Source organism: Myotis daubentonii, chromosome 1 (genome assembly GCF_963259705.1).
Source record: "Myotis daubentonii chromosome 1, mMyoDau2.1, whole genome shotgun sequence".
NCBI lineage: Eukaryota > Metazoa > Chordata > Mammalia > Chiroptera > Vespertilionidae > Myotis > Myotis daubentonii.
In genome coordinates, this window is record NC_081840.1 from 166,519,959 (window position 1) to 166,592,047 (window position 72,089).

The 72,089-nt window shown below is 37.7% G+C and overlaps 1 pseudogene; it reads left to right on the forward strand.

Moving 5' to 3' along the window:
* The first annotated feature begins 9,951 nt into the window (after positions 1-9,951).
* On the forward strand, positions 9,952-60,229 carry LOC132238295 (acetyl-CoA acetyltransferase, cytosolic-like; annotated as a pseudogene).
* The last annotated feature ends 11,860 nt before the right edge of the window (positions 60,230-72,089 follow it).

Here is a 72,089-nt window from a genome sequence, read left to right on the forward strand (position 1 = left end):
TATTTCTACATTGTAACTTTTTGCACTACTTATGGGACCCTATCAATGTGGAAAGAAAAACAATATAAATCCTCATATTCTTTAATTTAATCCTAGTAAAAAATATTACTGAAGCCAGAGGCTAAAAGCCTCAGTTGACAGTTTAATGACGACTCTAGAAAGAAGGGGAGGTTCTGTGTGTTTTAAGACAAGCCCTGAGCAAGTCACTACATATGTATAAACAAAAAAACCCAAAAAAGATTAGTGAATATTTACACATCATTACAAAAATATTTAAGTTAAATACATGTTTATTTTTTATCTACTTATCAAAAATTTGCATTTTTCTTTAAATCTATTGGCTATCAAGGCCAAAGATCTTTCCAGTAATATTGAATCATTTGTTTATAAAGTCCCAAGGGCTATTGACTTGTGACTGTGAAACTATAAATATTCATTATAGAAGACCACACATTAAAATGTTTGTTGTGAAATACCTGCCCTTTCATTTAAAGTTGATTTTACCTACTTTACTGTAATATCAACTATGCAGTTGCTCACATTTCCCCCTGTACCTTTCCTATATAAGTGGCTTGAGCTTGCTTGTTTAGATAGAATGCACCAGGGTCCTTCTTCCCTGCAGGCTTACTTACAATAAACCTTGGCACTATAGTCCACTTATTTCTGGAAAGCATCACAAGTGTGAATTTTTATAAGATATTAAGATGTTATACACAGCCTGGACAGCATGGCTCAGTGCTTGAGTGCCAACCTATGAACCAGGGGACCCCGGTTCATAGGTCGAGCCCAAGTTGCAGGCTCGATCCCCAGTGTGGGGCATGCAGGAGGCAAGCCAATCAATAATTCTCTCTCAGCATTGATATTTCCACCTCTCCCTCCTTCTCTTCTCTGAAATCAATAAAAATATATTTTAAAAAAGACTTGAAACCTTACCAAAAAAAGATGTATTGTATACAGTGAAAATTTTTTTTTATCAGGCTCAGGTTCTGAACCAATGCGAATACCGAGGTAACTGGGGAAGTTAAAAAAGCAGTGGTTGCCTGCATCTGAACACCACCAGCACAGTAGAACCCAGTAACAATTTGTCTTCCCCATCCCCACCAGTGGATTTGAACATGAATTTTACAGTCATTTAATTTCTTACACATACAATTCTCACATGCCTTCCTATGACAAGAGAAGATAACTCTCTTCTTGCTCCAGGCAGTTCAAATGCATACCGACCTCCTTCAGATAAACTCAGTTAGTTCTCCTAATCTACCTCTAAAATTGCTTTCCTTTGACTATAACGTTTATACTCCTCTTCAAACGTTTATTACATTATTACCTTATAGCTAATTGTAGACATATTTTGTATTGCTTATTGTGTTGTAACTTGCAAGAAACAGGTGTACAAGCATACCTCGGAGATCCTGTGAGTTTGGTTCCAGACCACCACAAAACAATGAATATCGGTAAAGTGAGTCACACAAATTTTTGTTTTCTCAGTGTATATAAAAGTTATGTTTACACTACACTGTAGTATATTAAGTGTGCAATAGCATTACATATAAAATGCTTTAATAAAAAAATACTTTTTAAAAAAATTAAATCTTTATTGTTCAGATTATTACATTTGTTCCTCTTCCCCATAACTCCCCTCCTCCCAGTTCCCGCCCCACCCTCTGCCCTCACTCCCCACCCACTGTCCTCTTCCATAGGTGCACGATTTTTGTCCAGTCTCTTTCCGCATCTCCCACACCCCTTTCCCCCCCAAGAATAGTCAGTCCATTCCCTTTCTATGTCCCTGATTCTATTATGATCACCAGATTATTTATTCATTTGATTCTTAGATTCACTTGTTGATAGATGCATATTTGTTGTTCATAATTTGTATCTTTACCTTTTTTTTCCTTCTTCCTCTTCTTAAAGGATACCTTTCAGCATTTCATATAATACTGGTTTGGTGGTGATGAACTCCTTTAGCTTTTCCTTATCTGTGAAGCTCTTTATCTGACCTTCCGTTCTGAATGATAGCTTTGCTGGATAAAGTAATCTTGGTTGTAGGTTCTTGGTATTCATCACTTTGAATATTTCTTGCCATTCCCTTCTGGCCTGCAAAGTTTCTGTTGAGAAATCAGCTGACAGTCGTATGGGTATTCCCTTGTAGGTAACTGAGTTTCTTTCTCTTGCTGCTTTTAAGATTCTCTCTTTGTCTTTTGCTCTTGGCATTTTAATTATGATGTGTCTTGGTGTGGTCCTCTTTGGATTCCTTTTGTTTGGGGTTCTCTGCGCTTCCTGGACCTGTAGGTCTATTTCTTTCACCAGGTGGGGGAAGTTTTCTGTCATTATTTCTTCAAATAGGTTTTCAATATCTTGCTCTTTCTCATCTTCTGGCACCCCTATAATTCTGATGTTGGTGCGCTTGAAGCTGTCCCAGAGGCTCCTTACACTATCTTCGTATTTTCGGATTCTTTTTTCATTTTGCTTTTCCAGTTGGGTGTTTTTTGCTTCTTCGCATTTCGAATCTTTGACTTGATTCTTGTGCTCCTCTGGTCTGCTGTTGGGTGTCTGTATAATATTCTTTATTTCAGTCAGTGTATGCTTAATTTCTAGTTGGTTCTTTATCACAACATCGAGGGTGTCATTAGATTTCTTGAGGATCTCACTACATTTATCGGCGGTCTCACCAGTCTTTTCGAGGGCCTTACTAAGTTTATTGGCAGCTTCTAGACAGTTCTTAAGAGACCTTAAAAGTGTGGTTCTGAACTCAATATCCTCCATTGGCAGTTTTATCCTGTTTCTTTGTCTCCGCATTTTTTATGCTTTCTTGGTACACCCCCTAGTGGTCTTTGTGCGCAGTCTTGTTGCCTTTAAGCCTTGATTGATGTCGGCAATACCGGGGGTGATTTGACCTCCAGGCTAACTGGCTATGAGAGTCCTCTGTGTCTGCAGTGGGAGGGCTTCTGTGCTGGATCTCTAGGGCGGTGCTAATCTAGCGTTTGCCTGAGGCTATCTGGCAAATGGTTCTGTGCAGGGCTTGGGCGGGGCAGGTCCCAGGGGATCTACAGGGCGGGCGGAGGGAGCAGTTATGGCTGCTCTCAGTTCCTTCCCCAGGGGCTCTGCCTCTCAGAGTCCCAGCAATGGCTGCAAACCTCGGAGAGAAAGCTGCCTTCGAGTTCCAACCGAAGCCAGACAGTCCCGCTTCTCCCGTTTGAGTCTTGGTCCCCAGAGACTCGCCTGGATCTGGAGCTCAGAGTCTGAAACTCCCTCCCGCTTGAAAACAACAACCGCGCCCTCCGCTGCCAGCCCGCTCCGCGCGCGCACTCCGCACCTGATTAGTTCACTTCAGCACTGCACCTCCTCTGAGTCTGGGTATGATATTCTCTTCCCTCCTAGTTGTAGAATTTCCACTCAGCCAGCCTTCCTGTGATTTTGGATGATGTCCGTTCTGTCCTTTAGTTATATCTCTGAAGTGGTTGTTCGAGGCAGCGATCTCCGGCGTTAACCTATGCCGCCATCTTGGTTTCTCGAAAAAAATACTTTATTACTAAAAATTCTCACCATTATCTGAGCCTTCAGAGTCACAATCTTTTCACTGGTGAAGGGTTTTGCCTCAGTGTTGATGGCTGTTGATTGATAAGGGTGGTGTTTGGTGAAGGTTGCGGTGGTTGTGACAATTTCTCAAAATAAGACAACAATGAAGTTTGTCATATAGATTGACTCTTCTTTTTATGAACAATTCCTCTGTGGAGTGTGATGCTGGTTGATAGCATTTTGCCCACAGTAAAACTTTTCTTAAAATTGGAGTCAATAATCTAAACCCATACCGCTGTTTTATCAACTAAATTGTAATTTTCTAAGGCCTTTGTTGTCATTTCAACAATCTTCACAGCATCTTCACCAGAAATAGACTTCATGTCAAGAAATTACTTTCTTTGCTCATCCATAAGAAGTAACTTTTCATTTGTTAAAGTTTTGTCAAGAGATTGTAGCAGTTCAATCACATTTTTAGGCTCCGCTTGTAATTCTAGTTTTCTTGCTATTTCCATCACATTTGCAGTTACTTCCTCCACCGAAGTCTTTAATTCCTTAAAGTCATCCATGAGGGTTAGAATCAACTTCTTCCAAACTCCTGTTATTGTTGATATTTTGACATTTTCCCATGAATAACGAATGTCCCTAATGGCATCTAGAATGGTGAACCCTTTTCAGAAGGTTTTCAATTTACTTTGCCCAGATCCATCAGAATCACTGTCTCTGGCGGTTATAGCCTTACACAGTGCGTTTCTTAAATAACAAGGCTTGGAAGTCAAAATTAGTCTTGATCCATGGGCTGCAGCATGGGTGTTTGTTAGCAGGCATGAAAATTACAGTAATCTAGTTGTACTTCTCTGTTAGAGCTTTTGTTTGACAAAGGTACATTGCAAATGAGCAGTAAATATTTTGAAATAAATCTTTTTTTCTGAGTAGTAGTCTCAAAAGTGGGCTTAAAATACTCAGTAAACCAATTATAAATAGATGTGCTGTCATCCCTTTGTTGTCCTATTTATAGAGTACAGGCAGTATTGATTTAGCGTAACTCTTAAGGGCCCTAGAATTTTTGGAATGGTAAATGAGCATTGGCGTTAACTTCAAGTCACCAACTGCATTAGCCCCTAATAAGAGAGCCTATTCTTTGAGGCTTTGAAGCCAGGCATTGACTTCTCCTTTCTAGCTATCAATGTCCTAGGTGGCATATATTTCCAATATAAGGCTATTTCATCTACATTAAAATCTGTTGTGTAGTGTAGCCATCTTCATTAATTATCTTGTTTCATGTAAGAAACGATTTTTTAGTAGTCTTAATATGGCTAACAGCTGCTCAAGGCCTAGCTTTTGGCCCCTCTTGGCTTTTAACATACCGTCACTAAACTTAATCATTTCTAGCTTTAGAATAAAGTGGAGACATGTGACTCTTTCCTTCACTTGAATATTTAGAGGCCATTGCAGAGTTATTAACTGGTCTAATTCCAGTATTGTTGTGTCTCAAGGAACAGGGAGGTTCAAGGAGAGGGAGAGATATGGGAAAACAGCTGATCAGTGGAGTTAGAATACACACATTTACCGATTAAGTATAATCAATGCCGTATCTTCAAAGTGCAACACAGTGAAGTGCAATAGAAGGAGGTATGCCTGTATCAATTTTGGTATCCCCTAGCATTTCTAATACTAATGTAAAGAGGAGACTTTGGAATTACTAATCATGTAAATAATTTAGCTTCTTTGAGACTCATTTTCTTATTCTGTAAAATTGAGATAACAACCAGCTACTGCTCTATTTTTTGTGGCAATTAAAATAACTGTAAGTACCTAATAGTGCCTGGCATGTAGCTACAGCAGCAGCAGTAGCAATAGAAGTAGTTACTGAATATTAGTAGAACAAAAAGTGTTATGAATATCTAGATATCTAAATTTGTATGTATGTAGTGTTAACCTAAAATAAAAAGCCAATGCGAGAGGCAAAGAGCATTTATTTAAGATTACAGAATTGCAATCAAGGTACAGATTCAGTCAGAAACTCAAATGTGCCCCAATTACAGGGTAAAGGTAAGGGGTTTTTTATTTTATTTTTTTATGAGAAAAGAGAAAGGAAATACATGAATAAAAAAAGGATTTTTAATTGGTGTTAACAAATGGAGTTATTCTTTAGCTATACAAGTCTGGTTACTGATTCTATATTCAGAAAGAGAGTCCATAATCATTAGTCCTTGTGGTGGATGTCTGCTTTGCTTGTTGGCTTTGCAAGACAATTGTTTGTAAGACAGTGTTGGTTTGGCTCAATCAAAAGGTTATTTTGCTCAGTTTAAAGAATTCCCAGTTTTCAGGAGCAAGATATGCAGGTACAGTGGGGCCTTGACTTACAGAGTGTCCCGACTAACGAGTTTTTTGAGATACCAGCTGTCTCTCCGCTGATTTTTTGCATTGAGTTGATAGAGTAATTTGAGTTAACGAGCTCCTTAACGACCACGGTCTCGGAAGGAATTAAACTCGTAAGTCAAGGTCCCACTGTAGTTCCTCTGGAATGACTTCTCTGGCTCTATTTCGAAAGGACTCCACTTTTGTCAGGTAACTATATACTGTTGCTGTATAATCTACACAAGAAATTCAGTCTCATTACTTTTTAGTCACATTTTCCATCTGAATATTGATAGATATCTAGGCCATGAACTACAGGAGCAAATTTAGTGAGATGGTACAAAACTATTTGCCTTTCCAGTGCTGTCTTTTGAGCTTTTTTTGGGGTCTCAATTGAGCCCATTTTCACAGAAGCTGAATATAAGGGCTTTGGATAGCGTATCTATTGTTTGGTCTCATTACAGTCATTAACTGCAGTCAAGGTGCCTTTCAGGAAGAAAGGATGATGGATAGGCTGCATTCTCATGATCACATTTGCTGTCATGGGGAACAAAAGTCAGGAAGGCGGGAGGTTGCAGAAGACGGAGTGCAGGGGGATACAGGTGCACCATTTCCAGAGAAGAGCAAGATGAATGTTCCCATTGTCACTGCTCCCCGCATTTCCTTAGTCATTAGTATGACAGGTCTGCAATTGATGACATGACATGGGACTGGTTCTGAAGCTCCTTTCCCCTCCTTTGAAACCGCTCCTGTGTCCTTTCAGCAGTATATGGTTATCTAAAGTGTCAGTGCATCTGCCTTCGTATCTCCATCTCAGCTTCCTTGGTAATGACAGAAAATCACACCACTTGTAACCAGGGAAGATGATGTTACATTTTCATAGCTGTGTTAACTGCAATTCTCGGCAGTGGTTTCTTATGTAATAATGGGCAAGGGCAAGAATAAATTTATCAGAGTAAGAGAGAATAGCATAATGTGAGCTCTCCATCTGCTTCAGAAGAATGCTTGGTAGTCTCAAGTCACTGTTTTACTTATATGCTTCTTGCTAGCACTATTTAGATTAAGAGATTTAAAGTTCTACTTCAAGGAACTTGAATATAGATCATATGAGTGAATTATTTAAATACTTGAACAAAATAACTGAATGTGCAAATCATGACTAGCCACTTTAATTCCTTTTTTATGTTTGAAAATAATTGAATCTTTCAACAACTGTGGGGAAATATATTTAATTATATATTTATGCTTATTTTATAATTACTAATTAATTAAATCAATATTATCCATCTGGGATATTACTGAGAAAATAAGTGTGAGAAAGCACAGAGTTGAAACATATGTGCTGCTATAGTAAATGCATGTTTAAATATTTTTTAAATGAATCCTTAAGATTAGAACTTCATTACTCATCAAAAAATGTTACCAACAATTTAATGAAATTTGTTTCTCTTGGATAGGGTTTATTTTTTAATGTTATAAAAGGTATGGTTTTCCCTCTCACTTTTAAAGAATATAGCAATAATAAAAATGTACTTTTTATAAAAATTATCTATGAGATGCCCTGCAAGTGTTGGGGAAACATCCATTTTATATATTAACTTTGGTTATTGCACATGTGGAGTTGCTTTACTATAACTCTTAATATTTGTAACCTCATTAGCATTGTTATGACTTAAACTTCCAAATGAAAATTAGAAAGAGCATCAGTGATGATACAAGTCAAAACTAAATTTTATTAATATATTTCTGTTTTCCTTAATATTCTCTGAACTACACTCCTAGGTCTGATTCTACAAGATTATATCTTTAACAAAAGTATTATTAGTCAGCTTCTTCAGACGTATACCTTACATTTAATACATTGTACATGAGACCATAACCTATTTCATTCTGGTGACATTGAACAGTCCATGAACCAAAATATATGAGTATACTTTTTTGGTTGACTAGCTAAGTCAGAGTATTTGAAATATTTTCTTCACTAAAAATCTACTTAGATAGCTGCCATCAAAATGTTTGGAAAGATCCTGAAAGTACATTTAGCTAGTCTCTTCTTTATTTGCTAAACAACATTTTCATTTTCTTTGTTTCTGAAATAAGACTTCCTCCCGGTTTTCTTTCACCTCTTTGTTCATGATGTCTCTTCCTTCTTTGCCTCCTGTTGAAATGTCAGTCTGTAGATGTTTGCCAGAGTTCTGTCCTGTCCTATTTCCTTCTCAGGCACCATAAATTTATTCTCAATTCATAACACTTAAAAACAAAAGTTTTATAATTCCCTTTTCTTATGAGGATTGAGTACATGCTTCCAGTCTTCTATGACCTGCTGATAATGCAAACTCTGCTTTCCTATCAGGTCCCACCTGTCATTTCAAAGTAGAAATCTTGATGCCATCTTGAATCATCGTTCTTCCTTCCTCATTCTTCAATTCTGTGAATTTGTAAGCTTGTAAATTTGCTCTTCATAACTGTTCCTAAATTCATGCCATTCTTTCTATTCTCGAGAGAGTCACTTATTACCTTTTACCTGAATTATTGCAATAGTTACCTAACTCTGTTACCAGCTCTTTCATGTGATAGTTACAGTTATCTTCCTAAGGCATAGATCTGATCACTTCACCCTCCTATTAAATCACTTTTCTGGTTCTCCATTTCCAACATGGTAAAGTCCAAATTCCTTAGCATAGCCATCAGAATGTTTCACAATCTGGCTACTGTCTATCTTTCCAGCCTCATTGCCTGATAATTTCTTACGGAGGACTGCTGCTTATTCCCAGAACACGGATCCATTTCTGTGTCACGCTTCCTTTACTTTGTTTTGACCCCTGCCTTGAATGTCTTACCAAGTTTTTCCTCCTGATATCCTCTTCCTTATTTTTAGATTCAGTCACCAAATATCCATTATATATTACTCTTTTATACGTTTAATTTTTTACATGATTGATTCATACTATAAACTTTTGTAGCTGGTTCTTTTGACTCAGTTGTTTTTGAGATTATTTTTCAAGCTTAAAACACTTAGATTTTGTTTATTACTTTTAACTGCTGATAACATCCTGTAGTATGAATACACTATTGTTTCCATTCTTTTAGTGAGGGACAAATTGTTTTGCTTTTTCCCCTTTGCACACACACAAAAATGCTACAGAGAATAATCTTGCCTTTGTATCTCTGAGCATATGTGCACAATTCATTAAGTAATTAATGAATTAGTTTAAAATGGCTAGTCTGGGGACCTGTGGAGAGTAATGAGAGGGTGGTGGAATGTAGACACCTGCCATCATTTTCCAAATTTTCTTCACTTGAAATGTCCTTGTATGAAGTATGACAGTGTCAGAATGCCCATGTTATGCTTGGTTTGGCATGTAGTTATATGATGCAAATAAATGTAAAGAATGGAAGGTTTGAAAATACTTATTAACCTAAGTTTTTTCTGTGCCCTGTCAAGGTGTGATCCCATTTTATCTAATAAGGCTCTCATTAATATCCCTTCACTGCAGGAACAAATGCAAAATGTTGAAAGTCAATTATTATTGCATTGTTTGCTTTGTCCTAAATTATGCAAATAGATCAATACTTTGGAAATCATGTATTCCTTATAAATCTAATTGCTTTATTTAACAGTGAAGTCTTATTATATACTTGCTTGAAAATTACACTAGGTCATACTGTTCCAAATACCACAGAATAAAAGAAGATAAACGATTGCATTTTTACTTAAAATATTTTTCCATTTACACTTCTATTAATATTTTGCAGCCTTAAAAATGTTTATTAATGTATTTCAATAATTGAAATACTCCCATGTAAATTGAATCACTATTGCATATTATTGTTTTAATGGTCCTTTCATTTTGTTTTGTGTAAGAATTGCCCGGGAGTGTACTGAGATATATATCTTTAGTTTCCACTATGGAATATTTGGATTCAATAGTTTTAGGGCCTGTATTTTGAATTTTAACTCCCTGTCCTTACCATACTGCCACTACTCCAATTGTACTCTGGAGACAGACTTCTTCAGAAACACAGGGTGAAGCAAAACATGGGGAGGTGGTGGTCCTGGTGATAGTTGTGGTGATGGTGGCAGTGACGGCAGTGGTGGTGGGAGTGGTGCTGGCTGTGGTGATGTTGGAGGTGGTAGTGGTGATGGTGGTGAAGGAATGGAGCTGGCACAATTCGGGCCTTCAGAATATAATGATCCAGGTTGGAATCCCAGCTCTGATACTATCTTTATCTTCATGGTCTGGTTGGTTAACGTTTCTGACCCTGAGGTTTCTCATTTATAAAACATCTAATCTAATAAAAGAGAAACATGCAAATTGACCACACCTTGGCTATGCCCCAAGCCATGCCCATCAGCCAATCAGAGTGAATATATGCAAATTAACCCAACCAAGATGGCGGCCAGCAGCCACGGAGCTGGAGCAAGCAGGAGGCTTGGTTGTCACAGCAATGGAGAAAGCCAAGCTTTCCACCTGCCCTGGACAGCTGTGGCCTCCGCTCAAGGCAACAAAGTTCCAATTATAGAAGATAAATAAATCCCAGATACCAGCTTCCAGCCAGCCTCCACTGGGAGCTTGGGTGGATGGGGGCCGTGGCTAGCCTGCAAACAGCCATCAGCCCCTCACCCAGGATGGCCACACCTTTATGGGGTGAGGGTCCCTGCTGGGGGCCTTAGCCAGCCTGAAAACAGCCATCAGCCACTCACCCAGGCTGGCCAGGCACCCCAGCGGGGACCCCTACCCTGAAGGGGGTGTAGCCAGCCTGAAAACAGCCCTCAGTCCCTCGCCCAGGCTGGCCAGGCACTCCAGTGGGGACCTCCACACTGAAGGGGCTGTGGCCAGTCTGAAAACGACCCTCAGCCCCTCACCCAGGCTGGCCAGACACCCCAGCAGGACCCCCACCCTGATCCAGGACACCCTTCAGGGCAAACCAGCCAGCCCCCACCCATGCACCAGGCCTCTATCCTATAATATAAAAGGGTAATATGCAAATTGACCCTAACAGCAGAACAACTGGGAATGACTGGTCACTATGACACACACTGACCAACAGGGGGCAGACACTCAATGCAGGAGCTCCCCCCTGGTGGTCAGTGCGCTCCCGCAGTGGGAGCTCTGCTCAGCCACAAGCCAGGCTGATGGCTGCCACTACAGCAGTGGTGGTGGGAGCCTCTCCTGCCTCCTCAGCAGTGCTAAGGATGTCTGACTGCAGCTTAGGCCTGCTCCCGCTGGCAAGTGGACATCCCCCTAGGGCTTCTGGGCTGCCAGAGGGATGTCTGACTGCCAGCTTAGGCCCGATCCCCCGGGGAGCAGGCCTAAGCCAGCAGATGGACATTACCCCGAGGGGTCCCAGACTGTAAGAGGGCACAGGCCGGGCTAGGGACCCCTCTGAGTGAACAAATTTTTGTGCACTGGGCCTCTAGTATATATATATTTTCTTATCAATGCTGTATCAACAAAATTTAGCCACATTTATGCAAAATGATCATGGAAAATTTCAACAAAAGAGTGCGTATGTGCCAGCAAAGCCGTGGAGGTCATTTACCCGATATGCTATTCCATACATAATCCTATACTGTATACTTTATGATTCAATAAAAAATTTAAAATTTTTAATTATAAACCTGTGTTTTCTATCAAAATTACTTCTTGTGTGAATTTTGGGACACCCTTTATATGTAGAGAGTGGGGCAAAAATAGATTTACAGTGGTTCGTATGGAAAATAATATAATAATAAATAATAAATAATAAACTATGTGTTTCATGTAGCCACAATTGTAAACCTCCTTTTGCATATATATATATGCATTACTGTATAAAACATTTTACAGAGAGGTAGAGAGAAGTGTGACACAGAGGTGGTAGTTGGTGCTCTGAGAATCAATGAAAACATAAGAGAAAGAAAGAAGAGCTGAGCCCTGGTGGGTTTAGTTCAATGGATAGAGCCTCAGCCTGCAGACTGAAGGTTCCCGGGTTCAATTATAATCTAGGGTCTGTACCTCAGTTGCAGGCATGATCCCTGGCCCTGGGTTAACAACAAAAACAAAGAAGGAAAGGAAGAAAGAAAAGAAAGGAAGGAAGGAAGGAAGGAAGGAAGGAAGGAAGGAAGGAAGGAAGGAAGGAAAAAAAAAAAGAGAGCTGAAAGGTCATCCTTAGAATGCAAGTCTCATCAAATCCACTAAAATAAGGATAGGAAGAAGCACTATGGCCACCTGGGAAATTTAGGAATTTATAAAATTATTATAGTATTTGCCAAATACAATTTAATGATTCTAACTTAAATTTATATTACTGTGTATTAATGGAATGCTGAGGAGAGAAGTAGTTATGATGGGCTAGTGATCAAAGTAATCAATTTAGTTCCCTAGGTGAGAGTGTAGTGGGAGTTAGAAGTGACACTATGGCCATCCCTGCACATCTTGAATCTTCTTTCCTCTACTTTTTAATAGACTATTTTTTGGAGTTTTAGTTTCAGAGCAAAATTGCTCAGACAGTTCAGGTATTTTCCATAGATCTTTTGCCTCAACACATACATAATCTTCCTTATTATCAGCATCCCCACCAGAGTGGTAAATTTTTATAATTGATGAACTTCCATTGATACATCGTTATCATCCAGAGTCACAATTTAAATTAGTGTTTACTCTCAGTGTTGTGCATTCTATGGGTTTGGATAAAGTTATAATTGCATATACCCACCATTGTAATACCATATAGAGTATTTTCACTGCCCTAAAATCCTCTGTGCTTTCCTTGTTTATCCCTCCATCCCACCCTCCTTCCAAACTCCTGTCAACAACATATCTTTCTACTGCCTCTAGAATTTTGATTTTTCCAGAATGTCAAATAGTTAGAATCATTCAGTGTATGTAGTCTTTTCACATCCCCTCTACTTTTTTTGTGTGACGACTCATTCACAGTTCTCAACCTAAATATAAAATCCTTTCAACAAAAAGCCTTCTTAAATCCATAATCTGTTAATTTTTCACATTGCAGTCTTATTTTTTTCTTTGCAGTATTTATCATAGTTTATGTAATTAATAAACTGACAAAGCTCATACATAAGCTATAATATAAGTTCAAATTCCAGTGGTTTAACATATTTTATACTTGCAGAGGTGGTCTAAAATATGTAATTTTGTCTTATATTTTAGTTTTTTAAATTCATTTTTAAAGTATTTTTGTTGATTTCAGAGAAGAAGGGAAAGGGAAAGAGAGATAGAAACATCAATGATGAGAGAGAATCATTGGTAGGCTGCCTCCTGCACACCCCACAATGGGGATTGAGGCTACAACCCGGGTATGCACCTTGACCAGGAATTGAACCTTGACCTCCTGGTTCATAGGTTGAAGCTCAACCACTGAGCCAAGCTGGCTGGGCTTTATTTTTAATCTGGTATAGTTTATTTTATTTTTTATTTCATTTTAAAAATACCTAAAATTGTTATGAACAAAGTTGGGTGTAATTTCTGTATGCCAAATAATGCTCTAGTTTATGCAGTATATTTTGGAATAGCCTTCAAATGCTTTAGTAGCCATCTTTCACTTATCTCCTACTGAAATCTATTTGGTGACAGTTACTAAAATTAGCAGTATGTAATTAATGGGTTTCATAGCTGGAAGAAACTGGAAAATTAGTGCAAATACTCTAAGCACTCATTTTACAGAAGAATTATCTTAGAATCCATTCATTTATCTAGGATTGCAGAGCTACACAGGGTTGGAACCTCATTATCTAGCCTTGAATTCAAGATTTCTTAGTCCATTACTCGGGGCCCCTACTTCCAAAAGTCCTTCTTGGCCAGTGAGGCCTAGAAAAAGTATCAGAGTGTTGGAAAAAGTAAAGTCTAGAGTGTAACCCTAGAATTGAAAAGTTCCTTTTTTCTCCTTTCTTATAAATGGTCTTTCCCTCCCAGTAGTAAAACTTTTCATGAAAAGTGCATATTGTGGATAGCATTTTTCTTTTAGTTATTAGTATTCTAAGAAGCACAAAAAAACTTGGACTTCAGCCCTTTCATCTCCATTTTAAAGAACATTTGATAGCAGATACCACTGTCTTCTAATTCAGTGTTCCCAAATCTATTAAAATCCTGGCTTTTTTCCCTCTTACATGCATGTTCTCAGCACCAGACAGTAAACACATTATTTGATATAATTTACTCTAGGGAATGATATGATGGATATGGATTGTGGAAGAACCACTATGGTACAATGGCCTTAGTATACAACCACTAATTCTAACACTCGCCATGCCATGCAGTTCCAGAGATTCTCATTTTATTGATGAGGACACTGATTCAAAGAGGAGAGGTTAAGTAATTTCCCAGATTTACACAGTTCATTAGCAGTAAAGACAGGTGTATCTAGTCTAAAGTGTATGTTTGTACTTGTTTTGTTGTGCATTCACCCCACTAAATTCCCTCTATTATTGTAAACTAGAGCTCGGTGCATGAAATTCATGCATGAGTACGGTCCCTAGGCCTGGCCAGGGATCAAAGCGTGAGCATTTGGCATGGAAGGGCAGGTCCAAGATGACCTCTGGGCCCTAGGCAGCACTTAGGCTCCCGGGCCCCTGTGCACCGCCTTCCGCCTGAGTCACGGCGCCTGAGACCCCACGCAGAGTGCGGTGAGTGCGGAAGCTGCGGGCCTGGGCCGCCCAGCAGTGCCACACAGAAGCTGGCAGGCAGCACGGTCTCTCCCAGTCAACCTTGCAGACCAGCTCCTGCACAAACCCACAGGATGCCTGACTGGCCCCTGCGGTCCCGGTGGCTGCTGCCTAGCTCACACCGAAGAGCCCGTGTGGGTGGGGGCAAGCTCCTTGTGGGCGCTTGGCACCTGAGCGCCTGCTGCCAGCGCCACATCGCGGACACCTGTCATGTTCCGCGCTGCCTCCTGGTGGTCAGCACACATCATAGTGAGTGGTCAGACTCAGTCTCCCAGTCAAATTCCCAGTCGAGCTCTGACCAGTTTGGCTCAGTGGATAGAGCATCGGCCTGTGAACTGAAGGGTCCCAGGTTTGATTCCATTCAAGGGCATGTACCTTGGTTGCGGGAACATCCCCGATAGGGGGTGTGCAGGAGGCAGCTGATCGATGTTTCTCTCTCATCGCTGTTTCTAACTCTCTATCCCTCTCCCTTCCTCTCTGTAAAAAAATCAATAAATATAAAATAAATTCCAGGTTGAACGACCCCTTGAAGGGACGATTTGCATATTAGGCTTTTATTATATAGGATTGTGTTCTTCAACTATGAAGAATAAATCTGTATTAACCGTGGGGTTATTTCTATATTTGTGCTAGCTATAAGATTTTACCTAGGACTTCTTTCACCATTTTAACAATAATTTGTCATCTAAGTCATTTTCACCTTCATAGAAATATTTTGTGAATATCAGTTTCATAGAACAATCTTTTCATCCAAATGTGTATGGTTTTACTTTAAGTTGCTTCATGGTTCTTACTAGGAATGTGAACCTCTAATCAAAACAAATCTCAGTAGTCAAAATACAGTTAATGAATTAATACAGACATTGCCTAATCCATGGCATCTTCAATTGTAACTGAAAATCTTAACAACCTAGCTTCATCCTTTACTCACTTTGTGATTTAGGGAAATTATTTAACCTTTTTGAACCTCAGTTTTCTAACCCTATAATACTGAGATGATGATGTTAACCCTTATAAGACATTTTGGGGATCACAAGAAAAAATGCATGTCAAACACTTGGCACCCTGCCTAAAAGAGTACGTGCTCAATACATATTTTCATCAGATCTTACTTGTCCCATCTGAGGATTGAACAGTTAGAGAAATATCCCCAGATCCTGGAATGTTGCCACTATAGAGTAGGTGTATTTCATAAAAGAATTATGAATAAAAGACACCCTTTTTCATCCATGCTGGGAGGAGTTTAAAAGGTCCCTAATCCCATGTGTCACATCCCTCTTTAATTCTGTTAGGATTTTGGAGTGTTCTAATTCGGGCGGTTGTAATGTGATGAAGCACACAAAAGCTCTTGTTAGCATGTGGTGGGGAATCTCAGCAGCTCAACTGCTCAATAGCTACAAGGTAAAACCTAATTTAACAGATCCATCAATATGAAGCCTCATCTACAAATGTTTGGCTCCCTTCGGAGGATCGTGTCCAAATGGCTGGTCAAAGGCTGAAAGGAACCAAATTATGATGAATTATTGTTGGGATATGATAGATGTTTCTCTCTCAAGTTGACAGAACATGCCCTCCTGTGCAATAGTTTACTTTTCCAAGTTTTTTAAATGTGTGTTCACTAGGTCAGCTAAGCTTCTGCAACTCTCCCCCGTCCCCTACTTACTATTTATTATGTAACAAAAGGGAGTCATGTCTAATAATCTAGAAATACTGTTCAGAAGCCAAAAATAGTCATTATTATATCACTAAACTGGCATTAAAACCCATAAGGTATTTGTAGAATGCCAAGAACTTTACTTTTTTCTCTCCTTATTGTGCAGATAAAGCTTCCTCTGAAATAACTGCTTCAAAAATAAAAAGGTCATTCACTCCATGCTTTCGTGCAAGTTTCATGAGCTGACATAAAGCCTGAGAGGGTGTAAGGAATCGCTGCCATGGGAGAATCATCCTATAAAAGACAGCTTTCCTTCTTTTATGTGGTAGGTCCCTCTCCCTTCCTATAGAGATCTTTTCTTTCTGAACAGTCTACTTATGTAAATGAAGTAATAGACCCTAGAATTAAGCTGTAAACCTGTCTTTAAATGATTTGCAGCAGTTAGTCCTGAGCCTAAATATGTTCAATCCAAATATCAATTAAAATGTCACATGTGTGCTGAAATTATTTTGTTGTTTGTTATACACATATAAATAGTAAATAAATTTAAAGTTTTTGAAGGGAGTTCTCTAACAGGCCTTCTTCAGTTCCACTTATGTAGAGAGAGGGAAACAACCTGGTTCCTAGCTGTGAGTCTCAAATATTTTGAACACAGAACCACTTTACACTCTCAAAATCCATTGAGGACTTACTTCAAGAGCTTTTCTTTATGTAGATTATACCTTCCAATATTTACTGCAGAAATAAAAACAGATAATTTCTTTCAGTATTTATTAATTCATTGTTTTTTGCTGGTTCATTCCTTAAGGAACACAGAATGTCAAATCAAATGAGTTGGGGAGGAGCACATGGGTCAAGGATGAAAATCAGGACAGAAACTCTAGGGTTTACGTTTTTAAAGTGTTACTCTTGCAGTATTATATGTTTACTAGAGGCCCGGTGCACAAATTCATGCACCAGGTGGGTCCCTCGGCCTGGCCTATGGGATCGGGCCAAAACCGGCTCTCTGACATCCCCTTAGGGGTCACAGATTGCGAGAGGGCCCAGGCCAGGCCAAGGGACCCAACCGGTGCAGGCCCGGGGCCGGGGAGGGATGCAGGAGGTTGGCCAGCTGGGTAGGTACCACAGGAGGGCTCCAGGGCATGTCCAGCCCGTCTCACTCAGTCCTGATCAGCCAGACCCCAGCAGCAAGCTAACCTACCGGTTGGAGTGTCTGCCCTCTGGTGGTCAGTGCACATCATAGCGAGCGGTTGAGCAGCCTTAGCATATCATTAGCATATTACGCTTTGATTGGTTGAACGGCCAATTGGTTGACTGGACACTCTGCATATTAGGCTTTTATTATATGGGATTTGTGGATGTTTGTATATACAGGGCGGGGCAAAAGTAGGTTTACAGTTGTTCATATGGAAAATAATACAATAATTAATGAATAATACAAGAATAAACTATGTTTCATGTACTCATGTATAGACCTACTTTTGCCCCAACATGTATTTCCTTAGTACTCCCAGTGGCGACAATAGTCTCTGCTGTTTTAGAGTTTAAATCGAGTACAGATATTCATACATAGGTATGTGTACTCAATAATATCTGACCTGGTGATTTTTTAAAGAAAATTTAATTTCTTAGAAAAAGCAATTTTCTACACAGCCTACTGGTCAAGTGCTCCTTGCAGTACAAAATATCCCATATTCTTAGTCAAACTTGGTAGCCAGCCTCTTTGACATCTCTCTGTTTTCAGGTAATACAACTGGTCCTGAGTTACCCTTTTCTATTTCATAGTCCATAAAAGGTTAGACTTCCTTTCATGGTAACAGCTGGTACAGTTACCCTACAGCTCACCCCACCATGAGCGGTGGTTCGGGGTCTATTTCCAGGGACTTACCTTTCCACCTGTGCTCTATTTCCCTGCAGTTTACCTGGCCATGCTGTTTCTTACAGACATATAACACAGTATTTCCTGCATACTGTCACAAGCATGGATGATTCTGTCTGATATTGTTTTTCTCAGTAGTTTTGAGTTCAACCTAATTACTGGCACTAGTTTTGTAACGTTATTAATTATTCATATATTTGAAGACAATGGGTGAAATTTATTATATGTTTTTCCTTGAAAACAAAATACCAAATTTAAATATGGCAGGCATATTTCATATTTAGTATTGACACAACAATCAAAGCATGTTATAGTAAATATCTTCTGTTGGTCATCATTGCAAAATATCAGCATTCTAATTGTTGAAAAAGATGTCTATGAAATGTGATAAAATCTGAACATTAGAACAATCTAGCATCATGGAATTATCTATCTTGGAAAGGAAAGAATCATGTATGATATGTCCTTTGTGTAGAATTTCATCATTTTGCACATCTCTGGAGAAGAAGCCTGTTTGACCACATTTCTTCCAAAATATAACTACCACACATTCGTGTATTTGTAATGTAAATTATCAGTTCATTTTACCATTAGAATTCCTATTATTTTTTTCCTTGTAGCAGAGGCTATAGAAACTCTTCCATTTCTCTGGAGACTATTCCAATGAGTGCCAGCCATCTTCCAGCTTCTGCATCTGTTTCTTTGAGAGTGTTCTCCAAAGCCACACAGGCCATGCTGACCTTCAACATAGCAGACAGCAGGTATTAGAGTTAACACTCTCAGGACAGCTTTGCGCGAGTGGCTGGCAGGAATTGGTGGTAAATAACCCACCTGCCTCACTCACCCTTGGGTTTATAACTCGGAGAACTGTTATATGCCATTTCCCTGGGTTTCCTGTAGGATTAACTATTGTCACCCACAGTGGTAGTATGATAATGCTCCTCTTCACTTCCTTGTCTCATCCCCTCTCCTGCCATTGCTTCCAGCACCTTCCACATAAATTATTCACATGTGAATTCTTTTCTTAGGATCAGCATGGGGACAGTGAACACCATTCTCAGAAAAGACTTGTTCTACTCCTTAATTGCCACAAGATTTAAATGATCAATAACATAAGCATTTATCAGTTACATAGCTTAGAGATAGTTTTTAGTTTGTGTATTTTTATAGTTTTCTCAGAGAAAAATTTTCCATTTTTATTAGCTAAAATGTATCCAATTGTTTTCTTTATCATTTCTGGCTTTAGAGCCACATTATTTTTTTCTAACCTCACTCTAAAACGTAAAAAACCCCACAAAATACAAAAGACAAAAACTAAAAAAACCTCTTACTGTTTTTTCTTTTCACTTTTGATAGCAGATGAGAAAGGTGTAGATTAAAAGTTTTTTTTTTTTTATGTCAGTAGCTCTTTTTCCCAATACTATTCAGATATTATATTGCTTGAAATCAAAACTTGCATTTGGCTATGTTAAGTAACATTTTTTCTTCAAACAAACTTTTCCTTCTTTTCCATTCTGTGCTTCTGTGTGGTCCCCTGACTCAAAACCTGCTTTTAGGAGTGAATCTGGTAATATATATATTTATTAGAGGCCCAGTGCATGAAACTTGTGCAATGGATGGGAGAAGTCCCTCAGCCTGGCCTCTGCTCTCTCGCAGTCTGAGAGCCCTTGGGGACGTCTGACTGATGGCATAGGCCCACTCCCCACAGGTTGTGGGCTTAAGCCAGCAGTCGACATCCTTAGCGCTGCTGTGGAGGCAGGAAGGCAGGAGAGGGCCCTGCCACCGTCACTGTGCTCGCCAGCCGTGAGCCCGGCTTCTGGCACACTGACCACCTGGGGGCAGCTCCTGTGTTGAGCGTCTGCCCCCTGGTGGTCAGTGTGCATCATAGCGACTGGTGGTTCTGCCATTTGGTCAATTTGCATATTAGCCTTTTATTATATAGGATACCACATTGTGAATTTAAGTTACCATATTAATAAGGCCACCAGTTTACATATTTACATTTAATTCTTAGTGTAAAAAAATTTGGTCTTCTACTAAATGTGTATAAGGCATTGTATTAAGTTTAGACAAAAAGTCCTCTCTTAGCACCAATCATAGAAAGTGCTGATCACTTAGTCAATCTTGAGTTTTGATTTAGGATAACCTTAGTAATATTAGTAAGATGAGTTGTTGAATAATCTACTTAGTATGGATGACCTCACCCTTGATTATTTTCTTGGCTTTTAACGTGCTCATGCTCTTATGAAACTTCATTTCTTGTCTATATCATTCATTTAGTTTTAATGATATAATAATTTCTACTGTTATATTTTATTATTTTACAAATGTATACATTATCTATCCATAGGTCTTCTACTACTCTCTAAGGCATAGATTTAATTTTATTTATAATTACCTCCCCAATGTACAGAGCTGCAAATGAGGTAGGGAAATTATTATATACATGTTGGATTAAAAATGTAAATTTAAAAGATTTAAAAGCATATGTTTTATTTTATAAAATATCATACATTCCAATATAAATAGCTTATGAGTAAGTGTGAAACTAGCCTTTTCTTATTTAGGAATATATACTATCAACTTCCTGTATTTATCCTCTTAAAATCTTGAGTAGAGCATTCAGTGATCAGAAACAAAGAAGGTTGATGCCAAAGATGTACTCTATACAGAAAAAGACATGTTTGATTTTTGTTTATAGTTTCATCATATTTTAATTTTTCTCACAAATTAAAGAATAGTTATGAAATAGAATGGTAAGAAAACTCTTTATTTTAAAAAAATATTATAATTCTATCAGAAAAAGACTGATAAATCAATGCATTTGTAGGACATGGTAGAGGATATTTGTGGAACCATGCCAGAGAGCCCGGATAGTCAAGGCCCTGTTGTCAGTATGCCAGAATGGCCAAGGCCACTCTGAACATGAAAATTCTAATCAGAATGTTCAGAGCTAAGATACCATAAGCAGGTGCAAGGTCACAGCAATCTCACGGTATACTGCGCACGCGTGCCCTTCTGTAACCCAAATGACTGATGTCATTGTTGGCTAGAGGCCTATTTTGTCTAAGTGGTATAATACATGGTATGACTAGCTAGGCAGTGGTTCTCAACCTTCCTAATGCCGTGACCCTTTAAAACAGTTCCTCATGTTGTGGTGACCCCCAATTTCATTGTTACAAGTTGAACATAATTAAAGCATAGTGATTAATCACAAAAACAATATGTAATTATATACGTGTTTTCCGATGGTCTTAGGCGACCCCTGTGAAAGGGTCGTTTGACCCCCAAAGGGGTCGCGACCCACAGGTTGAGAACCGCTGAGCTAGAGCATGCTGGGGAAGCCAAGGCTGGCTCAGAGGGTGTAGCTCTTATGTGTGCAGGAAAGGCTGGAGAGGTTGGAGAAGCAGCTGGGGCGAGCGCTCAGGTGCTGCTATTATGTGAGGCGGTGAGTCTCAGGGCAGCGTGCGGCTGCTCAGATAATAACTGTGGGTATAGAGACTGATGCTGCTTGATGGGAAAGATATTTAGTTTATCAGCTGGTGTGCAGCCACCTGTACAGGACTTGGCTGTGAAGGACTGTTTTGTCTAATGGCTATTTGGCCACTGGCTTCCACAATGAAGACTCATTCTTATACACCTACAACTTCTCATGGCTTCTCTGTCTATGACCTGATGTCCAAGAAGGTCCAGTCCCTGGAGAGGGGCTTGGACCCAACAGTGAGTGCCATGGGTGGGGTTTGTTTATCACTGTATGCAAATTAAAATATTTGTCATAAATCCCATAAGACTTTTATCACAAAGAACATCTCAAAGCCTTTAGATACTCATTTGAGCTTGTGCAAACCTGTGCTAGTAATATTACTACCAGAGTATCCATTTATCTACTCAAGATTATTTGTGTTTATTATGTTAGGCAATATATTTCATATTAATAATCATCAAATTTTTCACTCATGGTATTTTTAGCATAACTGTATTCATAATATGAGTCCTTTCATATGGCTAAAGTAGTTTCCCAAGAATTTACTAAGCATCAGTGAAGAAACTTCAAATATATTTCACATTACAAATGGCCAATATTTTTTAAAAATGTGAAAATTATTTTAAATAATGCGAACCTGTTTTTCTTTTCTTCTTTATTTACTTTTCAAATTCAGCTTACTCTTTCTTAGTTCATGCAGCCACCATCAATTTTCCTCTAATTATATCTCATCTATTACCCATCTTTTTTGCTTTCAAGCATTACCTATAAAATAATAAAAGAGAGGATTTGGTTTCTTAATTTTTTGCTAGTTAAAAAATGAAGAACTTACAACAAAGTCTAAAATATAAGTTTATCTGACCAAAGTATATTATCATTCTGATTTTTAATTTTTTGTTTTCAAGTATTTGTCTACATCATTTAGGATTTTATATTTAATTCAACTTCTACCTTGATTTTAATTTAAAATGTCCCAGGTAGCCTAATGACAAGTACAAATATATAAAGATATAGCAACATAATTTATAAAAATGTTCTTCATGATATTCAGTTTGGAGCTATTTTATACTGATTGATCTTTATAACAGTGTTCTCTAAGGCTGAGCATTTATATTAATGCGTTCCCTTTCATTGATGAATTTTCTTCATATTTTTAGATTTAGAAATAGTTTGTTTTATAAATAGGGAGATATAAACAATAATTTCTGCTTTTTATTGGGAAATTATGTTGTCTAAGAGGAATCATAACTATATAAGAAAGTTATTGCAATATGCAAGATTTAAAAATTGAATGGTTTTGCCCTAGCTGGTTTGGCTCAGTGGATAGAGTGTTAGCCTGCGGACTGAAGGGTCCTGGGTTCCATTCCAGCAAGTGCACATGCCCAGGTTATGGGCTTAATCCCTAGTAGGGGGTGTGCAGGAAACAGTTGATCAATGATTCTCTCTCATAATTGATGTTTCTCTCTCTCTCTCTTCCTCTCCCTTCCTCTCTGATTTGAATAAAAAAAAAATTGAATCGTTTTAAGGGCTCAGTAACTTTACTTTCATTCTTAAGGCAAAATGATGGAAGTATCTTGTGCTTTTCTCACAATCTTTTACATACACATACCATGCGTGTTTTTCTCCCCTTGATTCTCTAGAAGGAGCAAATGACACTGAGATACAACTGAACTAAACTGTTCAAACTATTTTTAATTTCAAATGGTTATCTTGGTTAAGTTACTATCTCAAAACACGCCAAACTATGTATTGAAACATCTGCATTAAGCTGCTTCACTCTCATTGGTGGCCCATCCATCTGCAGATAAAGTGCCATGACTTCTGCTACTTCCAGCTCCTACTGGCTATGGAATAATCTTCCAACTTTGATAATATGTCTCTTATACGTACCACCAGTGCCCTCAGTCAAATTAAATCAAATCAAAAATAAAAAATCTTTTAAACTATTATTTATTTCTGAAAATAGCATGATAGGACTATTTGAAATGAAAGCCAAACCAATATCTAGAAATAGAGAAATGCTTTACAAAGAAGAATGTTAGAATACCTGTTGTTTTTTTAAAATAAGTGCATTTATATGATTATAGAAACAAAATAACCTTTACCTGAGCGTTGACTTTGACTCTTGGTTCACAGGTCCACAGAAAGTATTATTTCATTTCTAGAGAAGTGCTATACACAATTAAGATAATAAGTGTTAATACTCTGTAGTGATAAGAATGGTCATGGATGCTTGGCAGATAAGCAGGGTATACACCAGAAAACATATTTTTACTGGGTTCAAAGGATTTTATGACAAATAATGGAGAATTATTTTATTATATCTAGATTTTAATGAAAAAGAAGTCATGTTATGGGTTCTGAATTATTACATAAACAGATTTGGTTTCTAAGTATGCAGCAAATCTATACTTGCACATGTAGGATGTAAAAGAAACCATAATATAGCTAATTGAAGTCATGGGAGATTGACCTGAATAATATGAAATCCCTTCCTAGACTAGAGAAGGCCGACAGCTAATACAGTGGTTCTCAACCTGTGGGTCGCGACCCCTTTGGGGGGTCAAACGACCCTTTCATAGGGGTCGCCAAAGACCATCGGAAAACACATATATAATTACATATTGTTTTTGTGATTAATCACTATGCTTTAATTATGTTCAATTGGTAACAATGAAATTGGGGGTCACCACAACATGAGGAACTGTATTAAAGGGTCGCGGCATTAGGAAGGTTGAGAACCACTGGCCTAATGCATACAGTATGTTCATAACCACACTAATATACAACAATAAGAATGGGCATTACTTATTTATTTTTTCTAGGTACTAGATATATATACTTTATATACATTCCCTTAATGTCCTAACAGTCTTATAAAGTAGACATTATCTTTAGTAATGTTAAAATTATTGTATTGTAGAGCAGAAATGATTTGTCTATGATCACTAAAGATGGTAGGGACAAAACTGGGATTTGAATTATAACATATCTAACTTCAAAGCCTATGATCATTTCATGAGTCCTCTATTTCACTGTTGGTAAGAGTGTGTTCAACACACCTCAAGCATAAGATCTATTCAAGTATTATGATCAAACTTTTCAGGCAAGTAAAATAAGACACTATGTCTTTCTATAGGCGCATTCATTCATCCTATCACTCATTCAGTAAATATCTATCGAGTACGTTCTATGTGCCAAGCTATACTTAAGGACAGATAGATATAAGCATAAGGATTATTTGAGGTTCCCATATTGCACATCCTATCCATGCCTGAGGGATGGGAGAATAGTGGAAATCCTATTGTTAGTTTAGATAGAAATAATATTTAGCCAACACACATTGGGATGGCTTTACCTATTGTCGAAATATGTTTGTATCTGTTGACAAATAGCCTCTGTTGCAAACTCCTCCCAAACCCAGGACCTTTCAAATGCCCAGCTTTTTTTCTGGGACCACTGCAGACCTTCCCAGCGACTAAAGGGTCAGTGTCTAATGAGGGCCTTCAAGATTCTGCTTTTCCTCTAAGGTGGGCAGCTGTTAGGATTGGTTAGTGCCATCACTATCACATCAGCCTTTTGGCAACAAAATGGGCTCCCTACCTAATATTGCCCAAGGGGTCTCCCTTTTCCCATCCAGTCCCTTCTTTAGTAAATATCTATTGAATCCATCCTATGTCCCATGTTACAGGGACCTCATAGTAGATACGAGAGCCATACTGGCCCCAGCCAATCTTCTGGACCTCCAGATGACTCACTGAATTGACTGCAGCTCTTGAACTGGCCCATTTACTCCTATTTTCCTCTATCCAGAGCAGGTCCAAATACCAGAAGGGTGGCAACTATGTGGAGGAAAGGTGCCCATATGCCCCCATGAGGTTGTAGCCACATACTACTGTTTCTGTCTCAGTCACCATCAGATAGTGCTTAGGTAGACTCTGGCCTCATTAGGACTCTGAGAAAGCAGACAAACATGAAAGAGCTGATAGATACTGGGTAGTGTGGACAGCCTCAGGCAAAGACTGCTGACTCTTCTGGCAGAGTGGGGATTTTTGCAAAGGAAACAGAAGCAGACGATGAAAGAGGCCTGTGGAGTAATACGGGGCTGGAGATGCCAGGAGTGCAAATCCTTGTTTTCAATCTTCTCAGGTAAACATTACCTCTAAGTCATTGCATGACAGCTAGTCATAGGTGTTAATAACATCAATCATAACAATAAATCAAGGGCCGGACACAATTCCAGCACACTTGAGTGTTCCTCATTCAATAGGCAAGGAAACCGAGGCATTGAAAGCAATTTAAAACTTAAATGGCAGGCAGGGCCAGGATATTAACTAGGGTAGCCTGGCAGTAGGCTCATGTTCCATCACCACTTTATGCCACTTCTCACCTGACCTGAAGGATTAGTTTAATCCTATTAAGATGATATTCAGATTCATTGTTGTCATGTTTCAATTGATAATAGAAAATTTAATCTACAAGGATCTCAGAAATGGGCTAGAAAATATTTAAATGGATTTGCTATTAATTTAATGGAAGTTGAGGGAGGAATCAGCACCATGAACAGTGTTGATATGATGAGAAATCTTTTACTTATTATTACACCTCATGACTATCAATTAAATGGGAAAAATTGTTTAAAAGTTGGATGCAGTCCTCTATGTCAAATCATGGATTAGTCAGAGGCATTACTTAGTGATAGTATTTCTCAATAAGATATTATATCAAGCATTTCCAAAAATCAATAAATGATTTTGAAATTATTAGAATAATTTGTGCTATGATTTGTTACTTATTAAGCAGCTTTATAATATACTAGAGGCCCGTTGCAGGAAGATTCCTGCAAGAATAGGGCTTCGTGCGGCCAGAGCGAAGCGGGCTTCACTCCCTTCTCTGCTGCCTCACTCCCTCCCATCTCCACTGCCTCGGCTCCACACCCATGTCCGCTGCCTCGGCTCCACTCCGTGTCCGCGGCCTCGGCTCCGCACCCATGTCCGCTGCCTCAGCTCCACTCCCGTGTCCACTGCCTCGGCTCCGCTCCCATCTCTGCTGCCTCGGTTCCTCCCTTCTCCGCTGCTTCGCTCCCTTCTGCAGCGCTTGGCTTCCTTCTATGCTGTCTTCAGTCATCCGTGCCTGCATATGCAAATTAACGGCCATCTTTGTTGGGTTAATTTGCATACTCATCCTGATTGGCTGGTGGGAGTGACACCAATTTGCATGTTTCTCTTTTATTAGTGTAGATAATTTTATTAACTTAGAGAATAAACATGAATAAATTTTAGATGACATATAAATATATTGAATTACATAAACTGTCAAAGCTTTGGGAATCTGTGGTACTTTAGATAGATAAGTTAGGAAATGGTGATTTGAATCGAAAGTATAAAGGCATATGGGACTTTGTCATAAGTTCTCCTGCTTCTAGTTTTCATTATAGAGCTATACTTAGTTATTTTGATGTATAACTCAAGTTTTACAAAAAAGATTAGTTTTTCAAATTAATAACATATATCACATTATAATTTTTCTTCATAAAATGAAACAAGGTATACTAAAAAAAAACCAATTAAATTATCCCTTTAGATTCTTATTGAGAATGATAACAAGAAGATAACATGAGACTTCACTGAGATACAAATGATAGGTGGAGGGCTAGATTTTGTTATAATAAATCTCACTCCTTCCTACATATAGCCTTGCAGTGTGTGCAAATAAAATTTGTTCCTCAGCAAAATTAAAATTGCTTCTTGTCATAGAAATTCAAGGACTCTCACAAATCTTCAAAACCACACACTTCAATTTGAGGAAGCCAAGCAGGGGTCTACTTGAAGTAGCATAAAGTTTGTGATTGATGACATTCAGAAAGCCCCACAGAACATGGACTTGTCCAGTGAGACAGGATCCAGTCATTCAGCCCAATGCCTCATTCATTACAAAGATGCAGCCACTGAACCCTACATCCCTGGGCTTTAGAGCCTGTTGGTGGCAGGGCTGGGATGGAATTTATGTTTAGTGACAACACTGTTTTCCAATATCTTGGGTTGCCTCCACACTAAGTCTCACTATGAGGAAAAAAAATTCAACTATTTATAGTAATCATTTTTACCGCAGTGACGTTTTAGAGGGGTCCAGAAACAATCTGTGTCCCTATAGCAAATTAACTAAAACTGGAACTAATTGAACTTCTGTAGGAGTCATGAGGTTGGCCAAAAAGGCTTTGAAAGTGTCCTACGAAAGGATGGCTTCCACGTTACAGTGTGTGGGTAGGACATACCATCTGGCCTATTTCTCAAAGCCTGGAATGGAAGCCACTAAAGGTTGCCAACCCCCCGTGATCAGAAATGAGAGTCTCTGACAATACCCATTAATTATGTCATAACACTAAACTAGCCACATTCACATGCCGCACAGCCAAGGTTAAAGTGCAACTCGTGAAGTTGAAGAATGCTAGAGTATTTGGCACTTGGATAGTTGGGAATCAGGAGCAGAATAAAAAGGCTTTTTATAAATATTATTTTATGAATTCTATCTTTAAAATCCAAGTTTCAAGCCCTTCCCGTGGAGAAGACTGTAGCGCTGACTCACACTGTTGTGCCGCCGGTTTCTTTGTTTTTCGGGCAGGATGGTTTCAGCTCACTCTAGTCAACAGCTGCCAAGTAGCAGCGGCTCTTTCTTTGAACCACGGCTACATGAAACAATAGGCCACAGTTAGCTCTTCATCTGTCTTTTCTATCCCTTTAGATTGCTTAAAGACATGACTGTTTATTTATAATCCCCATTATGCGCTCAATACCATTTAATGAAGGCTAATTTTAAAGGTTTTCAGAGAAATCACATAATTCTACCGTTAGGACATGAGAAAAACCACAATGCAGTTTCCCGCAATTTTCCCGACCCTGCTGAGGCATGCGTTTTGCCCATACACTTTATCCAATTTTGACCATGACATTGCGAGGAACAAAAGATGACAGCGGTTCATCCAAAATCTAATGCTGTTACTGACAAAAAGCTAAAACGTGTCTAAAACAGTGCCTGAGAGGAGAAAAGCAAAGTCCACTGACATATCTTGACCAAAGGTTCAAAATAAAGAGACTTCAGAGAACTAGAATACTGAAAAACCATATTACGGATCTGTTAATTATGATCTGGTAAATCCCTTTGAGAGCTCCTCGACTGAGGGTGTATTGAACATCATCGCACTCCTTCCAAGTGAGATCTGCTTAAGTGAAAAATAAATCATATTCTGTTCAGGGTTTCCAACCTCCTGTCACATTCAGTCCAGAAGGTTTCACAAGTGGTTAGAGAGCCATGTAATATTTGCTTTCTTTCTGATTCTTTCAATTTGGAATTAAAAGGTAGGGACTTATCAACAAGCTGGGATCAGATAATACACATTTCTCAGGCACAATTTCCCGACAGTTTGTCAGAGGTAATAATTCATTTATAGAATGTTTATTTGTTCATTTTTAGGTGCTTATTTGCTTGGCTGGGGACTAATGTAAGGTCATTCTTTTATCAAAAGCAGTGATGCAAGGACCAGCTGGTATGACTTAGTGGTCGAGCATTGAACTATGAACCGGAAGGTCACAGCTCTATTCCCAGTCAGGGCACATGCCTGGGTTGTAGCATGCAGGAGGCAGCTGATCAATGATGGTCTCTCATCATTGATGTGTCTATCTTTCTTTCTCCCTTACTCTCTGAAATCAGTAATATATATATGGCAGTGATGAAGGCAGAGAGAATGCTTATTGTTTTCTTCCTGAGTTCTTGTGACGATTTGTGTTTTATTTTTTTAGAAAGGAAAGGAACTAATGTATCCTGATACCTTATGTGTTCTAGATGCTTTAAAAGGAAATATGTGAATCCAGTACTATTCTTAAATAATGGATATAGATGCCATATTAAAATGAAAGATTTTACTAAACTTATGTTTTTATTTCAAAGACTTTTGAAAATCCAAAGCTCAAAGGTCACATCAAATAAAAATCACAGCCTCTTGAATTTCATTCTCTAAAATTGTAGGGGGCCAAGATGTGAACTTTGGTATATCAGTTCAAGCTGAGATTTTCAGATTTTAAAAGCCTTGACATTGGAAAAATTGGAAAAGACTTTTTAAGGATAGTCCTCCACAGTGTTTGAGGTAAATTCAATCTCTCTCATTTTGTAGTGATTCCCAATTTCTGTGGCCCAGTGTTCAGCCTACAAATATTGTTAGAAAAGTAAATACGACTGAAAATAAGGTGAATTTTACCAAAATTATCTTTGAAATAAAGGGAATCATCTCAGATTCTCTTACAATATCAGACACTCTTGAAACAAAGTCCTGTTTGGAAAAGACACATTAATCTGTTACAACTTAAATCACAGCTAGATATGGATGCTGATAGAAGTCAACTAAAAGAGTTTCATTAAGAAAGAGGCAATGAAATTTTATCATCAAGCTAAAAAGCTTCTATACAACAAAGGAAGCAATCAATAAAAAGGAAAGGCAACCTACAGAAGGAAAGAGATATTTATAAGTCATATATCTGATAAAGGGTTATAACCAAAATATATAAGAAACTGCTCCAATTCAACAGCAAAAACCAAACCTAATTTAAAAATGGGCAAAATAACTGACTAGACATTTTTTCCAAAGAAAACATTACAAATGGCAAACAGATATATAAAAATATATAATGAGATATCATCTGATACATTTAGAATGGCTTTTATTAAAAGGCAAGATAACTAGTGCTGGCAAGGGTGTGGAGAAAATGGGTTGCTTGTACACTCTTGGTGGGATGTAAAATGATATAGCCATATGCAATAACTAGAGGCCCAGTATACAAAATTTGTGCACTTGGGCGGGGGGGGGGGGCCCAGTCCCTCAACCTGGCCTGTGTCCTCTCACAGTACAGGAGCCCTCAGGGGATATCCGACTCTTGTGGAGGCAGGAGAGGCTCCAGCCACCACCTCTGCGCTTGCCAGCTTTGAGCCTGGCTTCTGGCTGAGCAGCGTTCCCCTGTGGAAGTGCACTGACCACCAGGGGGCAGCTTCTGAGTAGAGCGTTTGCCCCCTGGTGGTCAGTGTGCATCATAGCGACCAGTTGCTCTGTTGTGGGGCTGAAACTGGCTCTCTGACATCCCCCAGGGGGTCCCAGATTGTGAGAGGGTGCAGGCCAGACCAAGGGACCCCACCGGTGCATGATCGGGGCCGGGGAGGGATATGGGACATTGGCCAGCCAGGGAGGGACCACGGGAGGGCTCTAGGGCGTGTCCAGCCTGCCTCGCTCAGTCCTGACCAGCTGGACTCCAGCAGCAAGCTAACCTACTGGTTAGAGTGCCTGCCCCCTGGTGGTCAGTGCACGTCATAGCGAGTGGTTGAACAGCCTTAGCATATCGTGAGCATATTATGCTTTGATTGGTTGAATGGCCAACCAGATGATCAGACACTTAGCATATTAGGCTTTTATTATATATTATATAAGATAAACTTACCATTTGATCCAGCAATCCCCTTCTGGGTGTTTATCCAAAGGAAATGAAATTAGGATCTTGAAAAGATATCTGCACACCTATGTTTATTACACCATCATTTACATCATTTAAGATATGGCAACAAAATAACTTAAATATCTCTCAATGAAGAAATGGCTAAAAAAATGTAATACACACAAACATACACACACACTAATTTGAAATGTGAGATGATGGATTAACACATTGTTGCAATCATTTCATAATGAAAATGTTTATTAAATCATCACATTATACACCTTACATATGTACAAACTTTATTTTTCAATTACACCTTAGTAAAGCCATGGAGTGGGAAAGAAAAAAATGAGAAAGTCTGAAGGAACAATCATCATTATGGTTTTAAGTGTAATCATCAGTGTTAAAATATAAAGACTGCTTAAACCCCCAAATAGCTATTTAACTTTCTATTTTATATTTCAGAAAAAAGTCATTCTGCTTTCTTTCCCTTTGGTCCTTAAAAATCATACATTGATATTTCAATTAAAGTTCTCACTCCGATGACCAGGTAAATCTAGAAAAGTGATAGTAACACAAACCTTAAAAAAGTGAGATCGTTGAATAATTCATAAAATAGGAAGACAAGAAAATGAATTTGCTACTTCAGATTCTAAATGAAACTTCACAGTTACAGTTTAAAAATATAGCATCTGGTCTTGAGAATTGAGAAGTTATTGACATTACTTCATAACAGTAAGTGTATGTTAAATATATACTTGTTAAAAAAATTCCTCACTTAAAAAATCTACATATATGCAACATTATTTAAAAATTGTGTATATATTATATGTATAATTATTGAATTGTTAATATTTTCTTATTATGTGGAAGAAAGACCCATATCTATCTATCATCTATCTACCTACCTATATATCTAATCTACCTACATAACCACCTATCTATCAATCCTCTTTTAAATATAATTAGAACAGCGCCTGGAATATAATACACATCCATTTAAATTGTTGTTGAATGAGTAATTGACAATCTCTTCTGATCACTCCAGCGTTTAGCTCTATGTTACTGCTACAAGCATTTATCCTATTTCCACATTCCTCCCTGGACTTGGGAGCATTGCGCACATGCTCTGTATCTTTCTGCATTTTTAGCAAAGTTTGCACTTATTGTTGGCTCATATTACTTATGATATGACTTTGTGAAAGATATTGGTTCTTATGAGTCAATAAATATTATGTGATAATTTACTAATATATTGTTACCCTTGAAAACTTATTTTTTTGGTATACATTGTGTTTAAGAGCAAGAACTCAGGATCATAAAGATGTCATTTTATTGACACACGTAAGTAAGGCAAAGAGTCCTATAAGGTGATTAGATTTCATCCACAAATTATGAGTAAATATCAGTACTAATTCATGACTTTATTAGATTTTTTCACTTTTATATGAACATTAACTTTTATTTAGTCATTATCTTGCTAGGGCAACTTTCCAAAATATAGCCATCATACACTTTACTTTTCCCATGCCATTAGGAAACTCAGAAATAAATAAAAACTAAAAACCTGTAAGCCTGTTAAAGTTTCTATGAAATTTTAGTAAATCCAAAAAAAGTGCTGTTATTGCTTGTATACTTTAAGCTTAATAGTGATTTTTAACAATGAACTAGGGTTTATTGTCATAACATACTTAGTTTTAATAATTTTTTTGATAGGAGTACAAGTCAAGTTGTCAATAAGGAAAGATGGATTTTGTTGTTCTTACATTACTAGATATAAGTAAGAACTATATTAGTGTTTATCTCCTTTAAATATAGACAAAAATTATGTGATAATTTACTGATATATTCTGACTTGGGTTGTGCTTTTATATATAATGCAAAGCATTTATTATTCAAGGAAGGCTTCTTCTGATCTGTTCTGAAATGTTCATTAAAACATTTCATGGATCTTTTCTTATTTCTATTATAAACTGAGGAATAGCTAAGAGAAAAAATAGTCTATTTTTCTCATAGCACCTAGCTTTGCACTGTCAGAAATGTCACAGGTTAATGGTACAGCTCTGCTCCATTTATCTTATTCTGACAACTCAACCAAGCTAGCACAGTCTAGCAAAAATATTCTTCCTAGACCAGGTGACATTCTCGGCCTTTGTTCCTTTCATATGGTGGCTGTGAGAGCCTTTATTGTGCAATAACTTTGTACAGAAACTTTTTGCTTTAGGTTGTTGTTGTTTTTTTTGTAATTAGGGGAAAGAGTTTTTAGAATTTAAAATCATGTCTCAAATATAAATATAAATATACAGAGTACTCTTTTACTTTCAAGCAACCTCAGATTATCTAAAAACATAGGTATCTTTAAAATATCATTTAAGAGCTGTAAAAATTAGAGAAGCTAACTTTTCGATTGCATAAACAGTTACTTTTTAATGCTGAAAAGCTAAATTTAACATCAGGATTGCTATAATATTTCAGAAGTATGGGTCAGATCACTTGGTAAATGAGTCTGAATATCTGTGGAATATTTCTCAATATGTTGATGGAAATTTAAACAAGTTATGACACTTGAATATTTCTAAGTCCATTTCTTTGTTCTGAATTTGATATTGAGTAATATCTTGCCTTTCTGTCAAGGAAATAATCATATTAAAATAGTGACTCTGTAATACTTTTCTCTGCTTTTGGTTGGTCAGATTTAATAAGATATCTTTTCCACTGTAATAGAAAATCAATTAAAATGGAAAGTAATTTTTGCTTTTAGGAACAATAGATATATAAATACATGTGTATATACCTTACTGTCATTTTCAGAGTAGTTTTTCACATTTTAAAAATAAATTAAAAATGTAGTCCATAGAAATCTTTGCCTCTTGCCTAATCACAAAACCATAAACATCCTGCATTTATTATTTGTATATAGTCAACTAGAGGCCTCATGCACGAAATTCATGCAAGGGGCTTGGCCCTTGCAGCCTAGGTGGCTGCCTCGGCCCTCATAGCCCCGGCTTCATCTGGGAGGGGGTCCAGAAGGTCATCCGATGGTCATTTGCTATTGGGCCAACCTGTCTAATTAGCATATTATGCTTTTATTATTATAGATGCTCTAAATGTTTCATATTTAATTTTTATACTTATAATGTAGTCTATTGTCTCTGGAAATGATGAATTTTTAAAAATAAATTTCATTTTATTTTTCATTATATTTTATAAGAATTTTTAGGATTAGTACTATAAAAATGATTAACCATCTTCAAGTTTGAATAAAACCTCCTCTAATAACTATAATATTCTTATAATATACTTAATGATTTTGATATTTCTGCTTTTGATAATTAGTATTATAGGGAAAACTAATATTTAATTTTGCTGAAGGACAAATGTGTTTTATTTACATCTAACCTGAATTTCAGATTAATATTCTGATAAAATGCAGATGAGCAAGATGTAATTGTAATTTAAATCTTTTTTAATTTTGGCAATCCTAATTTCTTTTATTCCATTACTCTTATCTCCTGTCTCATTTCAATATGTTGCTCCTATTCTCAGATCTTACAGATGAAATTATTTTTTAGCCAATTGTATCTGTATTGTTTTCAAGATTATTACTCCTTGTAACCCTTGCAGTGTTTCAGGCTTTCATTCAAGCAATGTTTATGGAATACCTACTCGGTAGAAATTGATGTGCTCATGAATTCACTTCATCAGCTTAAATCATTCTTGGATATTTTTCCCCCTGTCATTGACATTCTTAAAATGTAAGTACAAGGTTCACAACTAACTTTTGGAACAAAGCCACTCTTTTTTACTGTCTTTATCTTGTTTTGCTCCTCAAGGAATTCACATCCCTCTGTCAAACTTTCTATAGCATACAGGTTTTTTTTCCACAATCAATTTTTTATCTCAACATTTACCAGTAATATGAATATGCTTAAAGCAGCAAAAACGGTAAACGGATAAGCAAGCAGATCCCCCTTTTTTCATTATTGGTGAATCATTACTTGTATGTGTCATTTGCTCAAAATTATTACTAATGCTACCTTCATAAAATAGTTTGCTTTTTTATAAAATTCACATTTTAAAATCATTATTTGGGTATTTTACTACTACATGTTATTGATGGCTTTTCAATAACTTGTTATTATTTTCAAATACTTGTTATTATTACTACTAGTGGCCTGGTGCATGGATTCATGCACATTGAAAGGAAAGTAATTAGAAGAAATATTTTAATGTTGCTATTTGCCCTTTCTTTATAATAGAAGTGTCAGAGATGAAAGAAAGTAGTAAAATGTATATGAAAATAATATATAAATTGATTAATAAACAATAACAACATGATATAACAACAAAGATATGATATAAAAACATTGATAAAAACAATTACTGATAAATTGATTAAACTTATTCTAATATCTCCCTGTATACCACATTAAGAGTAAAAATACTTTCAGAGTGCTTGACTAATTTCCCTTGTGATGAAGTATTTACAACTTTAACTTTAATGTCACATGCTCTTCGAACTTGAGAAAAAGCAACATATAACTCACCATGTCTGAAAATGGGTTCAGGTAGGAATATTTTTTGTCTAGATTGGTGCCAACGAGAGCTTTATGTGTATTGCACATGCGCGAGTCAAAGTTTATTTTTAAATTGCCAGTGCACATCATATGTACTGGTCGGTCAGTCGGATGGATGGTCTCTTAGCCTTTTATATATATAGATTATTATTACAATTACTACTATCAACTTCTGACTCTAAGTTCATTTTTAGATCCTTTGTACTCTGTGCTATACATACAGGGTTGGGCAAAACTAGATTTACAGTTGTATGTAAAACACAGACTTATTCTTGTATTCTTATTTATTAATTACTGTATTATTTTCTATAAAAACAACTATGAACCTACTTTTGCTCCCACCTTGGTTAACATACTGATTTAAAATTGATGAATAAATGTGGGAGATCAAAATCAGATAACATTGAGATATTTAATGATATCAATGTCTAGTCAGTGACAAAATATTTCCAAAGACTTTGCTTGAAAGCTTGATATAAGACTTTTCTTTTAAGAAATGATGAGTAATTAGGACTGCTGGCCATTATGAAGCAATATAGTTTCTATTTTTCAACAAAAAATTAATCTAGAGGCAATTTGGCCATGAATGAGAGTATTATAAAATGCATCATTATTTTATGTTCTAAGAACAAAAACTATGCTACTAGTTTAACTGTGGTTATTATATGATTTGTTGGCTGAGGGATTTCAATTATCTAGTAACAGCATTAAGGCACAACAGCCACATTCAAGTATGCACCAATGTAATAACTAAATTCTGATGTATGTTTATCCTACAGTGATTGGAAGACAAATCCATATTTCAGAAATATTAAAATGTGAAAAGCTTCTAACAATTGGTGAAATACAGTAATGTGTACAAAGTGCTAAGCACAGTGCCTGACCCAAACATAATAAAATATTAGAGTATTATTATTGAAAAATATGAAATACACATTGGATGTATATTTGATTTCTCTTGCTGTAAATTTAAAATTTTGTTTTGGTAATATTTACTAAAAATGTGTGTGCAAGTCTAGACTTGTCAACCGGAACTGTGTAGTTTAAGTTATTCATTCTGACACAGCTTTATTTTTATTTTTATTTATTTTTATTGTTTTTATTGTTTTATTGCTTAAAGTATTACAAAGAGTATTACATGTTTCCTCACAGCTTTATTTTTGAGTTGCTAAAATGGTTGGTGGAAAATAGAGCAATGCATGCAGTTTGTCTTCCAGCTTAAAAATATTTTAAAATGTCTCATTGAACCTCAGCAGATTCTTATTGCAAATAAGAATTAAAATTAATCTTGCTAAAATCAGGAGCAGTATCTGTTAATATAAAGTTTTCAAAGAATAGTGTTTTTCTGACTTTACTACACATTATGTGGAAAACAAACTTGTGTGCATAAATAATTCTGTCCTTTAAACATTTTATATGGAACATAAAAAGAGAGAGGAAGCTTATTTTGTAAGTATTTGGCTAATTACAGAATGTGTCAGTATGTATGTATAAGAAAATCCTTCAAGATACTTTATATTATGTTATATATCCTGTCTTACATAAGAGTTTCAGAAATGCACAACTCTGCTCACATCAAAATCTTTCTCATTTAGCTTAAGCAGGTTAAATATCATGGTTTAAGTAAATGGGTTAGCATAGAAAAATTACTTTCCAATTTCATTTTTAAAACACTTTGGTATACTAGATGCCTTATTAAAATAAATATTTTCTATACTTTTAGAATTTCATATTGAACAAGGTTATGCAATGTATTTCAAGGGGATGAAACTTGAGCCTTAAGAATATATAATGCACTCCTTTTATGTTTTGACTGAGTAGTGGATGCATGTTCCTAAATTCCCCAAGTACGGGCTCTTCAATTTAGCAGATCCCTATGTTTTTTAAATTTTATAAGTATGATGAATTTAAATCCATGAGGTAATATAAAATGAAAAAGGGAAAAGGAGGAAGAGGAAGAGAAGGGGAAAAAATGAGAAGAGAAAGAGTAAGAGAAAGAGGTGGAGAAGGAACCCAATATCTTAGATTAAAATTCTACTTAGGTGAGAGCAGGAGAGTTAAGGAATACTCCACAAAGGAGGTGATCAATTCTGAGCCTTGAAAAATAAATAGGAGTTTGTGATACTGATAAAGAGGGAGAGTGTATTTCAGATAGAAAAAGGAAGTATAAGGAGGGTGGGAAGAGATCAAGCAAAGAACTTGTATACAGATATGCATAACTCATATACAATAGGATGGTGAAGGCCTGGGGTTGGAGTTGGGAGGCTAGAAGAGGTCAATGGGGGGAAGGGGGGTATAAATAATACTTTCAACAATAAAGATTTTAAAAAAATAAAGCATAAAAGAGTGTGATGTGTTGTTGGGAACTGCAACTAATTTAATAACGGCTATATTGGTCCTATATTTATTGATAATTATGGTATATCTGGGCCAATTTTACTCAAATATTTTTGTAAAAAGAAAGTTTATAATAATTTTATGGTAGTAATTAAAAACATTATTTTAATATTAAGCCAAAGATGAATGTATTATAGAGTAGAGAATAACATTTATGAGATTTCAAATAAATTGTCCATTTGGGAATAACCACTTTTTTTCATAGGATTAACCTCAGCTTCCATGAATAAAGATGAATTGTCCTCAGGAGTTATGGATATGTTGCCATCAAACTTTAAAAATATAAATGTAGGTGATTATTCACTTTCCAAGTATTATAAAATCATCATTTCACCCTAAATCAGTAATATCTATGGGATAGAATTTGGAAAAGGGTATCTAGAGAATGTCTGAAAATACCTTAAAGGTTAATGTTTCAGACTACTGGGATGCCCCATGTGCACGCATCTTTGCCATTTATATGTCACCAAAGAGATAGCGTTGTAGACCACATTTATCCTCAATAGTGACTGCCAAATGCAGTCACAGCCTGTGCCCAAGAAAAAAAGGAAGAATAGATTTTGGTGGATAGCTTTATATTCATTTACCTCTAAATGATGCAATTACAAAAATTTTTGGTTGAAATCATTTTACTTTAAGTCTAAAAATCACCATTTATTATAGCCAATTTAACTTTATTACAGCAAAATTCCCTATTAAAAGATATCAAGTTGCATTTTCTAAGGTGGAAATTGTATTAGTTTATTTTGGCTGTCATAACAATATATCATAGATTTCATGACTTAAACAACAGAAATTTATTTTCTCAGTTTTAGAGGCTAGAAGTATAAGATTAATGTTCCAGCCAATTCAGATTCTGATGAGCGCTTTCTTCAAGGTTTGCAGTGGCCACCTTGACACTGTCCTTACATTGCTTTTTCCTCATGCATGCACATGGAGATAAAAGTGGTGACTTCTCTCTCTCCCCCTTCTTATAAAAAAACCAGTCTTATGGGGGCGGGGGGAGAGAAGGAGACATATGTAATACTTTCAACAATAAGGAATTTAAAATAAAATAAACACTCCAGTCTTGTCTACTTAGGGCTATTCTTATGACTTCATTTAACCTTTATTACCTCTTAAAGACCCTATCTCCAAATACAGTCACATTGGAGGTCAGAGCTTCAAAATATGAATTTGAGGAGGACACAAATCAGTCCATAAAACCTATATCTCATTGTCTTTATCCATCTAGAATGGACTTCTCCCCTCAATTCGCCATAATTACTCTAATAACTGTATTTTAAAATCTATTTTTAGTGGAAAAATAGCTGCACTTAAGTTAGCCGCTGTAAGTAATTCTTGAGAATAGAAAGGACAACTTTCAAGTCTTACGATGAGCCAAATGGGAAGGGAGAGTCTTTCTGGAAATAGAGTGAGAAACCTAAATATCGGGGCCTTGTCTTTTTTTACTCATTAAGTTTTCCTAGCTCTGCATAATTATAGATCAGTGCTCAAAAATAATTTCTTTGAAAATTCAGCCAAATATAACACAAAGAAGGGAATTTCCCTGTAACTTCTACAACTCTTCTTTCAACAAATATTCATTAAGACTTTTTCACACGCCAACTATCATCCTAAGCATTGAAAAAACAACTTTAAAACCTGCCTTTAGGTTAAAGTATAGTGGGTGAAATGGCATGTGGACAGGAAGTTACAATAATGTGAAGAGGACAGGGCACTTTAGGAGAACTTAGGAAGGAGAAAAGAGCAGAACTTGAAAGGTCAGAGAGGGCTTCCTTGATTGGCCGGCAGCTCCAGAAGGAGAAATACTTGACCTGTGAGTACTGTATGCATATGTCCCTACATTTTGCATATTGGGGAAAAAAGAATGGGGTAACATTGTTCCAGTCAGAGAACTAGTGTATGGGAAGGCTATGGAGGTGAGAAAGAACATGGGAATCGTGTCAAAGTCTTATCTTCCTGTCAGCTCCCAAGAAGAAAACATGTAATAGTCCTCTAGTGACTAGCGCCCCACGTATGCATTCTTCAAACATTTGAAACCCTCTGCAATCTTAAGAACTGTAAAGAGTTTGTTATTTTATTCTACTGGCAAGCTAAAAAATTAGCCGGCCCCAGCTCATGGATGCTGGCAGAAGATCGGAGACACCTGGATCTGAGACAGGGATCTTTTATTACTTGCAGCCGTAGCAGTAACCAGAGCATACGCACTTGCATTGTTTCCCCAAGACCCAATTCCTTCAGGTGGAAGAAGGAGGCCAGGCGGTGCCCGCACACACTGTGTGTTGCGTTACAGGAGAGGACTGTCCAGCATCGGGAATGTGAATATTTTATAAGGTGCGGTAATATAAGCCTGCCTGAAATTTGTGCAAGAAGGAGACGTTATCTTTATTACACAGAAAAGTAAACAATGTGTCCTTTGCTCTGGAAGGATCTACCATGTCTTTGGAGGCTGTTCACTTTATACACATCCTTGAAAAGTTAAACAAAAACAATCAGTGCCTCTGCTTGTAAGACCTTCAAGGCACGCAGAGAGGATTGTTTCTCAACAATTTTAAAACTTGCTATAACCTTATTTTCTCTGAATATGCAATTTTCTTTCTTGTTATTCTTCCAAAAGCCTTCCACTTGGCTCAGTTTGCCGGTCTAGAAACCCCCCTGCCTCTCCTCTGCTTATCTATGAGCTGCTAAAATGGGCAGGGCCAAGCAAAGCTCCCCTTCGTGTGTCAGGAACTGTGCACCGCCTCAGATTTTCCCACACTCACTGGGTAACATTTCAGCTTGCTCCTGCATCGTGGATGCCAGGAACAGACAGGAGACTCCTGGGTCAGTGACAGAGGACTTTGTTACTCCCAGCAAAGGCAAAAGCAATAGCCAGAGCTTCCTGTTTGTTTTTGTTGGTTCCCATGCTCCCCACTACCATAGAAGTAGATTCGCCACATTAGCAAATAAAAAATACTGGATATTAGTTCAATGTGAATTTTAGTTACATGTTTTTTTTTCATTGTATGTATGTCTCATGTAGTATTTGAGGCACACATGGAAATAGCCCATTGGTTAGCCAAAATTAAAATTTAACGGGCATCCTCTGTTTTATGTGCAGGGCCAGTCCTGGGTGCCGCACTTGCAGTGAGTTATGTGGCAGGAGAGAGAAGGGAGAACCCGAGATTGAGAGATTCCCTGCTTGTTTATAGTGAGTGGAAGGAAGGCTGTTTGTTCTGGGAGGAAGATAGGTTATTTCATCTCTCAGTGTTGCTCACTGAAGAGAAAACACACACACCTGTACATGGGCCTGGTAAAGAATAACCAGCCCCTGGCGGTTTTTGCCTACTTAGCAAGAACGTGCAGGATCCTCAGGGCCCATAGCGGATTGTCTCCTCCAGCATTTAAGCACCCTCAATTGCCATCTCAAAACCTGTGCTTGGATTCAGCACTCTAACTTCCTTCACTTTCTGTTGCAACATGAACATGAAATAATTTGTCTAATAAGCCTTATAAGCCAATGTATTAAAATAAGATAGGACTTAACTTCTTTAATCTGAGGAAGTTTGATAGGATTAATTGTTTTTATAATGCTGTGAAGCTTCATGCATTTAAAGTAGTATGTCCTTTCTTTTCCTGCAAACAAAATCACTCTGACCTCTCACTCATTTTATAAGTTAATAAGTCTTCAGAGGGCACATGTGAATTGACATAAACTGGTCAAGCTTTTGCTGAGAAATAATTCCCTAAAAGAAACCTGTCTTTTAAAAAAAAAAAATTAGTGGTAACACATACTTGAGCCTAAATGAGCAAATGTGATTCCTCAAACCATTCTTATATTACCACTGGTGGTGTTTTTGACAAAGAACGAATTAAGTTCTCATGCAGTTTGTGCTCAGAAATAAATGGAGTAGAAACAAATCAATAATGCCAAACAGAAAAAAGACAAAAGCAATAATAAAATAAAAATGATTTTCTAGTCTCCAAGAGTTTGTTACAAATAATGGAAAGAAAATGTAAAAGTATGACTCTAAAGCCTTCTGCTGCTAAATAGGTGGAAAATCGTGTTATCTCTCAAAATTTGTTATGGAGAGTTGTGTTCTAATGCTATTTTGCCTGTGAATATAAGGCCATAAATTCCAGAGCTTTACTAAGAAGAGAAAATGAAAAGCAAAGTATTGGTCCCATTTCTTCCCTTGCTAATTGATATTATTGTCTTTGTTGATTTAATGAATTAATTAATTTTTAAAATCTTTATTGTTGAAAGTATTACATATACCCCCGTTTTCCTCACTGAACTCTCCCACCCTTCCCCTGGCCCCACCCCAGGCCTTCACTACCCTGTATCCATGGGTTATGCATGTACACATATGAGTTCATTGGTTGATCTGTTCACCCACTCCACCCTCCCCTGCTTTCCCTCTGAAAGCTCTCATTTTATATCATCTTCTATTAAAACTGCACATAACGTGGGTTGATTTTATCTTACCATTGAAAGCAGCTAAATGGTACAGAGCATGTCATTATATATCTTACTAGCTATTCCAACATTTCCTTAATATGTAGCCAGAGGCATTTGAGATATTAATAAAAATATATATTTCATCTAGCATATGATATACCATGAATACCATGATCAGGTTAGTGATTTGAAAGATATTGTGATTAAAATAAAGAACAAGAAATAATAATAAATGAAAATAGTTTCTAGAAACCAAGATGGTGGCATAAACACTGGAAATTGCTGCCTCGCACAACCACTTCAAAAATACAACTAAAAGACAAAACGGACATCATCCAGAACCACAGGAAGACTGGCTGAGTGGAAATTCTACAACTAGAAGGCAAGAGAAAAGCACACTGAGACTCAGAGGAGGTGTGGAAGTAAAGTGCAGAGGTACGGAGGCGCACGTGGAAAGGGCTGGCAACTGAGGACATGGTTGTCTTTTTCAATCGGAGGGAGTCTCAGGCTCCGATGGCCCTGATTCCAGTTCTGGGCGAGTCTCTGGGGACCCAGACTCATGCGGGTAGAAACTGGACTGTGTGGCATCAGGCGGAACTCGAGGGCGGCTTTCTCAGGTGCTTGCAGCGATTACCGGGACACTGAGACAGGAGACCTCTTAGGGTAGGACTGAGGAGCAGCCATAGGTGCTTACTCTGTCCTGTTGATCCCCTGAGACCTCGCCCCACCCAAGCTGTGTGCAGAGGCTTTTGCATATGAAAGGCCTGGCCCTTTGCAATCTGAAAATTACCTAACAAACTGCAGCTGGGTCAGAGAGACCCAGAACTTCCAACAGAAGGCCCAAGACCCCATGGCAACTTGCATTGCTTCACAGCTGGGGCTCATCTGGGCACCTCCAAACCCCAAACAAAGAAGAGGAATCTGCAGATCTCTCCATAGCTCCTGCTGGGTAGCTCCAAGAGCCAGGGTACCCAGTGGTCAGAGTGGGACCATCCAGAGTACAACTCCTCAGATCCATAAGGGACACACTCAGGGGGCAGACTCAGAGAGCACAAAAGCCCCACTGAAGCAAGTCTTGCCCCATAAGTGTGACTTCAGCACAGAAGTTCTTCCACTGCAGACACAGCTGATTCTCACAGCCAATTGGCCTGGAGGTAAATTCCTCCCAGTGATACCTACAACAATCAAGGCTTAACTACAACAAGACACTGCACAAAGACCACAAAGGGGTGCACCAAGAGTGTCCACCTCAGGTAATTGTGGAGGCTGAGCCACTATGCCCTATAGGACACCTAGCACAGAAAGCCACTCTGTCAACACAGGGAAGCATAAAAAAATGTGGAGAGAAAGAAACAGGTCACAAATGACAGAAATGGAGGAAAGCAAACTACTGGATATAGAGTTCAAAACCACACTTATAAGGTTTTTCAAGAATTTTCTAGAAACCACTGATAAATTTAGTGAGACCCTCAAGAAATCTAGTGAGACCCTCGAGGTTATGAAAAAGGACCAACTAGAAATTAAGCATACACTGACTGAAATAAAGAATATTATACAGAATTCCAACAGCAGACTGGAAGATCACAAGAATCAAGTCAAAGATTTGAAATACAAAGAATCAAAAAACACCCAAACGGAAAACCAAAAAGAAAAAAGAATCCAAAAATATGAAGATAGTGTAAGTAACCTCTGGGACAACTTTCAGCGTAACAACATCTGACTTACGGGGGTGCCAGAAGAAGAGAGAGAGCAAGATATTGAAAACCTATTTGAAGAAATAATGACAGAAAAATTCCCCTACCTGGTGAAAGAAATAGATTTACAAGTCCAGGAGGCTCAGAGAACCCCAAACAAAAGGAACCCAAAGAGAACCACACCAAGACACATCATAATTAAAATGCCAAGAGCAAAAGACAAAGAGAGAATCTTAAAAGCAGCAAGACAAAAACAGTCAGTTACCTACAAGGGAGTACCCATATGACTGTCAGCTGATTTCTCAACAGAAACTATGCAGGCCAGAAGAGAGTGGCAAGAAATATTCAAAGTGATGAATAGCAAGAACCTACAACCAAGATTACTTTACCCAGCAAAGCATCATTCAGAATTGAAGGTCAGATAAAGAGCTTCACTGATAAGAAAAAGCTATAGGAGTTCATCAGCACCAAACCAGTATTATATGAAATGCTGAAAGGTATTCTTTAATAAGAGGAAGAAGAAGAAGAAGGTAAAGATACAAATTATGAACGACAAATACACATCTATCAATGAGCGAATCTAAAAATCAAGTGAATAAATAATCTGATGAACAGAATAAACTGGTGAATATAATAGAATCAGGGGCATAGAAAGGGAGTGGACTGACTGTTCTCAGGGGGGAAAGGGGTGTGGGGGGTGCGGGGAAGAGACTGGACAAAAATCGCACACCTATGGATGAGGACAAGTGGGGGGGGAGGGTAATGGTGGGGGGTGGGGGGTGGGAACAGGGTGGAGGGGAGCTATGGGGGGAAAGGGAGGAACAACTGTAATAATCTGAACAATAAAGATTTAATTTTTTTAAAAAAGAAACTAGTTTACTACCAATATATTATCAAATAAAGGCTTAATTCTTTTTTATTTTATGCTCACCCGAGGATATGTTTCTTATTGATTTTAGAATGAGAGGAAGAAAAGGAGAGACAAACATCGATCTGTTGCCTCCTGTATGTGCCCCAACTGGGGTTTGAACCCACACCTAGGTATGTGCCCTGATTAGGAATTGAACCGAGAACATTTTTGGTATATATGTATCAATTCACACACACACACACACACACACACAACACATTCATTTTAGACTAATTTACAATCTTTGATGTTGCATTTATGTCACCGTAAGTACCACCAATGAGCATCCATTAATGGTAGCTGTAAACACAGTCAGACCAGGACCCAGATCTTGGTTTCTAAATACCAATGTTCAATAAAGTAAACCAGATCTCCTTGGAAAAATGATCAATTCTAATAATTGGGCAAGGAAAATACATACTGGAAAGGAAAAGTGCTGGGGGAAAAAAAGGGTGAGGGTACCTCAATGGCCAAAGCTGAAACAATTTGAGCATAATATGAGTAATGTAGTATTGGATTATAGCGCAAAATACAAAATTAAAATACAGATTTACATAAATTAATGATTGAATAAGTGAGAAAGAAGGGACATAGCTTCCTTAGAGAAAAGTTTTAAATAATCTATGTCAGTACTTTCCCTCTGAGAGGTGAAATACAATCCTCCTTCCCAATCTACCTTAGCCAAGAGATCAAGGTTAGTATCTCTAATAGTGAGTTATGTTAATATCATGCACTTTCTGAGGTTATATGACCAGAAGGGCATTTCACCTTTTTGATATTCTTCCCCCAAACCCATTACTTTAGTCCAATCATGACGATGTTATACAATCACATACTCCAGGACATTCTGCAAAATTTGTGACCAGTGCCCTTCAAAACTGTCAATGGCATGAAAAGCAAGGATACTGTTAGTATCACAAAACAATTGATCATTGTTACTTCAAAGTTTTTTTTCTCCCCATTATTTTTTGTTTTCTTATCTATTTGCATCTATTCTTGACTAGTTATAATTGGAAAATACGGTGTGGCAGATTTTCATCTGTGTTAATTAAAATCTGTTAGTTTTTTGTTCCCTTCACCTGGGCACAGCATGGGCCATATTTCCCAGCCTTCCTTGAGGTTAGATGTGGTCACATGACTGACTTCTAGCCAATGCAAGGTGATAGGAGGTAATGGAATGCCATTGTCAGACCAAGACCATAAAAACTTCCCCACAAATGCTCATCATTCTTTCCCCTCAACTGGCTGAAGAGAGAGGACGCCAAAGATTCAGAACTATTTTGATTCCTTAGTATAGCTTAATTTGGGAATTATCATGCCAACAGTATGAGTATTTACAAAGTAATTTACATATATTGCAAAACTATTTTATAGAATGATATACCAATTACACTCTGGCCAGAATTGTCCCATTTAACAAAATCTTTAGTGTTGTTGAAAATTCTGTTTTCCTTTTTGTTTTTGTTTAGTATTTTTATAAGCAAAATATGTCTTGTTATAGTCTATCAGATTTGATAAATAATGATGATAATATTCTTAGATATTTATTAACTTACTAGAGGCCCGGTGCACAAAAATTTGTGCACTCGGGGGGGGGGGGGAGCTCCCTCAGCCTGGCCTGTACCCTCTTGCAGTCTGGGACCCCTCCGGAGATAACGACCTGCTGGCTTAGGCCTGCTCCCAGGTGGCAGAGGGCAGGCCCAATCCCTAGGTGCAGCCCCTGGTCGGGCTCAGAGCAGGGCTGATTGGGGAGTTGGGGCGCTGCCCCCTGTCATGCACAGAGCAGGACGGATCGGGGGTTGCGATGCCACCCTCAGTCACGCTCAGGGTAGGGCCGATTGGGGGGTTGGGGCACCACCCCCTGTCACACTCAAGGCAGGGTCGATAGGGAGGTTGCAGCGCCACCCCCTGTCACACACAGAGCAGGGCCGATCAGGAGGTTGTGGGGCTGCCCCCTATCACACACAGAGCAGGGCCCATCAGGGGGTTTGGGGCTCCGTACCCTGTCACAAACAGAGCAGGGCCGATCAGTGGGTCGAGGAGCTCCTCCCTGTCACTCACAGAGCAGGGCCGATAGGGGAGTTGGGGTGCCGCCACTGTCACACTCAGGGCAGGGCTGATGGGGGGGGGTTAGGGCGCCGCACCCTGTCACACACAGAGCCGCAGGGCGATCAGGGGGTTGGGGAGCTCCTCACTGTCACGCACAGAGCAGGGCGGATAGGGAGGTTGTGGCCCTGCCTCCTGTCACACACAGAGCCTCAGGGAGATCAGGGGGTTTGGTCGCTGCTCCCTGTCATGCTGATCCAGGTGCTGGGAGGCATATTATCCTTTTACTATATAGGATAGAGGCCTGGTGCACAGGTGGGGCCAGCTGGTTTGCCCTGAAGGGTGTCCTGGATCAGGGTGGGGGTCCCGCTTGGGTGCCTGGCCAGCCTGGGTGAGGGGATGATGGCTGTTTGCATCTGGTCACACACCCTTTAGGGTGGGGGTCCCCACTGGGGTGCCTGGCCAATCTGGGTGAGGGGCTGAGGGCCGTTTTCAGGCTGGCAGGTGACTGAAGCTCCCAACCTGTCCTTTTTTCCTTTTCTTTTATTCTGGGCCAGCTTTAGCTCTGAGGCTCAGCTCCAGCTATGAGACCTCCGCTGTAGGTTTCTGGCCTTTGTTTACCTTCTGTATTTGAAACAATGTTGCGGTCCTGCTGGCTGAAGCCCAGGGTTTTGTTTAGCTTCTATATTTGTTACAATGTTGCTTAGAGTACAGCTGAGAGGCCGGCAAGGCAGGCGGGGAAGCTTGGCTTCCTCCGTCACTGAAGCAAGCAAGCCTCCCTGTTCGAGTCAACTGCCTGGCTGCCAGCCGCCATCTTGGCTGGCAGTTAATTTGCATATCGCCCTGATTAGCCAATGGGAAGGTTAGTGGTCGTACACTAACTACCATGTTTCTCTTTTATTAGATAGGATTTTATTTTTATATGTGAAGGTGTCTAGTCATGCATTAGTGCATTTTTTCAGTTGGTATTTTATTCTTTTCTTGATTTTAAAGACTTTCAGATATATTAAACATGTTATCCAGCTGTGGGCAAACTACGGCCCGTGGGCCAGATCTGGCCCGTTTGAAATGAATAAAACTAAAAAAAAAAAAAAAGACCGTACCCTTTTATGTAATGCTGTTTACTTTGAATTTATATTAGTTCACACAAACACTCCATCCATGCTTTTGTTCTGGCCCTCCGGTCCAGTTTAAGAACCCATTGTGGCCCTCAAGTCAAAAAGTTTGCCCACCCCTGAGTTATACCATTTTTTTGTCATATCTTTTGCAAATATTTGATAATTTATTATTTGTAGTGTATTTTATACATAATGTCAGATATTCACTCTTACTCTTTTGGAATGATTCTTGTACTTTTGTTCTTGTGAAAAACATGAAATTCATAACCTGAAATTCAATAAATATCCTATTATGTTTTTTCCATTTATATTATTCATTTTTTAAAAATATTTTTTATTAATTTCAGAGAGGAAGGGAGAGAAAGAGAGAGAGAGAAACACCAATGATGAGAGAGAATCATGGATCAGCTGCCTCCTGCATGCCCCCCACTGCGGATTGTGTCTGCAACCCAGGCACGTGCCCTTGGCCAGAATCAAACCTGGGACCCTTCAGTCTGCAGGCCGATGCTCTATCCACTGAGCAAAACCAGCTAGGGCTAGTTATTTTTTAAATTCTCATCTGAGGACATGGCTCAGTGGATAGAGCATTGGCCTGCGGACTGAAGGGTCCCATGTTTGATCTATTTAATCTAATTTTTGAAATACTCAGTTTTTACATTACTTTTTGAATCCTTATTTTTGAAAATTCTAGATAATTTTAGAAAATTCTCCTCTATTCTTCTCATTGTTATTGTGTATTTTGTTTGGCCAAAGGTATATTTTGCTATCTTTGACTAATCACATGGTTTACCAATTTTAATCTAATTATTTAATATATTTTTAATATTATATCAAAACTTTATTGGATTAAGTCAAACTTGTCCATTTTGTTATGAAAGACTAGGTATTGTTTACCAGCATTTTCTTTCTTAATTTAGCATTTTGTTCATTTTTTTTGTGTGTGTATGTGTGTGTTAGTATCATCAGGTTTTTATACTATGGTTATAGAAGTAAAAACATTTGAAGTTTTCTATATTTTTCTGTGTTCTGGATACATGGTTTCTCTACACTAGAGTTTAAGCTCTATGAGGACAGGGGCCGTGATGATTTTCTTGCCCATCACTTTATTCTTGGTGCATAACAGCTTATTAGCACATGTAGGTAACACTGGATGAATAAGTTTACTGAGTTTGTACTTTATCTGTGATATGAAAGATTAAAAACATACATGGTTAAAATTCTTTTGAGCTAAGAGCTGGCAGAAATTCTATGACAATTTAAAAAAGATTCTTTCATGATTTTTAAGAATTTTAACAACTGATCATTTTCTCTGGAAAATATTTTATTTAATTCAAATTTTAAAATGTATTAGTATAAATTTCTAGATAGTATTATCTTAGAGAAATATAGAAACATTTCACTGATCTCTTTCTAAAATTTACTTTTATTTATTATAGTTCATATTATTTAAGAATGATTTTTTTTTATTCCTGTAACCAAGTACATTTTTTTTCTCTTTGTTTTATATCTTGATTGGCATATTATTGTTTTTGTGTTAACCATTTAATGAGAAGAGTTATACCAATGATCAAATATACTACCTCACTAACTACCGGTTGGTCTGAAATCTTATTGCCACATCTAAAATTAAAAAGTTCTTTTCTATTTAGTCATCAATCTAGTGAGCTATGCTGGACGGGGACTTTTGCTTTCACTGTCTGGTTAGCTATGTCATTTGTAGATAGGAATTAATTTGGGTATAATTTGAAGCAATCATGCAGACAATGTTACTCTTCCCAGGTTATTCTTGCGTTCATCTCCCTCTGCTTCTGATTTCTTTCTGCAATGTAATTTGTTATTTCTAGTCCAGTTTTGTCATGGGATCTGCTGATTATTGGATTTGCAGTCCCTGTTGTAGTAATGGAGGGCAACAGAGGATGGCTTTGAGTTGCATAGGAAACTGTTCTTACTCATTGAAAATTCTGTTTTCCTTTCAAAGCAGAAAAACCATGACTCCTTTTGCTTTATTCAGTGATGGTACCATGTCTCTGAGGTAAGAATATGCATTAAGGTTTGATGGACATAATTTATTATCTTACCCTAAATGATTCTGCTTAATGACTCCATCTAACCTTTACTTATTAGAAATTCCCTCTGGAGTCAGGCAGATACTTGGCGATTTATCCTGATTTTCACTGCTTTAGTGGCTTTGATTTATTTCTTAGTTTTTAAATACCTTTCTATGGAAAACTTGGAGAAGAAAAATTAGGACCTCTTAGCTAGTTAACATTTTAACCTCAACCTAATCAGGAAATTATTATTTTTTCAACTGAAGGAAATGTTCTGGGTGATTATATCAACAATGCATATAAATGTTTTACATGTACATTTTTCAGTGATGATAAATCAAGATGGAAATAAATTATTTATGATCTTTAAATAAACCCACTTAGGGACAGAGAGCAAACATTTGGCTATGAAATTAATTCAAGGTATATAAGATTAGTCCAAATCTAAATTCTAACATGATATAATCTGAATTATATTTCTGATCCTTTATATTTTTAGAGACCCCTTGGTAGTAAAGAAAATGTTGATTTTAATATAGGAAAACATGGACATCATAAGTAACTCTATTAAATGCACCATTTTATAAACTACTACAAACATTTCAGTAGGCATTTGTCTTGTAGAAGAAAGACTGTAGAAGCAGAGCATGATATTATCTTCCTTCACTTGCTAACTGTAGAACTCTTGAGCATCTCATCACCAATACACTCAGGATATTATGATGATATTTATTCTAAAGGACATTTGAAATTTTGGTATGTTTTTCACTTTTTCCATGTTTCTTATGACAAGAGTCCATTTTCCTAAATGAATGGGAAAATAATCCATGTCTGTTCTGAGTACTATAATCCCTTGGCCAGATCGATTGATTTGGGGATGACCTAGTGACTCAGAGGGACCTTTTAGACACTACCCCAGAATTTTCTACCTAAGACATTAAGGGATAATGCCTATTTTTAACTGGATAGTAGGTAAACCAAAATATCCATGTGCATAATGTGCTGAGTAAGCACATGTGTGAATTTTATATTTACCATCCCTTTAAAGTTTAACCAGGTGCAACATATCCTTGTCTTTGGTTTAAAAACTCAAGGAGGCTCATGACTTTTCTGTCCACGTAGAAAATAGACACAATGCTATACTAGAGTCACTTTAACCCGAAAGAAGTCTCAAGTAAGAAATTTAAATATCCCACATCCATTTTTAATCCCCAAACTACAAAATTCACTGGGTTGTAATTGTTTTTCCTTCCTTTCTCCAGCTTGCACCGCAGTGTGAAAGAGGACATAGTGTGGTTGACATCTCTTTTTCTTTTATATGAGCTTTTTTCCCCTCTCTCTTCGATTTGCCCCCACTTTCTAGCTGTGGATTTGGACTGCACAGGAATTGACTTTATAGTTCTTACCTAAACTGGATAATATGTTGACAAAGCCCTCTGGGATGACAGGTGAACAAAGGCGAATCTCATGCCCACTTTGTGAGATCTAGGAGCTCTCTCCTGGACCCATCTCTCTTTATTTTCTCCATCCAGGCAGATACCTTTGAATTCTGGGTGGTCCACTTATCCTCCTTTTGCAGCCACTGGGCAACCTGTAGACTCTTCCGCTGACGTTCTCTTGCCATTCTAGGTGGTTCTGTTAGACAGGACTCAACATAACTTCAATATGATTTTCCCTCTCTTGTAACACAAACCTGATTTATGAGGAAAAACTCAGGCATTTTTAGCCCCTTCAAAGTTTGATCGTATGGTCTGATCCAAATATCCTAGGCAGAAGTCTAATTAGTTCAGGAAATGCATTTCAAAAACCTTTAAGTGTTTTTTGTTTGTTTGTTTGTTTGTTTTTAATGTACCCTTTCTAGACTTGTTAAAAGGATGCACTCTACCTCTTCCCCAAAAATGGATGGGGTGGGAGATTCATAGCACAGTGACAGCTCTTTCTACCAATTTTGTCTTCTCTGCAATGCCTTCTAGAATTCTTGCTTTGGGGGGTGAATCCAAGAGTCAAGGAACAAGTTCTTCATCATTGTACTTGCAAATTGCTCATATTTCCAATAAAGTGCCAGGAAAAGCCCCCCTGATCCCACTACCTTATATAATCTGGGCTGTTGAAGAGAGGAGGGAGGGAAAAGGAGAGAACATGCTATGGAAAAATGTTCTGAGGTACAAAATTCTGCAGCTGCTGCAGCATTTGATCTTACCATTGCTGCTGCTACTGCTGCCACTACTATTGCAGTAGCTGCTGTACATTAAAAAAAATGAGTATCAAACTGTGGGCAAAAGCAATACATTAAATATCTTATTGAAGTTATTCAGTGAAGATGTTTTTTTCTGTTGCAAGCAAAACCATAAATGTATCCTTAAACTTGTTGATGCTGTAAACACTTCTTTGTTATTTTTTTTTATCATGTAGAAGGGAGATAACTGCAGTTCTGTATCATTTTTGATACTAATTTTAGCTCATAAATACCAGTACTTTTGAAATCTAATTTTAAAAGTCGCACAATGATTTCTTATTTCTCTTATATCTATCTTTGTAAACGACACCTCTAGAATTATAGGCATAACAGAAAGAATGGAAACATCTGAAAAAGTGCAGGTACTTAAAAACACGTATTTTCAAAGGTGAAAGACAAAATAATATAAATACTTTTAAAATTAAATTGTCACATTCTTTCAGTGGATGATCAAAATGTATATTATATTTAATCAGTTCTTTTGTTGAAGTACATCTATAAGAGAAAATAACCACAAGTCTGTCTGTATGTATGTGTGTCTGAACTTGACCTTTGCATTTATGATTTTTCTTTTACTTTTCCCAATAAAATATTTGTATACTTTATCTTTGGCAAAATGAAGCTCCTTGATAAAGAATTTTGCTTATGTGATTTGCAGAAAATTTTCAGCCTTGAGGGAGTTGGCTGCTAAGTGCTCACTGGTTATGTTTATGTTCAGTAACAGTATCAGTTGAGGGCTAAAATAAATTTTTTTTTTAAAAAAAAAACCACAATCAAAACCCTCACTTTAAAATAAGAACATTTAACAGTGTTTATTTAGAGAACAGTGTCCATGTGAAAAACATTGCTTCCTTTAAGAACACATACCGTGGTACAAAGGCCAAGAACTCAAATCACAAACTAAGAATACTATGCCTCAAGAGCAATCATTTAAAAATAGACCTCATCAACATCCTGTATTACGGGAGGTCCTACCTAGACCATTTCAAATCATTCCAAAGAAGGAGGATAGAACTGAGCTGTTGCTGGAAAGAAATTCATTGTTCAGTTCTTATCTAGGAATGAAAATTAGATCTAAAAATTCCATAGCAGGCAGTTTTATGACACATATAAAACTCACAGCAGTGAAATTGCCATGGCATTGAACTAGTTTTTCAAATTATTCTTTCTGGAATGTTTTGAGATGATATTGAGGAATAAGTACTGGCATTTCTTCCTTTTTCCTTATTTTTTTTTATTTTAACATGGAATTCAGTTTTCTTTTCTTTTTTAAATAATAGAAGTCAAATTTTAAAAGCTGATTTCCTTGGGATAAATGTATGCATTATCTAATAGGTATTGAAGCCATCTAAGTTTATAAATACATTATCTCATTACAGTGTAACATTCATAATGATTCTATTATATTTACATATTATTGTTTAATTTTTCATATTATCAGTAATTTACTATGAAAAAGCAATACCTTATACAGTACTTCCAAATCATAGCTCATTTCCAAAATATTAATTTAATTGTTAACCATAAGTGACAACATGTTTAATCCAATACTAAAATTGCTGATCTTGGAATAATGAACTAGGTTTTGGTTCCAGCTATATTAGTCTTCTTGCAACTTTGAGCAAGTAGCATAGAATAAGCTCTTTAGGTCTCTGACATATACTTCTTTAAATGTTTTATGGAGATATTGAAATATAATGTAGTGTGTATATCAAATGCATTACACATTCTAAATTCTAATCTAAACACTTTTAACACTATCAGGTATATTGTATATTAAAATATTATATATAGATTTTTCATCACGGTTTTGGAAATTATTTTTAAATGCGTATCTGAGATAGAAACTCACCTCCTTATGGCTCTATCAGTAGTAAAATATAAAAAGTGAAAAATATTACAGATTGGAACTGAATTATTTATGGCTCTGTGAATCAAGAAAGAAAGGCAACAAATGGATATCATTGTTCAACTAATTAAATTGCAAATATGTACATCATAGAGTTGAGAATAGCTGTGAAGATTTAGCCCTTCAATGGATTAATTTCAATTAGTCGGTTAAAGTGTTAATAAAAGGTCTTAGGGCAAATGGACTGCTTTTGGTTTATTTTTTGGAGTGTAGCAATATATTCTAAAATTCTCTTTTGTTCATCTTTTCTTAAGAAGAGGAAGCGGGTCTGTCAGTAGCCGGAAAAGGCTTTGCCTCTCTTGCAGCAGCACCGGGTCCACAGCTCTGCGTGAAGCGGTCATGGGTCAGGGTGAGTGCAGGGTCCGCCCCGTGGCCATGGTTTGGGCGGCGCCATCATAGGCTCCTTCAGTGGTGCCTTGTTCACCGTTCCTGTCCATGACCTGGGCCCAACTGTCATCAAAGAATCCCCGAAGAGGGCCGCTGTGGCTCCCGAGTAAATGTCAGAGGTCAAATTTGGGCACGTTTTGGCCCCAGGATGTGGGCAGAATCCTGTTGGACAAGCCAGTGTGGGTTCAGGGATCCCCTACTCTGCTCCAGCATGGAGCTGCCAAGTGGTTTGTGGGTCCGGCCCAAAAGCTGTGTGCCTCGCAGCCCAGTCAGTCAAGATAGGAGACTCCAGCATGGTGGCCGCAGAAGGCGTGGAAAGTATGAGCAAGGCTCCTCACTGGGTTCCCTGGAGGACAGGAGTCAGGATGGGGGAAACACCACTAACTGACAGTTTTCCCTGCCATGTGCTATGGATGCATTTCACAACTATCACGTGGGCATTACAGCTGAAAATGTAGCTCCCGAATGGCAAGTGAGTAGAGAAGATCAGGACAAGTTTGCAGTTTATCCCAGAAGAGGACTGAGTGTGCACAGAGAGTGACGAAGAGATTGCTCCAGTGTTTGTATCTTCTTGAAAGGTCTGACCGAAGTTAAAAGAGATGAGTTTCCTCACCATGGGAGCAACATAGAAGCCCTGTCTAAACTGATGCCTTGCTTCCTTACAGATGGAGCAGGAATAGTTGCCTTGGCTTCAGGGATAAACGATGGTGCTGCAGCTGTGGTTCTTAGGAAGAAGCCAGAAGCTGACAACCATGGGCTTACACCTTTAGCACAGATAGTTTCCGGGTCACAGGAAAGTGTGGAGCTTTCCATTATGGGAACAGGACTCAGTCCAGCAGTAACGTTGTTGCAAAAGCAGGTTGGTCACTGGAGGATGTGGATGCATTAGAAATCAACAAAGCCTTTGCAGCCCTCTCTGATGTAATAGCTAAAAAACTTGGATTAAACCCGGAGAAGGTCAACATTCAAGGAAGGGCAATAGCTTTGGGCCGTCCTCTGGGGTGGGGAGGCCATCTGGTTGTCAGATTCTTGTTACCCTGTTACACCAATGCAGCGAAAGGATGGACATCGAGGCGTTGCTGCCCTATGCCTGAGGTGGGATGGGGATAGCTGGCAGGTGACTGAAGCTCCCAACTTCTCCTTTTATTCTTTTTTTTTATTCTGGGATTTATTTACCTTCTATGGCTGTCACTGGAGCTGGGAGCCGGCTTTAGCTCGGAGGCCCAGCTGTAGCTCTGAGACCTCGGCTGCTGAAAGCAGGGATCTGGGTTTGTTCTATAATTGAAACACTTTTGCGATCCTGCTGGCTGAAGCCCAGCTGGCCGAAAGGAGGTTTCTGGGTTTTATTTAACTTCTATAATAGCAACATTGTTTCTTAGAGTGCAAGCTCAGAGCCCAGCAGCGGCAGGCAGGGAACCTTGGCTTCCTCCTTCACTGGAGCAAGCAAGCCTCCTGTTCCCTTCAGCTGCCTGGCTTCCGGCCACCATCTTGGTTGGCAGTTAATTTGCATATCACCCTGATTAGCCAATGGGACACGTGTCGGAGCTATGGTTAATTACCATGTTTGTCTATTATTATATAGGATATTTAATATTTTCACTTTCCTAAAAATCCTTGGTGCTCTACCTACTCATTCCTTTCACTCCTGAAATCCCTGGAAACCACTGACCTTTTTTATTTTCTCCATAGTTTTGCCTTTTCTAGAATTTCATACAGTATGTAGCCTTTTCAGGTTGGCTTCTCTCACTTAGTAATATGAAATTACAGTTCTTCCATATGTTTCATGGTTTTAGAACTCATTTCTTTTTAGTGCTAAATAATCCAATGTCTGGATGTACCACAATTTATCCATTCATCTACCGAAGGGCATCTTGATTACTTTCAAGTTTTGGCAATAACAATTAAAGCTGCTATAAATGTCTATGTGTGTGTTTTGTTTTGTTTTTTAACTGTGTGGACAAGTTTTCAACTCCTTTGGGTAAATATCAAGGAGTGCAATAGCTGGATCATATAGTAAAAATATATTTAATTTTTTAAGAAACTGTCTTACAAAGTGGCTTGCTGGGGTCCAACCCCAGCTGGTCCAGGGGTCCCCAAAGGTGAGGACGGAGTCGGCGAAGAAGGAATGACACGGAGACAGCGTTCAGTTGATCAGCAGCCTAGCCAGGATCTCCAGCCAAGTTCTGGTCTCGATCTCCAGAGAGGTTCTGCCTCAGATCTCCAGCCAGGTTCTGCGGCCATGTTCCCTTGCTAGGTTCTCCAGCCAGGTTCTGTCTGAGATCTCCAGCCAGGTTCGGTCACCAGGTTCTAGTCAGGTTCTCCAGAAAAACCTCAAATACTCTCTTATATCCATTTTAAGAGTAGGATTGGCGCTTTCCGCTATTACCTGAGTCCTGATCTATCATCCCAGGGAGAGCTTGCCAATCCTGCACTTTCCCAGGGTAGAAAGGCTGCAGTGGGGTTAAGGATAAGGCTCCTTGGGCCTACCTTCTCCCATGCCATTACATTTACCTTTCCTTCCTCAGAAAAGCATGGACATACTTCTTGTATAAAACGTTCTGTCTGACTGGGAGTAACCTTAATTCCTCTGCTAGCAAGCATATATGTTAAAAGATCAATACAGAGTCTTTTTTCTTTAGACTCAGTATGGCACATCTTCTTAATCTAAAGATCAATACAGAGTCTTCTTTCTTTGGACTCAGTATGGCACATCTTCTCAATCTAAGTTCTGTACTATCCACCTTCTTACCCTACTTATCCTCTATAGGGGGGTCTGTAGCACCCTGGTGGAGTCCTATCCGTCCCGAGTGTGGGGGTTTTCAAGTGGGGGGGCTTACCTAAGGGAATCCTGTTCCAGGGATTCCCAAAGGTGTGGACGGAGTTGGCGAAGACTATCCACCCTCTTCCTACGGTGGAGTCCTATCCGTCCCGAGTGCGGGGCGCTTACCTAGGGGTCCCTGTTCGGGCGCCAGATGCCGGGGTCCAACCCCAGCGGGTCCAGGGGTCCCCAAAGGTGTAGACGGAGTCGGGGAAGAAGGAATGACACGGAGACAACGTTCAGTTGATCAGTAGCCTAGCCAGGATCTCCAGCCAAGTTCTGGTCTGGATCTCCAGAGAGGTTCTGCTCAGGTTCTCCAGTCAGGTTCAGTCACCAGGTTCTAGTCAGGCTCTCCTGCCAATCTCCGCAGTCAGGTTGAGTCCAGGATCCCTGCCATGCTCTCTCGCCAGGCTCCGCCTCCAGGCTCCGAGGCCAGTCCCTGTCCAGGATCCTCCGGCATGCTCTCACCAGCGAAGTTCTTCTGTCTCTAGAGAACATTCTGTGTAGGTTCTGTGCCTAGGCTCTGTCTCTCTTGGTCCTGTCTTCCAAGCCCTGTGTCCTTAGTTCTGTGTTCTGAGTTCTGTCTCATGAGCTCTGTCTTGTTACAACTGTATTTATACCAGTTGATTCAATCCTATCAATCTCTATTACAAAGGTTAGGGCGTTTCTTATCTCCATTCCAGGGAGTAAAGATTATGCAGCTTAAGCATGATTGTTTGTAGTTAAAGTGATTAATTACCCGCCTGGCACTTAGTTAAGGGGTTTTATTCCCTCCCTGACTTCAGGGAAAAATTCCTACCTGGGGAAACAACCTTTCTAGGAGACCTTGGTTAAAACACATAGTGCCAAGAAGGTGAGCAAACATTTTAAGAACAGTATGCCATATATGCCAGGTCCCTTGAAACAGCAAGCATGGACCGGCTCCCGGCAGTGGCTGTACTATTTCGCATTTCCATCAGCAATGAAAAGAAACAATGTGTTTCTTATTTCCACTTCTATTTAAGAGAGTAATGTAGGCACTATATTGAACAATAAGGATGGGGGGGGGGGAGTGTAGATAAAGATTGGTATGAAATGGATCCATAAAGATTAGAGCAAGAGGATGGATAGAATTTTAGAAAACTAAAACTATGTTGGATAAGGCTATCAGATATGTTTTAGAATTTAAAAACTAAAATCAGTAGTGCATTGGATCTGATGGAACATGGGAGATATTAGTGATAGATACATAAAAATGTAATAAAATGAAAATAATGTCAAAGGCTGATGTTTCTTGAAGATGACATAGAAAAAAGAATCTCTAGGCAAATATTAAAATTCATAAGAGAGCCCTAGCCAGTTTGGCTCAGTGGATAGAGTGTCGGCTTGCGGACTTGAACGGTCTCAGGTTTAATACTGTTCAAGGGCACGTGCCAGTGTTGCAGGCTTGATCCCCAGTAGGGGGAATATAGGAAGCAGCCAATCAATGGTTCTCTCTCATCATTGATATTTCTATCTCTCTCTCCCTCTTCCTTCCTCTCTGAAATAAATTTAAAAAAAAATTCATGAGACAACCTACAGTCCTAAGATCATTATACAAAAAGTGATTGCATTTCTATATACCTGCAGTAATTAAAAAATGTAAAATTATTTAAATGTTACTATGTTAGTAGCAATAAAATATGAGGTACATAGAAATAAATTTAACAAACGAAGTATAAATCTGTGGAAAGACATTACAATGACCTCAATAAATAGAGAACTCTACCATGATCATCAATAGAAAGCTTCTCAAGTTTGAATTCTCCCAACTTAATCTGTAAATCCAGTGACTTTAAAAAAAGAAAGATTTTTCAAAGAACTTGACAAGATTATTTAACATTTATTTGAAATAGTGAAAAAAATATAAGGCACTCCTAAGGAAGAACATTTGAGGAATTCCTGTACCGCATAATAAGATTTTATAGTGCAATAGTAATAAAATCATAGACACATGCATCAATAGAACAGAACACTTCAAAATAGATTTATATACACATGGAAATTTGATATAAAAGAGAGGTGGTCTTGAAGATTATTGGGAAAATATGGACTTTTTAAGACCTGTTATAGAAAAACATTGAGCATATATTTGTGAAAAAAGAAAATTGGATGTTTACAATATGCCATATGCAAATCTCAATTTGAGTAGTCTAAATATTTATTTTAGAAAGCATAATTTAAATATTTTAGAAGACTATATAGAGAAGCTATCTTTATAAGAATTTTTACTTTTAAACAACTTACAAAAAGCACATAAGGAAATCTGAGAGACCAAATATCTAACTTACAGGAGCTCCAGAAATAGAGAACAAAGCAAATTAAGATAAATTTTATCAAACAGTCCTAGCTAGTTTAGCTCAGTAGATGGAACTTCAGCCTGCAGACTTAAGGGTTCCATTATAGTCAAGGCAATGCAGGAGGCAACCATTCGATGTGTCTCTCACCTTGTTATTCTATCTGTCTCTCCCCCTCCCTTCTACTCTCTCTAAAAATCAATGGAAAAATATCCTCAGATGAGGATTTAAAAAATTATCAAACAATTAATGTGAAAAATTTCCCCAGATTTTTCTGCAGATTGAAAAGGCGTAACTAGGTCCTGGTACAATGAAAATAAAAGCAAACCAAAACTAATGTACAAAGAAACAAAAGCACATTATTTTGAAGTTTCCAGAACAACTGGAGTAATAATACCAACAAAATTCTTAAGGTAAATTTGGCTTCATCTTACCATTCCATGTCCATCCCCAAACCAGCTGCTAAGAGTTCTATGTTCTACTTTTACTCAGTCTTCCTTCCCTGTCATTCCTTTTGCTGCCATGTGGTTCAGGTCATTATCCTCACTTTTCTAGATTATCTCCATGACCTCCAAATTAATCTTTGCCAAAAATCCCTCTGCATTTTAATCTATCATTCTTATACACCCAGACATTCATATTATTTGTGCCCCAAAGGACTGCATGATTTTTTATGCTTCTTACACTTAGTACAATGTCCTCAACATGGATTTTAAGGATATGCATAAATACTCCCACCCTAATTTTTAAATTTCCCCCCACTATGCACAACCTGTTCTTTAGCTTTTTTGAGGGGAGGGGGGTGGTGTATAAATGAATATATCTTATAGTCATGGCCTCATTTCTCTGCTCATGCTGTACCATCCACATAGTGTCCTCGCCATACACCTTCTTGTGTAGAAATTCAGCCTGCAAGGCTCAGTTCAGATGTTGCATTGCCTCCTTTATGACTCCTTATTAAACCCTCAACATATGTTTAATAAGCATTTATCTCATTGGAGAGTCATATATACTTGAACACTTCACAACATTTGCCATTTTTTCCTTCTTTATATTATAACTATTTGTATGCTGTTCTCTTATAGCATTTAATTTTTACAGTATGGGTTGGGGCCAAGGTAGGTTTACATTTGTTCATGTGGAAAATAATACAATAATTAATGAATAATAACACAAGAATAAATCATGCTTTCCATACTCACAACTGTAACCTATTTTTGCCCACCCTTTATTTTGATTTTAAGCCCTTTGAAGAAGGTCTTTATTTTACATGTGTTTATATTCCAGCAGCTAGCTGTGTCTGGCACATGGGGAGCATTTGATGAACATTTGTTGTATTGAATTAAATTCTTAACTTTGTTCAATTAATGTATACATTTAACATAAAAAAGGAAGGTTTCATTAAAAATTCCAAATTATGTCCATAATAAAAGTTAACTTTATATGTATGAATTAATTACTCAAGCTTGATGGATTGAAACATCATGAAAATACCTGTGTACAAAAAAGATGTTATTATCTTTTCATTATCTTACTAAATATTAGCTTTAATGAAGTAAATCTCCTGAATAAATATTCTAATATTTTTTTATTAGATTTTAAATGTGGATAAATATATTCTCTTAGTTAATAAATCAGAAGAATTGCTGATATTAATTTAGGTTCTCAAGTCCCAATATGATAATTTGAAAATTTTATTCATTTCTATGTTATTATTTAAGGGTTGATCATACTTATTACAATGATTTGTTTTCCAGTGCTCTTTCTAATTACTGTTTCTTCTGAAATTTTAATTAGTGCAACTTACTAGAATATATTTTAATTGAATTTATTGGAATGACATTGGTTCACAAAACCATACAGGATTCAAGTGTACAACTTAACAAAACATCATGTTTGAGTTTAAACATTTTATTTAATCACAAAAAATAATTTCAAAACACTCAGGTGTTTTTCTAAATTTTTTTTATCAAAGGAATAGTATGCTTCAGGTGTTAATAAAAAGTATATATCTTAAACCTAAAAGTATATTTAAAAACAGTTCTTACTACTTGCAACAAATAATATTCTGGAAACCTTCATGTACATCCTATGAGAAAGCAAAACGGATCAGCTACCAACATGCTGACTGATGACATTCACAGGATTAATGAGAGGTTAGTTTATGCCTCTGAGAGAACCACGATATGGATATTGATACAAGAAGAGAAAACCAATTTGGTTGCAGTGAACCATGGCAGACTAGGGTATAGCATGTGCTTGAAAGAAATAAAAGGTACATTGTTCAGAATTCTATCCCCTTATCTCTTATTTCACATCATTTTTCATCTTCAAGTGTGATGATCTGTGGAAGAATCGGGCTATCCAAAAAGTGTACCATTTATTTATAACTAAAACATTTTCCAAGCTGCTAAAACTTCCTGTCCTTTTGTTTCAAAAATCTAGCAAGTCAACTTATGGGCTATCTCACATAGGGATAATATTATATCACTTGGTCTTCATTATTATCAGTATGTAAAGTAATCTCAGAGAAAATGGAACAGCAAATATTCACCCTTTTTTGTCACAGTTATAACCCTTTCTGTTATGTATTTAAGGTTTTTTTTTTCTGATTTAATTCCAAATTCCAGAGTTTGTTAGTGAAAATTGATTTGTAAGATATACATGTTACAATTTGACTTAAATTCGTTTTAAATATTCTGATAAATGGATCTGCTCTCTTTAGTTTTAAGTTTCTTTATTGTCATTCCTTAGTTGCATATTTATCATTTCATCAACTAAAACCAGTTTCTTCTGTCTTTGAACTATTTTTAATGCTGCCTATGGACAGCTTGCAGGGTTATTCTGTATGTTTCTGGTACTAAAGTATGCAGCTAAAATAAGTATTCCAAATACAGACTAAATATAATTGTATAGTGAGAAATTTCACCTCCTAGTTTTGATATGTGATGTCTTTTACTTATCCCAAAATAGTAATGCCTATTTTTTATACATTCTAATGTAAATCCAGAGAACTATTAATTTTCTTTTCAGTTGATCCCCTGCTGTCTTCATGCAAAACCGGATAAGAAAGCTGCATCATATTTTCTACTGTAAGTTCTCCTTTTAATAACTTGTTTGGTATTAGTTAAGAACATAATCATTATTAGTATTAATTTTTACATCATTTCATGGTATTACATCTGCTTTTCTTGTACTTGAGTCAGGAATATCATCTTAATTGATTCACTGTGTGTGTGTGTGCACATGCAATAGATGAATTATATAGACATGTATGTATTTTAACTATACATTACTAACATTACTATGGTGTTTATAGGCTAGGACACCTATAAGCAAACTATAGTCCATGGACCAGATCTGATCTGATTTTTGTTTTTGTAAATAAAGTTTTATTTAAACACAACTATAGTAATTTTTATATACATGGTCTGTTGTATGTTTGCGTACAAAGGAAGAGCTGAGTAATTGTGACCAAGACCTTATGATCCACAAAGGCTAACATATTTTCTACCTAGAATTTTTAGAACAAGTTTGCCAGTTCTGACTTAGAAATTGCTTATATTTTTAAGTGCTTAATACATATTTAATGCATAGATAATTAAAGTAACATATGAATGAATACATTTAATAATTTTTAGATTAAAATTACTGATTAAAGGGTTATTATTAGTGTTGCTTTCATTACTTTAAAATATAGTGTTTATACATTTTTAATATATAAGAATGCAAAGATGTTAATGAAATAAGTCATAATTTTCTTGCCAATATAATGGCTATTGATGTTTTTTAAAAAGCCAACCAGGAGGAACCAAGATGGCGGCATAGGTAAACACCCGTACTTGCTGCCTCTCACAACCACATCAAAATTACAACTAAAATACATAACAACTATCATCCAGAACCTTGGGAAAGCTGGCTGAGTGGAAGTTCTACAGCTAGAGAGGTAAAGAAGAAAGTGCATTGAGACTGGTAGGAGGTGCGGAGGCACAGAACTGGCTGGCACCCGGGTGTGCTGCTCTTTTAATCGGGAGGGAGATACAAACTCCCACTTGCTCTGAACTCCAGTTCTGGGTGAGACTTGGGGGGACCCAGACACATACAGGGAGAAACTGTATGTCTGGCACTGGGACAGGAACACAGGGCGGCTTTCTTTCAGATGGAGGCACACACAACAGTCATTGTTCCTGCACAGGGAACTCTCTGGTGCAGGGCTGACTGGCAGCCATTGCTGTTTTCTCTGCCCTGGTGATTCACTGAGACCCTACCCCACCCAGTTTACAACCCCACCCAAGCTGTGCACAGCAACTTTTGCATATGAATGGCCTGTCCTATCTCAGCCTAAAACCTGTCAAATAGGCAGCAGCTGGGTCAGGGAGCCCCAAAGCAATCAATCTGGCAGCAGCAGCCTGCCTTGCTACACAGCTGGGCCTCCTCTGGGCACTTCCAAACCTGATACAAAGAGGAGGAATCTGCAGATCTCTCTGTAGCTCCTGTTGGGCAACCCTAGGCAGTGGCTGACTTTGCACCTCCTTGGAGGTCCAAGGGCCAGTGTACCCAGTGGTCAGTGTGAGACCATACCAGATTACAACTATTCACATCCATAAGTGACACACTCAAGGGGCAGACTCAGTGAGCACCAAAGCCCCACTGAAGCAAGTCCTACACCATTAGTATGTCTCCTGCACAGCAGCATTTCCATGGTAGACATAGCTGGTCCTCACAGCCAATTGGCCTGGAGGTCAACTCCTCCCAGTGATACCAACAGCAATCAAGGCTTAACTACAACAGGACTGTACACACTGCCCACAAAGGGTTGTACCAAGAGTGTCCGCCTCAGGTGATTGGAGAGACTGAACCACTGGGCCTTATAGGACACCTAGCACAAAAGGCCACTCTATCAACTCAAGGAGACCTATCAGCTACACAATACATAGAAACAAACACGGGAAAGCAGCCAAAATTCAGAGACAAAGAAACATGTCACAAATGAAAGAAATGAATGAAAGCCAAATACTTGATATAGAGTTCAAAACCACAGTTATAGGGTTACTCAAGAATCTTCTAGAAACCCCAGAGGAACTTAGTGAGACCTTCAAGGATCTTAGTGTGAATGCCAAAAAAATGGAAACAGACCAGTCAGAAATTAAACATATACTAATGGAAATAAAGAATAATATATAGAAATGCAACAGTAGACTAGAGGATCCCAAGAATCAAGTCAAAGATTTGAAGTATGAGGAAGCAAAAAGCACCCATCCAGAAGAGCAAAAAGAAAAAAGAATCCACAAATATGAAGCTAGTGTAAGGAGCCTCTGGGACAACTTTCAGCATAACAACATCTGAATTATGGGGGTGCCAGAAGAAGAGAGAGAGCAAGATATTGAAAACCTATTTGAAGAAATAATGATAGAATATTTCCCCTACCTGGTGAAAGAAACAGAATTACAAGTCCAGGAAGTGCAGAGGACCCCAAACAAGAGGAATCCAAAGAGGACCAAATCAAGACACATCATAATTAAAATGCCAAGGGCAAAAGACAAAGAGAAAATCTTAAAAGCAGCAAGAGAAAAACAGTTCGTTACCTACAAGGGAGTACCCATATGACTGTCAGCTGATTTCTCAACAGAAACTATGCAGGCCAGAAGGGAGTAGCAAGAAATATTCAAAGTGATGAATAGCAAGAACCTACAACCAAGATTACTCTACCCAGAAAAGCTATCATTTAGAATTGAAGGTCAGATAAAGAGTTTCACAGACAAGAGAAAGCTAAAGGAGTTCATCACTACCAAACCAGTATTATATGAAATGCTGAAGGGTATTCTTTAATAAGAGGAAGAAGAAGAAGAAAGAGGTAAGGGTAAAAAATATGAGCAACAAAGTGGCAACAGATACATATTTATCAACAATTGAATCTAAAAATCAAACGAATAAAAAATCTGATGAACAGAACAAACTGGTGAATGTAATAGAATCAGGGGCATGGAAAGGGAATGGACTGACAGTTCTTGGGGGAAGGGGGTGTGGGGGGGAGCAGGAAGATATTGGACAAAGAGCTTACACCTATGCACCTTATCTGTAATAATCTGAACAATAAAGATTAAAAATAATAATAAAAAATAAAAACAAATAAATAAAAAGCCAACCAGTATGTAAACATAATTCAGAGTTAACTAGGTAATTATTAAATTAATTTTGTAATTCTTTTCAAAAATTAAAATCCATATATAATTACACACATACACAACACATGAGAGCATACCTTTCATTAATTTTTCACCTTTTTTTCTTTTGGAGGTTTTTTCATATTAGCACATACATAACTACTTCCTTTTCTTATCTGTATGGTATTCCTTAAGAGGAGGTCCTCTGTAATCATACTTCAAGGGCTTACATTCTACTCCTACCACTTCCTAGTTGTGGAACTTTGGGCAAGAGCTCCTTGTGTTTGTTTTCCATCTTTAAATAGGCATACTATCCCAATATTTTTGTGTGATTTGGATAAAATTATACAAATTAAATGCTAAGAAGATTGGGTATTCATTGAAAAGAGTGGGTATCAGTGATAGCTTTTATTTTTTATTTTTGCTCTTATGGTTGGACACCTGGCATTTTTGCTATTTCTGTTTTGCAAAAGAAATATTTTTAATAATATCTTGAAAAAATTTGATAGTTATATTTGTAAGGTAAGATCCAAGTTGTGGGTTTTCTATGTCAAAAGAGACATCCATTTCAATTTTCAAAAATATTGCCAAATTATTTTTCAGAAATGATGCTTCAATTTATATTCTTAACAATGGTATGAACTCTTTCCACCAAACCCTTGCCTATAGTAGATGTCATCAAACTTTTTAAATTTCTCAATTGGATTGGTGAAAATGATGCTTTTTAAAGGTCCTTATTATATTAAAGATGGAATACATTTTTCATATACTGTATTCATTGTTAGGTTATATTTTTTGGTCTATAAAATACTAATTTGTATTCTGTACCAATTTTTCACTAAGGTAGTTTACCTCTTGCTTAGTGGGCATACAAACCCTTTATAAATGAACCAAAATACTAATATGCTGTCATCTGTGAGATAAATAAGCTTTCTTAGAATAATGTAAATTTTTTAATGCATTTGTGGTATTTTTCCTGTACTGGAATATTTAATTTTATCAAATTTATCAAGCTTCTGGGGAACCTGTTCTTGAACTTATTCTGACCTTCCTAAACATTGAATGAATTCTAATGGCTGTGTGTATCAGTGAATTTACAGAAATACTTGAATCTAAATAAAAATGATTTTTATATTCTCATTCACTTTTTTGTAGTTTTAATCATTATTGTAATACTTAGAGAGGTGATCCTGAAATTTCTTTCTCAATTCAGGTTATAAAATGTATGATATTACTTATAACAATATGACATAAAAACAATGTTTATAAGAAATAAGCTAAAACCAGGTTCCCCAGAAGCTTGATAAATTTGATAAAAATTAATTTATAAAGGGTTCATATGCCCACTAAGAAAGAGATAAACTATCTTAGTGGAAAATTGGTATTTTGGTTAATTCCTAATATGTAATTCCTCAAGATCCTGAAGAGACTCTTAGAAAATGAACACCTACTGCATTTTATATTCTGCAATGTATTGGGTCTTGAGATATAGGAATAGAAGTGGGGGCTTAGGTTGATGTGGGAAGTATGAGACAAGCTTATGACATTTTAGTGCTGCCAAGACTGTTTCAGAAAATGCCTCCAATCGTTTCCAGATTTGAGAACGAAAAACTTGGGCTACTGACCTCCATCAAAAGCACCATAAGTTAAAAATAAGTCCTTAGTGTCAACATTAACAGACTGATGAATTTCAGAGGGAAGGTACAGGGGGCAATGGGGTGGAGAGTGATTAATCTATATGCATAGTCCATGGACACAGAAAATGGAGTGGTGAAGGCCTGGGAGGAGTGGGTGTACGGTGTAGGGGGTAAATGAGAAAAAACGAACAAAGGGGACATCTGTAATACTTTCAACAATAAAGATAAATACATTAATAAATACTTTTACCTAAAAAGAAAAAAAATACATAAAATAACATTTTAAAAAACACATGTATTACTATATCACACAAAAAAGTCCACAGGATTGGTAGCCACATTAATTCTTAATGTTGCATATATTATTGAGCATAGCTATGGAAGGAGTGTGTTTATATAATAATATGAAGGTTCTTATTACAGAATTTTGAAAAATTTGATTTTTTGGGGTAATTTCTTTATTATACTCTTTGTACTTCTTCAGTTTCCAAGAACTTTAAAGCCATGTATCAATGTAATATTGTTGATTATTGTCTTAAAAATAGCATAACACAAAGAAGCCTGTTTAAAAATAATATGACTAATTAGTTAGGCACTTAATTATAGACGGCACTGTTTCTTAACAAATTGTGTTTTAAATACTTTTCATAATATCTTAGCATATGAGGTATTTAGAGAAAGAGAGAGGGTGAAAGTAAATATATATATTTTTTATTTCACTCATCTACTTAAATGCGTTGTATAATAATATGTACTAATAATTCTGAAAGATACTATGGTGGCATTATAATGAATGAACTGTAAACCCAGCTCTCTAGGGACTGTATTTTACTAGCAAGGATAAAATAAATATTATCTATATGGCCACACCAATGTATCATATATGAGAGGGATGCAAAATCTCTATACTATCTGTTATAATTTTTGTTTTAATCTTCAACTGTAATTCTAAGAATTCATGTTTTAATCATCAAATGTAATTTACAAAATACATTTTGACTTAATTTTTTATTTGGTATGAGCTTTGAGCTGAAGTTTACTTTAGCGCATGTAAATTTCTAATTATTCCAGCATCAAGTGTTGAAATACTGTCCTTTCTCCACTAAACTGCCTTTTCACCTTTGACAAATTCAGTTCTGAGTCTATTTCTAGACCCACTAAATAGCTATTTCATTTTTTTTATCTTTTTGACTATGTGTAGTCAGTACCACTATCTTAATTAATTTAGCTTCATAGTAAGTTGTGAATCAAATAGTTCTCCAAATTTTTTTCACATAAAGTTGTTTTAGCTACTTAAAATTCTTTCAATCCCATATAAATATAAAAATCAGATTCTTAATTTATATTTTTTAAAAAACTTGCTTTTTTTGTTTATTGTGTTGAATTTATAGTTTTATTTGAAAAGAATTGCCATTTTAACAACATTGACTCTTTCAACCAATGAACATGTTATGACTCTCCACTATTTAGGCTTTCTTTATTTCTCTCAATAATGTTTTACTGAACATTTTATTCTACAGGTATTGAACATCTTTTGCCATGTTGTCTTTAAGTATTTAATATTACTTGATGCTATTGTAAATGGTATTTTTTAAAAATTTAATTTTTGATTGTTAATTACTCATGTATAGAAAGGCAATTAATTTTTGTATATTTATCTTGTATCCTGCAATTCTACTAAACTTACTTGTTGGTTCTAGTAGCTTTTCTTATAAATTTCACAAGTTTTTCTGTATACATAATGCCTTCTATGAATTAAGAAAGTTTAACTTCTTCCTTTGCATCTTCACAAATTTCATATGTTGGAACCCCAATCCTCAATTTGATGGTATTTGGAGATGAGGACTCTGGGAGGTAACTATTTCATGATCGTGGAACCCTTATGAATGAGACCGGTGCCCTTTTTAGGTGATGTAAGTATACAGTAAGAATGTGTTCCCTTGCAAACGAGGAAAAGGACTATCACCAAGAAACAAAAGGCCTTAATCTTAGACTTCCTAGTCTCCAGACCAATTAGCAATAAAGGTTTAAATCACCCAATCTAAGGTATTTTTGTTATAGCAGCTTGAACTAAGATACCTCTCATTTGTCTATGACCATACTATTACAATAATTATTTGCACTTGTTGAACTGCAGAATTAAATTTAAAAAGCTATCATTGAGTTAAATTGCAGTGTTCTGATAAGGTACTCAATATTTAGACTTTAGACTATAATTTATTCCAAATTATTAATGAAAGTAGGCTTAATACAGACTTAGATGAAACTATCATCTTTTTTAGTTAAGGATAAATTAATCTATGTTTGTATTACCCTATTTGCTTTAATTTTTTTTGCAGTGTTCTCTGAGCTAGTGGATTGCTTCAACTCTAATTTTATATAACTGTTTATTACTATACTAGAGGCCCGGTGCACAAAAATTTGTGCACTCAGGGGAGGGGGGTCCCTCAGCCCTGCCTGTCCCCTCTCGCAGTCTGGGACCCCTCGGGGGCTGACTACCTGCTGGCTTAGGCCTGCTCCCTGGGAGATTGGGCCTAAGATGGCAATCAGACATCCCTCTGGCAGCCCGGCAGCCCTCGGGGGATGTCCACTTGCCAGCAGGGAGCAGGCCTAAGCTGCAGTCAGACATTCTTAGCGCTGCTGAGGAGGCAGGAGAGGCTCCCACCACCACCGCTGTACTGGCAGCCATCAGCCTGGCTTGTGGCTGAGCAGAGCTCCCCCATGTGGAAGCGCACTGACCACCAGAGGGCAGCTCCTGCATTGAGAATCTGCCCCCTGGTGGTCAGTGTGTGTCATAGTGACCAGTCATTCCTAGTCTTTCTGCTGTTAGGGTCAGTTTGCATATAACCCTTTTATTATATAGGATAGAGGCCTGGTGCATGGGTGGGGGCCAGCTGGTTTGCCCTGAAGGGTGTCCCAGATCAGTGTGGGGGTCCCGCTGGGGTGCCTGGCCACCCTGGGTGAGGGGCTGATAGCTGTTTGCAGCTGGTCATACCCCTTTCAGGGTGGGGGTCCCCACTGGGGTGCCTGGCCAGCCTGGGTGAGGGGCTGATGGCAGTTTTCAGGCTGGTCACACCCTCTTTAGGGTAAGGGTCCCCACTGGGGTACCTGGCCAGTCTGGGTGAGGGGCTGAGGGCCGTTTTCAGGCTGGCCAACAACTGAAGCTCCCAGCCTCTCCTTTTTTTCTTTCTTTTTTTATTCTGGGATTTATTTACCTTCTATAATTGAAACATTGTTGACATCACTGGCGCTCCCAGCTCTGAGACCACGGCCGGCTGAAAGCAGGTATCTGGGGTTTGTTTAGCTTCTATAATTGAAACATTGTTGCTTTTGGAGCTCAGAGCCAGGCTGCGGCAGGCAGAGAACCTTGGCTTCCTCCATCACTGGAGCAAGCAAGCCTCATGTTCGCTTCAGCTGCATGGCTGTCGGCCGCCATCTTTGTTGGCTGTTAATTTGTATATCACCCTGATTAGCCAATGGGAAGTGTAGCAGAGGTACGGTTAATTACCCTTTTTGTCTTTTATTAGATAGGATATTTGTAAATTGTGTTGAAAATGTATTATCGACCAGAGTATCTTTGGTTATGGTTAATATTGGTTGCCAAATGCCTGGTGCAGTGGGAGAAGCAGAGACTCTGGAGTAGGCCTGGGTCTGAATATTGGCTATATTAGTTAAGAGTGAGGAGTACCCAACTTCATGATCTTTTCATTTTTTGTGGTGCTTCTAGAGCACCACTGTTACAGGAACTCTTTGAGATAATGTAAATGTTGCCTGTTATCTCAGTTGAGCAATTAAAGTGTGGTTAGTGCAACCAAGGGGATGAATTTCTAATTTTATTCCATTTTAATTAATTTAAATAGCTACATGTGGCTGGTTTCTACTCTGTTGGATAGCACAATTCTAGAGCATAAAGTGAAGAATTAAACCCATTACAATCACACCCAAAGTAAATAAAATGAAGAATGAAAAGATTAAGTTTCAAACATTGTTTCTTTTGTTGTTGTTAATCCTCATGGAGGATATATTTATTATGGCTTTTCAAAGAAAGTGGAAGAGAAGGAGAGGAGTAAAAGGGGAATGGGAGGGAGCATGAAAAGAGAAAGAGTGAAAGAGATGTGAGAGAGACACATCAATTGGTTGCCTCCCATAGGCATCCAGATCTGGGGCCAGGCATCAAACCTACAACCCAGGTATGTGTCCTTGACTGGGAATCTAATGCAAGACCCTTTGCCATGTATGGCTGATGCTCTAACCACTTAGAATACTGGCCAGGGCAATCATTAATACCGTATTTTTCCATGTATAAGATGCTATTTTTTTCTAAAATCATTAGGCTGAAAATTGAGGTGCATCT